At 47.3% G+C, this 66498-nt stretch overlaps 3 protein-coding genes across 3 annotated transcripts; 2 read left to right on the top strand and 1 right to left on the bottom strand.

The window, feature by feature from the left end:
- Positions 1–19989: 19989 nt before the first annotated feature.
- Positions 19990–23586, top strand: LOC120670381. The gene is made up of 7 exons (XM_039950500.1): positions 19990–20248; positions 20891–20940; positions 21096–21208; positions 21719–21998; positions 22590–22689; positions 22798–22870; positions 23057–23586. The coding sequence occupies exons 1-7, from the start codon at positions 20056–20058 to the stop codon at positions 23310–23312; spliced, it is 1065 nt and encodes a 354-aa protein (XP_039806434.1). The 5' UTR covers positions 19990–20055; the 3' UTR covers positions 23313–23586.
- Positions 23587–35111: 11525 nt separating this feature from the next.
- LOC120670283 (E3 ubiquitin-protein ligase BRE1-like 2) lies at positions 35112–45909 on the top strand. Its single transcript, XM_039950402.1, has 19 exons — positions 35112–35259; positions 37708–37869; positions 37948–38035; positions 38119–38349; positions 38450–38617; positions 39279–39469; positions 39608–39691; positions 39778–39897; positions 39975–40161; positions 40261–40421; positions 41207–41278; positions 42837–42913; positions 43144–43338; positions 43605–43677; positions 43754–43840; positions 44312–44449; positions 44651–44853; positions 44942–45104; positions 45302–45909. The coding sequence occupies exons 2-19, from the start codon at positions 37708–37710 to the stop codon at positions 45431–45433; spliced, it is 2532 nt and encodes an 843-aa protein (XP_039806336.1). The 5' UTR covers positions 35112–35259; the 3' UTR covers positions 45434–45909.
- A 6204-nt stretch (positions 45910–52113) lies between these two features.
- Positions 52114–55730, bottom strand: LOC120670228 (squamosa promoter-binding-like protein 5). Its single transcript, XM_039950315.1, has 3 exons — positions 54741–55730; positions 53489–53667; positions 52114–52826 (listed from the first exon to the last, which is right to left on the bottom strand). The coding sequence occupies exons 1-3, from the start codon at positions 55508–55510 to the stop codon at positions 52417–52419; spliced, it is 1359 nt and encodes a 452-aa protein (XP_039806249.1). The 5' UTR covers positions 55511–55730; the 3' UTR covers positions 52114–52416.
- Between the last annotated feature and the right edge of the window lie 10768 nt (positions 55731–66498).

Genomic DNA, 66498 nt, shown 5'->3' with positions numbered 1-66498 from the left:
GAACAGTATATCATAGCACATATCACGTAAAAAGACATAATAAAGCGAATACGAATGTTATTTATTACATTAATGACAAAAATGTCTGATACAGCGGAAGCGAAGTACAAAATACGATAAAAAGCTCTCCGAAGCTGAAGCAGGGCGCCACAGGGACATCGACTGGGAGACGAACACCTAGAAGTCCTCGTAGTCCTGGTAGCGCTGGACGAACTCCCTCGTGTCGGGAGGAACTGAGCAGCAGTAGCGTAACCAAGAGGAAAAAGTAGAGAAGAGGCAAGAGTGAGTACACAACTTGTACTCAATAAGTATAACACAAACTATGAGGCTCTAGGCTGGCTGACTCAACTGCATTAGCTTTTAAGTGTAGGCAGAATTTTATTAAAGCTATTTACTACGAGTTGATGAATTACCATTAACCCTGTTACATAGTAATTATTCAGAATTAATCATGTATCTACTGAAAAACCAAACCAAAACCAAGCCACCAAGGTAACCCCGAGAGGCACCTCCCTCGTCGGAAGGAGACAACCCCACTAATCAAAAGGAGGATCTGGGCCGCTCATAACCGTGAGCACGGCTAGTATACCAGTTTTACACTCTGCAGAGGTTGCACATCTTTACCCACAAGTCGTGAGCTACGCCAGTTGTTCATCACACTTCCTTAGGTGAGATGACTAGCGACTCACTACGAGGCCTTTACAAAGAAACTCGTTGGTAGGGAGTAACCGCGAGGGTGGATCAGCGACTATGGAGCAGGTCTAGTGGGCGTCAAGACACGAAGCACAGACGAGGCCACTCAGCACGAGGGCCATAGAAGCTTACCGCCCCTGCCCCGCAGGTAAGTTACTCCAAACCAATAAGATCTAATTATTATGCCAAGTCTATCTCATTCTAGCCTTGTGGTAGCGCTGTTGTCCCAGGTTGTCGCTCTATGAACCGGTCCTTATGGAGAGTGGCCAACCAAGCACTAAGCACCGTGCTGGCCCCCCTAAACCATGTTTCTACAAAAACATCTTTTAACGAGACGTGAGCCACTCAAGCACGAAGCACAGAGGGCCACTCTCAGAATTAAGTTCAAGTAAACCATTAACCAAATTAATTAAAAAGGACCAGAGTGTGTTATAGCGCAGCAACCTAGCACAACTAACCACAATGCAACCCAAAGGTATATATAAAGGATATAAAGTGGCTAGGAAAGTCCTTATAGGCATACAGTATTAAAATGCAGTATGAAATTGTAATTAAAGGTGATAGGTTGTTCATGTTGTACTTGCCTTCCTCGTACTGCTCTGGCTGCTGCTCAAAGTGCTCGGAAGACGGCTGCTCCTGGTACTGGTACTGGGGCTCCTCCGGTAACTCGACGTCTACTCACGAACACATGGCCAAAACAATGCACAGTAATAAGCATACAAGCAAACACTAACAAAAACTAAGAAACAGTACAACAATACATAAAAACAGCACACTAAACTAGTCTAAAACTACTCTACGCGTTACAACGATCGCGTGGACATAAAGAACGCTAAAAACGGAGCTAAAACGCATTTTCTAGGCTAAAAACAAGTTCTAGGGGCTTATTTGTAATAGAAACAGGATTCCAGGGGCTTTTCTGCTAAAACCGAGGGCTAAAACGTAAATAAACATTATCTCCAGGGTCTAACTCACAAAAAGGACAAGCCTGGACTGCGGGTTCCATTTTAAAGAAGCTCAGGGGGTTTTGTGCTAAAAACGGGACTAAACTGTAATTATTTTTCAAAGGCTATGGAGCGCGGGTTGATTGTAGAAAACCTCAGGGGTTCTTTAGCAAAAGTGCGGGGTGAACCGGTAAGATCTATTATGGGCCGTTGATCTCAAATCTAAAGGCCTGGAGCGAAGCGGTACGCCAATCTAATCCGGGCCGCTGATTCCGGATCTGGCGGCCACGGGCGAAGGGCGTGCGGGCGGCGGCGCTGACCGCCGGAGCAGAGCTCCGCGGCGGCGAGCTCGCCGGAGCTGGCCGTCCGGCCGCTACAGGGACTCGTTTGGGTCGAGGTCTGGTGCAAAAGGACCAGCGTTGAACGCGTAACCCACCTGAGCCCAGAGCGAGGCACGGGGGTGCGCGGAGCTGAGCTGGCAGCGGCGGCGGCGGCACTGGGTGCCGGGAACTCGCCGGTGTGCGGCGTACTAACCACGGGAGGGGCCTAATTGCCCTTCTAACTAGCGCTACGGGAGTAGATGGTCAACGTAGTGCTCACCAAGGCTCGAAAACGAGCGGCGACGCGGTGCTGGGCGGCCGGCGACGAAGGTGAGCGGCGGGTCGCGGTGGCGCTCGCGGACCGGGGCGATGTGGAGTGAGGTGGAGTTCCTTCGCCTTCGGGTCCCCCCAATTCGAAGCTCTAAGGTACTGCAGAGGTGGAACGGGGTCAACGGAGCACAAGAAGCGCCGGCGGCGTGAAATCCAGTCGGCGGCGAACTTCACCTGCGGTGGCGGATGATGAAAATTCCGGTGCGGCGGTGAGTCGAGGTTGGAGATGATGGCCACGGGTTTGCTCCTGGGCCCGAGGCGGAGCCTGAGTGCTGCTCAGCTGGGACTCCAGTGCTGCGGGGAGGCGAGGTCGCGGCGGTGCCGGGGAGCGGCGGCTCGGCGGAGCGGGAGGCGGCGGCTAGGGTTCGGGTGGCGGCGCTGGGGGGAAGAAGAGAGGCTCGGGTCCCTTTTGTAGTGCGGCGGCTGCCTTGGCATGCGGGTCTGGTGTGGGAAGGCCGGCGAATTCCGCGGCGAGGATCACGGCAGCGTGGCAGGTCCGTTGCGCCATGGAGGGGAAGAAGCTTCCAAGCGGGGCCCACGGGTCAGCGGGCGAAGCGCGCTCGGCGCGGCTGAGCGGGGAGAGCGCGCTGGGCTGGCTTGCGGGCGACGCGGGCTGCGGGCGCTAGCGCGGGGCTAAGTGGGCCGCGCGCTACTGGCCTTGCGAGGGAGAGCGCTGGGCTGCTGAGCGCGCGCGCGGTTGGCTGGGCCGGAGTGGCGTGCGGGCTGGGCCGCCCGGGAAGGGAGAGGGGGAAGTGGGCCTGGGGCTGTTGGGTTTGCTGGGCTGGGTTTGAGTTTGGGTTTTTGTCTTTTCTATTTCTCTCTCACTTCTATTTCTAATTCAAACAAAGTTTGAATTCAAATAAAAATTTGAATTCAAACCACACTCAATTAAAAGTATGCACCAGCATGAATGCACAACAAAATTTAACCTAAGATAAAATTTTAATTACTTAAGGAACAAAAATTAGATTAAATGCCAACTAAACCCAATAAACCTTAGAAATTTAAATAAAGCCAAATAAATTTATTAATAATTGCTGAAATTTAAATTAGGGTGTTACAGAGTCCCTCTGCTAGAGTCTAGAAGGGTTTCGATTTTTGTAGGTTGGTTTTGTTAGAAATCAGAATTTCAGTTTTGGGGGCGAAAGCTGTGCAAAACCCGGAGACTCCGGGTATAAGCCCGGATACTCCGGATTTGGAACACTCCGGGGAAAACTCCGGGTATAGGCCTGGAAACTCCGGATTTTTGGGGAATGTTTTGGGCAAGGGAGTGCAATTTTTGTGTAAATTACTAGTAGTTGCATCTAGTCATTGGCTATGTTAAGATTTCAACCCATCTATGCATTCTCATATCATATGCATATGTGTAGACGCCACCGCCGAAGGAGCCGTGTACGAGGTGATCGCCGGGCCACAGGAGCAGCGGGGGCAAGTTCAGCAGGAGAATTGTGAGCACCCGGCCCAAGGCCCAACTGAGCCCAGTGTCGAGCAGCAGCCCGAAGGCAAGCCCCGGTGCATGAACTACTATTTTAAATTATGACTCACTATATGTATTTATTACTTGTGCATTACGTTTCAAGAGTTGTTTGAAATACTAGTTGCATGATCCCTAGGTTTACCTGGGCTTTCTACTAGTATGGATAGGTCGGTAGCATTGCTATGCTTAATAGGGCTCGATAGAAGTCGAGTGATTTTTCTGTCACTCGCGAGACATAGGATATTTAGAAGTCGAGTAATTTCCGGTTACTCGCGAGATATAGGTTATATACTTATATTACAGTACCTGAGTTATTGAATTGGATATGGAGAGTTGAGACCGGACGGGGATGATGTATAGGTATGGCGGCAGGACAGGGTTCCTGGGTGCCTTAGCCCCGTCTGTGTTGGTTAAGGACCTGTCGTTGTCGGCAGTGCTGATCGGGGATTGAATTGTACTAACCGCATGCCGGGAGTAGGAGGTAGTCAAAACCGGTAAGCCGAGTACTGCTTTGCTTCGAAAGTACAGGAACCCGCACCCAACTCCTGGGCGAGTCGAGTAGTCACGGAGAATTGGGGATGCATATGTTTACTTTTGGTGGTCTCACGTTGAGCTCGGCTGACCATATGTCGTTGGGCTAGTTCCTGTAGTTCGAGGCGGGGAGGGGAAAGGTTGGTGTGTGGGGTCCGATGGGGCTTTTGCATGCCGTGTTGGTTAGGTCCACCTTGCAAGGTTAAATCGAATCGATTCGCCATGTCTCGCGGTCATGAGAACCTTGATCTCTTGGTCACATAGTAGGAAGGAAAATGAGTAGAATGAGAAGAGATGAAATGTGGGCTGATGATATCTAAATAATGATTTGATCACCTTGATTGTTGTAGTTTTGCCAATCATAGATGATTAGTAATTCTATTTATAGAAATGGGAGCTAAAACTTGGGAAATAAGGACTCACTTGCAGTGCTTTTCTGCAAAATAACCACCGGCCAGAAAGTCTTGCATGTCTAGATACGTGGGCTAAGTTATATCCACTGGTCGGGTAAGTCTTGCTGAGTATTAGTTACTCAGGGTTTGTTGCCACCATACTTTTATTTCAGGGCACCCAGATGTGGATTTTTGCCCCTGCTGCATCAAATTTATCCGCCGGGATGCAGAGGGGTGGGAAGTTGTGGATCGAGACCCGTAGGTTAGAGAGTTGTCGGGTTGCACACTTAAGGGCAGAGTTGCAGCCCCTCAGATTTTGTTGGACCGGTCTGACCGGTCTGTGGACTGGTCTGACCGGTGGCTACGTAGGGAGCTCCATGCAGACCGGTCTGACCGGTTGGGAGAACCGGTCTGACCGGTTGTGTAAAGGCTGAGCACTAATGTAGTGTAGGTTCGTTTCTGTTTGAACTGAGCCTCCCTATTGTAGAGTTGAAAATGGTGTGATTTATGTAAATTATGTAAACTATTTGTGTATTCGAACCCAGTTTGTAAAAACTCGTTGATTATTATCGTATGTCACCTCCTTGTATTTTCAAGTATTTGTCATGTTTGTACCATCTGCGCCCACCTTCGCGTGGGACTACCGGTCCTGTTTCGATCGGGCCGTGGGTTGAGAAAGGATCGCCAAATTAAACCATTAAGCTAATGCGCCTGATATGTTCAAATGATGGCCATTACGCTTAATTTGGAGTTTTAATTTGGCGGTTCCGTCACAGTCCGCCAGCAGGGACCGCGGCGGCGGTGTTGTCGGGCGCGAGCACGGTGACCTCGTCGCGGCTGCCGATGGCGAGCACGACGTTGGTCTCGGTGAGCAAGCTGCTGAACTCCGGGAAGCCGGCGAGGACCTTGGTGATGTCGATGGTGCCCGCGCCAGCCCCGAAGCCGGCGCCGAGGCTGGGCAGTGCGGGGAGGAGGACGGTGAGCGTGACGAGGAGCGGCGGGCTGCCGGGCATGCCCACCACAGCGGTCAGACCAGTTCATGCGGTGGGCACGGATCAGAAAGGGACCTGAAGCGAGTAATCCAGCTCTGGAAAGACCGCTCTGAATGCAGTTTCATTTGCTGAATCTAGCCATCTAAGGGTCATACAGCATAATCTTTATCAGACAATTTCTGATTTTGGGTATTTTGGAATATTAGAATTGGAGCACATAATATTAGGACATCTCCAAGAGTTTCTCCATATTACACTAGCGAAATTCTTATTTAGCTAGTGATTTAGCTATCTATTTAACTATTCAAAGTGTCGGGAACCAACAGACTAGTCATATCCAACTCGACCTACGCCCCTTTCGCCTCTCCTGGACCGGAGTCCCCTCCACCCGCAACCCCTCCTTCGGCGACCCTTCCGCCTGCTCGCCGACCGACCGATCCTCAGGCAGCGGCCAACAAGGCCCCGGTGGTGAATTGAAATTGAATCTCTCGTGAGCACCGGAGGGCCCTCCGGTTCGTGGGGTTTGCCGAGCCGAAAAGCGAGCGACTGAAGATGACGAGTCCGTTGGAACGCGATTTCAGCCCTGTTCTTCTTTTTTTGCCGGTCCGTTCTTGTTTGAAGAGTCTGTTGGACTTGCTCTTATAGCAGACAATGTCTGATTTTAGAGTAATTTTTTTGAAAGAGAATATTGCTATTTCGGAGTACTAAATAAAATCGATCTATTACAAATCACTTGCCGTAGGATCTTGCCGGAAGGGTTCTTGGGGATGGAGTCGGTGAAGAATACCTTACGGATCTTCTTGTAGAAAATCACTTGCAGGGCAGCATTATGTGAAATTTCAGTCGCTAGCCCCCTCTGCTAGCTTTCTCTGGGTGTGTTTAGTTGGTGAAAAAGTTTGGATTTTAGTACAGTAGCAAATTTCGTGGTTACTTAACAAATAATATCCAATCATGGACTAATTAGGCTTAAAAGATTCATCTCATGCTAATCAATTAGACTATGTAATTAGTTATTTTTTCAACTGCATTTAATGCTCCATACATGTGTTTAAAGATTCGATGTGACATGTACTGTTGAAATTTTTTTGGATAACTAAACAGGCCCTTTGTCGCGCGGGCGCAGCTCGCCACCCTCCTCTCGTAGTCTCGCGTGCCCTCCCGTGCAGCTCCCGCCCTCTCGTGCCAGTGATGACCACCGCACTAGAGGTCTCGCTGCGCCGAAGACGGGAGGGAGGGTGCTAGAGCTCGCAGATATGGGAGGGAGAGTCACCGGTGTGGCGATGTGGAGCTACAGAGCCTTCCGCCGCTTCCAAAGGCCGACGGGCGCCACCACAGAGTACCTCACAAAGGCATTCCCCCATGGACGCGATAGCTTCATCCTCCTCCACCCCGGCCGCCGCTTCTTCTCCGCGTCCGCCAACCCCGGCCCTGACTCCTCCACGCCGTCAGAGCCCGACCTGGGTGCCCCCATCTGCGCCTGTGTCACCCGATGAGATGCGACACCAGGAGATCAAGGACCCCATAGTGGAGTGCGACACGTCGTCCCTGGCCGACGAGACACCACAAGCTCGACACGCTTCGCCACACCACGTGCAGGGCCTCAGCAGCTCGCTCGCGCTCATCGAAGGGGCGCACCTCGCCACCGGTGTGTGGATCTCCTACGGTGCCCCTCCCCTCAGGGTAGGAGCGAGAGGAGGTGGGGAAAGGAAGAAGATAAGAAAGGAGTATGACATGTGGGGTCTATTGGCACTGTAATTTATGCAGAGTCCCATTTTAGAAAATCTGTTGGTGTACCCCTCAGTTCAGAAAGCTTTTTATTTTTTAACTAGCCCTTTAATCTCTAAATTTAGTTAGAATTATAGCTAATCTCTAGTAGATGCTCCCTAACCCACCCGGTGACCCCAGGACTGGGGTACCCCCTCTTGCTGTGTCTGGGCAAGGGTCTTGTAGTTATCTTTAACTACAACCAAACAGCCGGACCCCTGAGGTCCGGAGTCCTGTTCTCCCAGCAGTGGCCCGGACCGTTCCACAGTTGGGAAAGGTCCGGAGACACCACGTGTCCCGGAAGAGGCAGGAACTCATGCGCAAGCAGCCGGGGCTCCGGACCTCCCAAGGAGACCGGACCCCCGCAGGGTCCCGGACCCCTCATGGGGTCCCGGACCCCCTGTATAGTAACCGGACCCCTCACTAAGGGAAGAAATCGGCACCCCACGTCGGGGTGGTCTGGGGACGCCACGTGTCTGCAAGATATGGCCGTTTGGGTTTCCTTACTAACGTTCACCCACCATTGCATTCATTGCGGTTGGTGGACGTCTGCATTGATATGACAGAAGCTGAGGCGTTTCATTGACCAGGGGACACTATTGATCGCGTATTACCAAGGCAGTGAAGCCGCTGGCGCCGCCCATACCGCATCTGCCAGCCTGCCGTGACAGATGGATACGACGGCTCGGCTTCGCCCATTATGACGCTGCATAATAGCCTCAGCAGGCCACGCCGCAAGCTACGCTACTCCAACGGGCGCCTAGCTGACGGGACAAGAAAAGACCCCCCTGAGTCAGAAGAGGAGCAGTGTGCATATCGGAGGAAAGATTCGCTACCACTGTAGCCACAGTCACGTTGGGCCCACCTGTCGGGGCATCAACGTCCTATGTATCCGCTCCCCCTTGATCTATAAAAGGAGGGGGGCGCCGCTAGAAAACCTCAGGCTGGGCAAGAGCCAAGGTCAGCGGAGGATAGGTTCATACACACCACCAAGAACAATACATCTCCCAGTGGACGTAGGGTATTACGCTCCGGCGGCCCGAACCACTCTAAATCGTGTGTTCTTGAGTCCTTGTCTCAGCGTAGATCCAGCCCCATCGCCTAGTACTTCCCCGAGTACTCCCTCACGGGGAATAGGCGGGTGCGTTCCGCCACCCGGCTGTGGGTACCCCTAGAACCCCCACAACACTCCTCGAATTAGGCAGTTGCTCCTTCACCCGATGCTTCCGATTTCTCTAATTTTGCTTTGATTTGTGGGTAATGCACATCTACCTCAGTAATATATTAAGCCCTCTCGTTACCCATAGTCTCTCTACCTCTAGTGATTTTGTTGTAACTTTGGTCAATTTGTGGAGTACATATTAGGGACTGCAAAATTGCCGAAACCTTCAACTGATTGGATAGCTACAACCGAAGAACGCAACATCTTCTATCAGTAATTGCCTTACTCGACTTACTAGTCTCTTTGTGTTTTGCTGTCAGTACAGCTTTGATATAGTTCAGCGATTGGATAGGGATGATTGAGTATTGTTTTTCAGTAATTTTAATCAGTTTTAGTCTTATACAACAAGGTGTTGAGGGTTCGATAATTGGCCTATTCAAAGCTATATTGAGTTACCGAATATTAAAATTTGCTAGCTCAGTATTTTTTTCTATATTTGGTAGTTTTCTAGGAGTATCAGGAGATCTATTCAGATCTCATGTAGTTCAGTAGTCTGGTACTTTTAGTAGTACCAGTATTCGGGAGCTCTATTCTATCTCATGTCGTTTCGGTAGTTTATTCTTTAATTTTTGATCCAGCAGTTCAATAGACTAGTATTTGATCCAAATAGTTTGGTATTTAGTAGACTCGTATTTGATCCAATAGTCAGTCCAATAGACTAGTATTCGATCCAAATAGTTTAGTGTTTAGTAGACTCGTATTTGATCCAATAGTTCAGTATTCAGTAGACTAGTATTTGGTCCAGCTATTCAGTATTTAATGGAGTAGTATTTGATCCAGTAGTCCTAGATAGCTGAATTTTGCAAGCTATATCAATAGTGATCATGTTCAGCAGTGATTTTCTAAAAAATGGATTTGGCAATTCAGTATTCTAGTTCGGATTCATTTTTTTAGGGGGAGTGTGAAACATGGGTGCAAATGTAGTGAGCTTGCATTGTTTTTCCTTTTCTTTGTAGCACTTTGCTTCGGATATGGAAGGTGGTGATATTTCAATGAATCACTTGGGCCCAGCAATCAACCTTGTTAGTAGATGTGTGACAGCGTCCCCGATATCTGCACATCTATCAGGAACAGCTCCGCAGCCTTCCTCGGATTCAGTACCTGCGGGAGGCGCTACCAATGGCAATTTGTTAAGGACACCGGTGGTGATGAATGCCCAATCATTGAGCTCTAGCCCTCCCTCGCTAAGGCATGATATGAGGTATGCGGTAGTTATGATGCCACCGTGGTGTGTTGCACCTTCAGAGATGATTACACCTGATGTGAACCAAACTTACACACATGTTAGTGTTTTGAAATTCTGTGTAAATTCCCTACCGCATTTGTTGAATGGCTTTGAAATGCTCATATTACTGAACTTACTGGATATGTTGTTGTTGGTAATTGCTGACATGTTCTCATGGCAGGACGGGGATTTGGATACCAAGTTTGTTCCAAATTTTGAGACGAGCTTTGAGTCTTTAGAAGGTGCATATGAGTGCTACAGAGCGTATGCTAAGATTATCGGATTTTCCGTCAAGAAGAACAGGACTAGGATGAATGGACAAGAATTTTGTTGCTCGTTTGAGGGGAAGAATAAGACGAACATAAGGATGACCGCAAGATGTCGAAGACTTCAAAATGTGATGGCTCCCAAGCAATGGTGTGCGCAAAAACAACGGGAGGTGGAGGGCGTGCCTTTTTTACACGCATTGTTTTTTAGTATAACCACAAGCTCGTTCGTACACCAAGCATGATAAGAGCATATGAGGGCACACAAGGTTGAAGATCCAGCTATGATGAACCTGGTCGACACAATGCATGCTAGTCATGTCCCCCACCCCAATGTTATGCATGTCCTACGCAGTGTTGCGGGTGGAGCTGAGAATCTACATTTGACTGAGAGAGACATTCACAACAGGTGATTGCAAAAAAAATGGCTTCTAGATTTATTTCTTTAACACATTAAATACTGTGGAAAATGTTTTTAACATTGAATAAATGATGATTTTGTACACAACCCACTTCTTACACGAGAGCTGCCCACATTCGAGAAGAATTAATGAACGATATACCAAAGCTGTGCAAAGCAAATAATCCACAATTCTTTTATGATTCCAACTAGATGAGAAAAATGTCGTCAAGAATGTGTTTTGGAGCCACATCAGTCAGCAGGGTGACTATGCATGTACTGAATTACTGATCAAGCATTACTGGGATATTCCGTTTGGCGCTGGACAAAAAATGAAAATAAAAACATTTTATTTTTGCCTTGTATGCAGATTACTCTAGCGTGGTTGTTGTTGACACAACGTACCGAACCAATCAATGTAGTATGCCTCTAGCTATGCTTCTTGGATTCAACAATCAATTGCAAAATGTTATTTTTGGTCATGACTTGTTAAGAGATGAAAAGACATATACATTTGAGTGGTTGTTTAGGCAATTTAGAGCTTGGAGTGGGGGGGGGCAAGGATCCTATTGTTATCCTCACTGCCGGTGTGTCTATCTATCACTCATGTTTTGGAAAAACCATTACTGAATTTAAATAGGATTGTTGGCTTATTTTGCATTCTATCATTATTGCTTAAATGGATTTGCTCAGATTACTGAAAATTTAAAAGGAGTTACTCGGATACTCGATGTATGTTGTCCATGTACTCAAACATTACTGAAGTGTTGTATCGTTTACTGAATTTGTTTGTAGTATTACTGCTATGAATTTGAATTACTGATAATGCTATTGTTGAGTGTTTGCCGCAGATCAAGATTCCTCAATCGTAAAAGCAATAAATTTGGGATTTGAAAAAACATACTATAGATATTGTCGCTCACAAACAAGTATCGGAATGAGCTAAACCAGTTTAATACTCAACATCGGGCTGTCTGAAACTTTGACATTTGTTATCAATCATTCCCTCAGACCAATTGAGTTCGAGCAAACCTGGGCTACAATGCTTGATAAATATCAAGTTCGTGAGTCCAAGGTGCTAATAAATTTGTATGATGAAAGGTAAATGTGGGTAGGTACATATTTCAAGGAGATATTATGTGGTACAAGGATATCAACACAGATGAGTGAGAGTGTAAATTCTATGGTTATTGTGATAATTTGACAGCGATACATGAATTTGCCAAGCCTTTTCTGTAGTTTTTGGCACACAATAAGGAGAATGAGGCCCAGAAGGAGTTCAAATTTCCGGTAAAATATAAAAATAAGTCAAAATGATTCAGAAAAAAGAAAAAAGGATAAAACTTCCAGCAGTTTGTGTGTAAGAATTTTTTTTGGGCTATTTTGTATTATCATGGCAGGCCTCATTTGTTACTTCGACATTTTGTGGCTATGACAATCAGCTCAGCAGAGTGTACACCAGGACTGTGTACAAGGTATTCGCGAATAGGTTGAAATCAAGTACCACCTTCTATTTGCGTACAACACAATTACTGAAAATGCAGCACAACACAAGACTCTTACACTCTTTATATGACTATCCTATCATGACACAACTACACCACATGGCAACCTTGTCATCTCCTACTTGTGACCTCTTATGTCGTGGACTCATGGTATATAAAGGGGGAGGAGAGCACCCCTATTTTTAGGACTTCATGTCTCATATGGTTTTGCCATATATCCATCTTCTACAAACTTTCTACAAAACATCTAACTCTAAAATTTTGCTCATGCGTATCTAACCATACAAATATCTAGTTTCTAGAGTATTCCACAATTCACCATGAAGAGTGGCAACCATGATTCATGCATACTCTCTAATTTTCTAGAAGGTTCTCATGTGTATGCATTGTTATTTTCAACATGGTACCAATTACATGACCTTTTCACAACAATGTGGCTTCACTGGACGACTGCGGCGAGCTTGGTCTTGGTAAGCATGCTGTTGAAGGTGCTGAATTTCAGGGAAGCCGGCGAGGACCTTGGTGATGTCGATGGTACCCACGCCCACTCGAAGCCGGAGGGGAGGATGACGAGCGTGACAAGGAGCGTCGGCAGCTTGCTAGGCGCCATGCGGGGCATGTATATGCGAGCGCAATGGAAGCTCAGGGTGGAAAAGTGAGCTCTCCAGGCAAATACAGCGGTCATATGAAGTGATCGAATCAGGTTGAGGACGGTTGAGGATTTGAGATGGCGGAAAGGGAGTGATGCAGTCCGTCTGGACAGTAGGGTGTGTGACCCGTTCATGCGGTGGGTACCAATCAGAAAGGGACCTGAAACAGTAATTGTGGTTTATGTCAGTTCCATTTGCTGAACCTAGCCATCTAGGGATCATTTAGCATAATCTTTATCAGACCGTGTTTCTGATGTTTGGATATTTTGGAATACTAGTAACCGTGCACGTGCGACACGCACATGTTACATCTTGACATAATAATCAAAATTCTACAAAGAATGAATAAGTCATTATCTTCAAAGTATATCATGTCGATTTCACAACAATAAATAAAATTTTAAAATGTAATGCAAAACTATAATAAGTACTTATGAGCAACAAGCCTGAATTGCTGAAGAGTGCGTAGCTGAAAATAAACCAAGCCAAGCAGATAGCAGCGATAGAATGAATACAATACATGTGTAGTTTAAGATAACTAATCTGAGCAGCTCATTGCTGCTCTCCTTTTAATTTTTTTTATTCCAGATTTTGCTATATTAATCGCTAGCTGTTGTTCTAATTTTCATGCGATGCTTGAATAATTGTTGATTTAGTGAATAAGCTATCTATTTTAACCATAACATTGGTGCCTTTCAAAGCAAGGGAAGAAAATTGGCTACATGAAAAATGTACAGTAGAACATACATGTTTGATTTAGAAAATTGACCAGAATCATTTGCTCTTCTCTATTGAACTTTGTAAAGGCTGTTTTCCACTCATGTCATGATTAAAAAGTGCCCATTTGCAAGTTGGAGCAGTCAATAGAAATAACAGTGAAAAACGGGTAATGGAAATATACATATAGTTCAAAAGAAACAGGTACGCTACCAGTCGGAGCCAGCAGATTTAGAAAATGGAAAAAAGGTCATTTTGTGCAGTTAGGTGTGGAACACCCGAACCCCCTTCATTCTTTGATTTACAAACCACTTACAAAGGAAGCATTTATTCAGATTAGAAGCAGTGTAAATTATCAGAAAAACACACAATAATCTACAATCTGATCTAAATATTTTCTATCTACAATCTGAAACAATCAATAAAATAAAAAAATACTCTCCCAGTACTTCTTTTTTTTTTCTAAGTGAACCCATGCCCCCAAAACCTCTGCAGCTCCATCCACTTGCCTCCATGTTGTCCCTCAACATCAAGCTTGCTGGTGCCAATGTCTTCGCATCCTAGACCACCTCGATAGGACTTTCCTCAAACACTTCATGGGAACCTGGAACTACCTGACTCTCAGACAACCAAGTCTGGCTTCACCTTGTTCAGTTCGTGAGTTCTACAACTTACCAATCTGGTGAGGCATTTGATCCAACACATGGTGGGCACAACATGTAGTAGATTCCTGTGGCAGGATGCAAGTGCACCTTCCCAAAACAACTGGATCAGGGAAGATGGAGGACCAGAGAGTCCCACCACCGTCTCCTTGTTGCTCATGGCGATATGGGTACGGTGTCGACGACGGTGATGGATGACCCTGCGGCCCACCCTCCTGCTCCCCCTCGCCCTCTCGCGCTAGCTCGAGTTGAACCAGACGGGTTTTGCCGCTGTTTGCTGCTGCTGCTGCTGCAGGAGGGGAGCCCTGGGCTATAGGCCGCAGTGCAGGGCATCCAAGGGAAGCGCGAGCACCTCGGCCTGCGCGAGGGCTCGGAGCACAGGTGAATCTCCCCCGTCGCCCCCTCCTTTCTGCCTTTTGGTCGATTTGGGCAGGAAGACGACCTGGTCGCACGCCCGCTGGAGGGGAGGGGCACCTGGAGGCGTCGGAGGCGAGCTGCGCCCAAGGGTCTCCCATGAAGGCGGCGGCCTCCTCCCACGCTATGAGGCCGAGTGCCCAGCTGTCATCGGCCATGCAGTCGAGCGCAGGGTGGCCGCGGGGCGCGCGTGACGCGATGGTATCCCGGAGCGAGCGAGGAGGAGAGGTTACCCGCGAGGTAGGCAGTGGCCAGGTGTTAGGGGCCTACCAGTGTAACCACCGGGCAGTGATGACGCCCGCAGACGCTAATTGGGGGTAGAAGTATTTTATGAACCACGAATAAATCAGTAAGCGCACGGAATACTGCTGTAGCATTTTATCCGGGAGTATATGTGACGGAACCGCCAAATTAAAACTCTAATTAAGCGTAATGGCCGTCATTTGAACACATCGGGCGTATTAGCTTAATGGCTTAATTTGGCGATCCTTTCTCAACCCACAGTCCAATCGAAACATCACTATTAGTCTTACACGAAGGTGAGCGCAGATGGTACGAGCACCACACAATACTTAAAAATACAAACAACATATGCTATGAAACATTTAAATTACAAACCGAGTTCGAAATACAAAATAATATACAAGTGTGTCTGCTATTTATACGAAGTTTGATAAACAAGGAATCTGTCACTACAATATATAAGAACAAAAATGAATTACACACTCAGCCCACAAGTGTGCAATTCCATACACTCCAAAGCTACGTGCCTGGATCCTCAACGTTCCACCCATTCGCGTTCAGTCGAACGAACTTGGCGCAACACGGACATAAGTCTACGTGTACGAGTCCTGAAATTATTTTTCCAATAAAACCCTTGAGTATACTAATACTCAGTAAGACTTACCCGTCTAATGGGTATACTTAGCCCACATATCTAGACATGCAAGGTTATCTGGCTGGTAGTTTGTTTTGCAGAAAAAGCACCTAAAAGTATATCCTTGATTTCAAGATTTTAGTTCCAAATTAAAGCAATAGATTTGCTAAATATCTATGGTTTGCATGTATTGACAACCAAGTGAAAACAAAATTGATTAAGAAATATCAACATTTATCATATCTTTCCGTTTCACTTCCTTACTACGATGTGACTCGAAGATCAAGGTGCTCATATTCGAGAGCGACTGACGGCGAATCGATCCGATTTAACCTTGTAAGGTGGACTTAACCAACACGGCACGCGTATGCCCCATCAGACCACACGCACCAACCATTCCCCTCTCTGCCTCGAACTACAGAACCGCCCCACCTACATATAGTCAGTCGAGCTCAACGAGAGACCACCAAAAGTAAACATATGCATCCCGTTTCTCCGCGACTACTCGACTCGCCCTAAGGGGTGGTGATGAAGTTTTGTACTTTCGAAGCGAGACAGTACTAGGCTTACCGGTTTCGATTACCTCCTACTCCCAGCATGCGGTTAGTGCAGTTCAAACATGATCATCAGGGCCAACAACGGTACAGTCCTTAACCGACTCAGATGGGACTAAGACACCCAGGAACCCTGTCCTGCTGCCATACCTATACATCATCATCAATTCCCGTCCGGTCTCAAATTTCCATGCATTCTATATCCATTCAACAACTCATGTGTCGAAATATAAATAATTCTCATATCTCGCGAGTAACCGGAAGTTACTCGACTTCTAAACATCTCATATCTCGCGAGTGATAAGAAATCACTCGACTTCTACCGAGAACTCTTAAGCATAGCATTACTATTATCCTAACATACTAGTATAAACTCAAGAAGCTGTTGATGGAGTTCTAAGGCCGATATGTTAACCATCGCAAGCACAAGGCGATCATGCAATGCAAGCATTGAACAATAATGCATCCAGATCAAGAAGCATATATCCGATAACTCAGAACATACTTCGAGCATATATCGGTAACCATAGTCTAATTTTATTACAAACAACCGAATATTATAAGAGAGAGCTAGAGATGAACCCATACCAGAACTCTCGAGCAACTCCAGCGACTCGATGACTCCTAGACTTCTTCTAAACTCCACAAAACCTAAATACTATGCAAGAGGTGAGTAAGGTGAGGTGTGTGTCCTATTCTCGACCCCCTTGTATTTATAGTAGGGAGCCACGGGTGAGAAGCTGCCAATCCTTAGCAAACCGCCATTGGGAGCCTATGAGACGCCGCCACGTGTCTGGATTAAGGCGGTGGGGCCCATGGGCCGGTCGGCCGACTAGGCTGGTCAGCCGGCCTGCCAGTGGAGCCAACCGCCCCCAACCTCCTCTGGTGGGTTGTCCTGAGCTGCCTTGTCTGGTCCACGTTAGTCCTGACCTGACTTGGGTGGATTTGGTGTGATTCTTGGGTTACACTTGGTCCAATTGAGCCTTAATCGTCGCTCTGATATTTTCTGTGATTTTATGTCGGGCCAAAGTGTGCTTTCTGCATATTAGCTCAAAAACACAACTTGTATTTTCTATAAGGTAAAGTGTGGTTTAGGGACTTTATTGGATAAAGATGCATGTAAGAAAAGCAAACTCTCATGATTTTCTGATCAGGTTGACGATAAGAGATGGTCGGTAGTGAGCGTCAACACCAGGGGAGCGGCATGCGCAAGACGGTGGAGCCACGTCGCGAAGCCCGGGCGATGGCAGGGTGGGGAAGCGCGGCGCTAAGTGGGTACACGGGCGTGTAACGTGCGTGGGCAGTGAAAAAATTATTGTTTTGACAGTAACATCCTCTAATATGTTATTTCTATAGGTCTCCGCCCCCTCCCACCCTCTTTGCTCCTTACATGTGGGTCCGGTGTGAGAGGTAAGGCGGACTCGATTTGGGTGAGAAAAATTCTCAAATTATTTTTTTGTCTTTATAATATAGATATAGATTAGAATTGGAGCTTACAACATAGTCCCTCCGTCCAAAAAAAGGTAATCCTAGGAGTTCTCGAACAAATTAACAAGAATTTAAAATGGTCATGTTTGTCCTTATTTATTATTCATATTTAGCACTAATTGATTTTTTCATACACATACACTTTCTAAATAGGATAAAATGATTTATTTTTTGGACAAATTTTAAATCTTAGAGTGACTTGTATTTTTGGACGGTGGGAGTAATGTGTAGCAGAGAATGTCTGATTATTTTCTCAATTTTAGCTCTAAATTTCGAATAACATATAGAATCAATATGCTCCGGACACGGCTGATATTTGGATCTGTATGCTAGGTATCTGTACCTGAACTTGATACATCACCCCCTCCCCTAGCATGTAATTTTGGTGTTGGACATCCTTCAATGTTGGTTTTAGCTAGGAGACACTATCTAAATGCATCTTTACTGATAGACACTTTTCAATTGTGGCTATTTGCTAATGTGACACTGGAGTCAATAAAATATTAATTTTTATAAGTGGAGGAGAGAAATGTAGTAAATGGACTAAAATACCCATCAGTTTAGTAGAGTCCATGTATCAGATTGGAGAGGGAGATTTGCTCGCTCACTGGCTGAATACATCATGCTGTGGGAGGTGGTGCAGGAGGTTCAATTCTCACAGGAACCGGACCAAATTTCTTAGAAATGGACAGCAAATGGCCTCTACTCCTCAAAGTCTGCATACGAGATCTAGTTTGCGGGAAGCTACTGCACCTTCAACACCTAGGCAATCTGGAAGGCTAAAACGGAAGAAAAACATTGTTTCTTTGCTTGGCTGCTAGTTCAGGGGAGGATCCAAACAGCTGACGTCCTGCTGCCAAAGGGAGTGCAGTGCAATCCAATTTGTTGCTTGTGTGATCAGGAACCGGAAACAGCGGCACATCTTTGTCTTCAGTGTTGTTTTGCACAGGAGGTCAGGTGGCAAGTGCACTTATGGTCAGATGGCTTGATATGCACTCCTTCGCCTAGTGTCGACGTTGAGGAATGGTGGAATTCATCATTGCGGGCAGCAAATGATGAAAACAGGGGTCGGATAGCGGCAATCTTAATTTATACTTCCTAGAATGTGTGGAACGAGCGAAACCGTCGTATCTTCTAGGGGACTTCACAATCCCCGGCACATATCCTTAGTCTGATCAAACAAGAAATGGACATTCGAAGACAAGCGTGCGAGGGAAGAGTTACCTAAATACCCTTATGTATTTCTTAGTTAAGAGTTTGAGTATGTTATTTATTTATGTAATCACAAATATTATACGAACCTGCATTCTTCTCCTTCTTATACGATCCGGCATTGCTCTTGCCTTATGTTAAAAAAAAAAGATTTGCTCGCTCACGCCGACAGCCACGCGGCCGGCCTCCGCCCGCAGTCGAGCCTACTCCCGCGTCGCCGGCCACGAGCTGGTCACTCGCCGGCCGCCGCTGCCTCTGCTCCAACCAGCCGGCCTGGCCGTGCGCCGTATTCACTTGCACGCTCTGTTCGCCCGCACGGAGCGGCCTGGAGACGACTGCAGAGTGGAGACGCGCCGCCCCCACCAGCCGGTTTGGGCTGCGCTGCCTTCGCCTAGCCAGTCGCCACCTCCTCCGCCGCACGGACCGGCCTGGCCACCGCTCCGCCATTCCTGTCTACACGGGGGCCAGGTACCAGGATTCCTCGGCTGGCGATGGGCGAGCAAGCGCCGCCGCTCGCCCGGCCTCCGCACATGGCTCGCCGGTGCGCGCCGCCTCCGGCCGGCCGGCCGCCACTCGCCCGCCCTCCAAATGCGGCTCGCCGGGCCGCGCCGTCTCCGTTCTGGTTGGCTGCTGCCGGTTCCTTGCCCCCGCCCGTGGCTCGATGAACCTAATCCCGGCGCCGCTGCTCCCAACCTCCTCCTGGATGCTACCGGCAAGAAGGAGCACACAGCTCCGGCGCCTCCCTGCAGCAGTGGGTCTCGTGACGATGATTTGTCTTTTGTAAAGCATCCATGGTCCATGGGCCATGTCAAATAAAAGCATCCATGGACATGAGATTTTGGAATGCTCAAACGCCGAACTATTTTGCTCCGGGCGCTACTCTCGCTGCCACCGTGCCCGTCATGTCCAACGCAAGATGCAAAAGGTAAAAGAAGATACCAGAGTAGGCTGAATTTACTGACCTACCCACTATGATAAGGGCAAAATTGACTTTACATCCTTTTTATCCCTCCTCCAACTAATAAATGAATATTTTATTTGTTTTGGTGTCCGATGGCAAATAGACACAAGACAGCAATGTCCACTAGCAAATTCAACATTAAACGGTGTCCACTAGCAAACATTGCGTTCTACAATGTCCAGAGCAAATTTACCCTTGCATGTAATGGTAAAAAATACAAACACGCGTTCCTTAATGAAAGGCGGGGCTTAGTGACACAATGACATGTGGGCCTAGGGGAGGACGTGGAGTACGCTTTCGGCTTTCGGTAAGGGGAAACCACTCCACGTGTAACCGCATTGGGGTTATTGCTAGCGGTTGCAGGTTGCTCCTCGCGGTAGGAGAATTCAAAATTCTCCCTGTTTCCGCAGCGCAACCGCTGCCCAGCCATCCCTCTTGTTTTCGCGTCTCTGCCCGCTGATGGCCTCCGCCGCCGCAGGCGATCCCTCGCTGCTGCCGCCGCCGCCGCCTCGCGGGTGGCTCTCCTGCCTCGTCAGCGGCGCCGGCCGCCTCCTCGCCGCCGTCCTCGACCAGGATTCCCCCTCCTCCGATACCACGACCTCCTCCCCGGAGTCGTCGCAGTCGCCGCCGCGCCGCGGCCTCGTCGCCGCTGGTACTCGCTCTCCCTTTCTCCCCCCATTCCCAATTCCAAATGCCTCGTGAAATGCTGGCGCCCTAATTTCGTGCTGCCGTGGAGGCCGCCCTCGCGCTGCCGGTGTCCAGTGAGGCTCCCGCGTCGGCGTTGCAATCGTGTCTATCCGTGTACGCGCGTGTGGCATCACCGATTAGTGGAGGTGGTGGTGCGGGTGCTGCCGCTGCCTTGCAGCAGTGCGCAATTTTGGGGAACTAGGTGCTTGCTTTGATTAATTCGCAACTGTGTAGTGAGCAAATGAAGTCGAGTTAGCATGAAAATAGAGAGGGAATTGGGTACTTAGCGGTTCCGTTCAATACCCCGAATGGTAAATCGAGAATTCTAGGTTCTCTGCCGTGTTTACTGATCGGTAGAACCTTGCATGGATATTAACTATGTGTTAAGTAGGGGGTTTATTCAAACCTTCAGCGCAAAGGGAATGGTATAGATCATAGAGGACCATGTCGCTGTTATGAATGTCACAATTTGTACTGCAAATCTGATCATCGCTAATTCCATGACAATGTTAATTCAATGTTGTCGTGAATGTTGACGAGCTTTGTAAAAGTTGCTTTATCAATGATCTAGTGAGTTTTCCTAATTCATAATTTTCTTATCAAACAGATGATGGTACTGGGATGTGCGTTGCTTCTGACAGCTATCAGTTAGACTTGGTAAGCCCATTCTCTGCATCTGCAACCCTATAATTCTGTTTTTTTTTACAATTTGGTAGTATTAAAACAAGCAGTTCTCTTGGAGCACCGGAGTGATAAATTGGGTACTTTGAGAAATTTGTATCATCAATCTAAATGCTTTCCTACTGTTTTAGAGTGGAAAGGAGATCGTTTTGAAAGATTCTGGCAAGGGATCCTTTGCAGTTGTCTCAGAAATAGACCCAAAAGAAGCTGTTAAGCAGTTACTTATGCAGGATAGTTACTCACGGTATATCCTATTTCCTTGAATTGTTTACCTTAAGATGTGCAAGCTTGGTTTTTCTCTTTCAATGTTTGAATTTGTATGCTCAAACATGTGGGCCTCTTCACGGTGTTTTAGTACTTCGTCAGTTTTTGCAGAGTCTCCATTTGTTCACTGAATTTATTTTAGGAAATGTAAAGCTGCCAAATTCATGACACCAAAATTCAAGAATGTTGTTCCACTGTTATATCCTTAGGATCTCGCAGCAATAAAAGCACATGGCATTGACATAAAGATCTGAAATACCCTTCTACTGATTATTTATAGAGCCACTTTGCTGACTGACATCTTTTAGAAATGAAAAGTGACACAAAATTTCAAGACTGTTGTCCCATTATTTTCTCCATAGGATATTGCAGAAACAAAAAACAGAAATCATTGACACAAAGATCTAAAACTTTCTGTTCTATGGTTATTTATATAGCCAATTGCTGGATAGATTGGACCAGGATGTTTGACTTTTGCCCTTTATGCTAGGTTGGAATGTGATGAATTAATAAAGACAATTCAAGAGCGGGTGGTAGATTCAGACCCGGGTGTGGATGAACCTGAAATTATTCTTCCCATTGCATGGCATGCTAGCACTCAGCAACACCCTGTTGCATACTCTTCGAGTCCAAACACCTCTCTAAAGGCAGATTTGGAGATTCCAGCTTACAGTCCAGGGTTTGACAACAGTGTTGAGAAGGAATGGCTGAAGAAAAGTTCAACTACTATCAAAGGCCTTGGCACCAAAAATCGTGACAAGAGTCAGCCTGTGAGTCTTCTTATCTTGAGAAACTGTAATCATCCTAAGTCTGGCGACCATACCTATAGAATTCCACAATTGTGAGTTTCACTACACTTGTATGTGCCTTGTCAATACATAGATGTACAATATGTTTCTAACTAGTTTAGAATTTAGATGCTGAAAAACACAAAATCTGCCATATTGTTAGGTTTCTCGGCTGTTACTAATTTGTTGCTTTCTTAGTATAATTTTTTTAGTGTAATAACTTCAGACAATAGTGATCTGGTGATCTGTAAGTGACAATTGACAGTTGGACTATAGAATTTTCTTTTTTGTTGGTGTCGTGTCAAAATTTTAGATGGAGTAGACACTGCTGCATATTGTTTGTTTACCGTGTGTTCAAATCTGGAATTATGCAAACAGTTCTTGTGCCTCTGTAAGGACCTTCTCCTGATGCAATGCTGTCACCTAAAGTAATTTGTTTACTACCTTGTTGATGCCATGTCTTAACTTTTTAGGTAGAGTAGACACTGCTAAATCTCCTGTTTTTATGTTTGTTCTTATACTGTCTGCTCGATCTTGTAGTACATAAACATAATGACATAATCGATACTGCAGGTTATGAAACGAAAGTACTCCAGCACAGGGGCTACTTTTGAAGAGTCTCGAAGAGTCAGACTAAAGCAAAATGGATCCAGCACTTTAGGAAAGAATGACAGTATGTCGCCATACTTCAGCCACACTAATTCTCTAATTATGTACTAATGTGAGAATGAACCTCAAGTCGCTACCTTTTTCTTATCAAATGTTTTTCGTTTACCTGTAGAGTGCTCCGTGGGCAATGCCTCTTGTTCTGCCTCCAAGCTGATGTTTCAAGAAGATATTGAGGCTGCACCCAGGTATCTTCGATGACAGTTATTTTAGTTTCAGATGGCCAATGTTCTGTGGCCGTGGTCTCTGTTTTGGCCCCTTTTTTTTGTCTATCATCTTTTACCTGATATTATACTTAGTCGATATAGATACAGCTGCTGGAATGTTCTGTAAATAGCTGCTGGATTCTGAAATGTCATACATATCTGTTTCAGCGTATCGATGGGCTTCCATCCAGTGAACAGCTCCAAAAGTTACAAGAGGGGTTTCAACTTGCAGAGCAACATTCCTACGAAGACAAGGACACCTGCGACTGCCTGCAGAAGTCGTCGCCCAAACAATCGCCAGGCCGACAGATCATCGAATGGGCCGCCACAGCTGAACAATCCGGCGCCGGCAGGACAGGTGCCCGACGCAGGCCGCATTCAGGCGAAGAGGCCGGTCGGAAGGCCGAGGAGAGAGTGGAGGTGAGGTGAATCCAGCATCCGTATTGTCTGTCTACTTTATGATCGAAAAATATTGAAAGGTGAAGGATAACCCCAGTATATGCACGAAGGTCAGGAAAGCTGAAAAATACACGTAGGCTACTATTGTAAAGCGACGTCCAGCTTACCGCTAACACCAGGTAACTGTTGGCATAGTGTATATGTCATGCCCAGTATTTAGTTTGGTCGGAAATGTTCTCTGCGGTAGCACATTGGTGTATGGAAATATGTGATGGTTTTGTGATCGAGCAATTCGGCCATGGCGTCTTCCTGTGATTTGATAATCCACATCCACCACGAGCTGCCGTGTGGATTCAACGGGTTCCCCATTGGTAGTTTTGTACTTTCTGTTTCGGCTTCAACGTGGTATCCAATTTGAGCAGCAGGGATAGAAATCGTACTGTTACCATCACTAGAGTACTCCAGTTTCAGACGGTGCATCTGCGACCAGAGAGCATCTGAATACCTCTGGCACAGCGTGTCGTGGTGGGCAGGTGACCAGACAGGCCTTCTGGATTTAACGACTAACTGGCCGCGTATGGTATCGCATCGCATGGTCAGAGCAAGGTACTGCAGCCTTCCTGCAGGATTGAGCCAACGTACGCTGCAGCCTTCAAGTCCACCGCCGAAAGGACAAAATACTCGTGCGCAATCTGAGAGAAGAAAACACACACAAACACAAGCCGAAACAATCCCTCTCTCCCAGGATGAACTAACGATGTCCTATTTTACTTTTCAAGGTCTAGTGTTCCAAAACAACAAAAGGGCGCTCATGTACGTACACTTATGACTTATGCGCCCCTTCTATGTTCGAACCACGGAACCAGTCACTTGCGGCAGTATACTGGCTACCCACCCTAGAGCAGATGTTAATGAGAAAAGTAAAAACCTTAAGTTAGGTTTAACAATGGTAGATTGAGACCAATCGGATGTTCTCTTGATCATCTATTCTCTTGTCTGACGCGGGCATTTGTGGTTTGGATGCCTTTTGAAGAAAGTGAAGGCATGTGGGCCGTCGAGTTAATCGCCTCAGCCTCTCTTTTTGCTTGTGGGCTTGCTTCAGCTGGGCTCGTAGACAGCCCGCATCCATCCGAGCGCGCAATTCACATGAACAAACCTAGCGTGGGCCGAGTCGGGCCGAGAGAGTCCGAGACCAAAAAGAAAGGAGGCATACCGGGCTACTGAGCTAGCCCAGTCGATGTGACCGCTCCGACGAGAGTTGCGAGCCCGTCGCCGCCGGCCAACGCGGTTTTTTTATTTTTATATTTTTTAATTTCGTTTTTTACAAAAAATATATTTTCGTTCTCGAAATTTACAGAAATATACCCCGGCCGCCCCGCTGCCGGGCGGCCCGCACCTGGTCGCCCCGCTGCCGGGCGGCAAGGGCTTTTCTGCAAAAGTTTTCGCGGAAAATTTGCGCGCGGGCCCCTGAAGGACAGGCCGCCCGGCAGCGGGGCGACCAGCTCCCACAAGTTATATATAAGGGTTGACTGGTCCCCCCACCCCTCATTTGCATCACTAAAATTCCAGAAAAAAAAAAAGAAAAGAGAGGGAGGGAGGGAGGGAGGGAGGGAGGGAGAGAGGCGAAGCCCTGCCGGATTTTTAAGCCGGCGACTACAAGTAACCAAAATTCTTCTACGCTTTACAAACAGTTTATGTTGTAATTATTTTTGTTGATATAGTAGATTAGCAATCAGTTTAATATCATTATTGTGTGGCCAGATATGTCGAGCAAACTTCGTTTTTAAGTTTATTATGATGACTACTATATTTCTCATGATGCGTATGGAGTAGATCTATCAGCTTTTAAACGCAGAGAGTGCGAAATAGATAAACCCTTAGAGAGGAGTTTTGGTTTCATACGCAAATGGCTTCACGAGATATTCAATGTGAATCCAAAGACCTATTTCCTAACCGTTCAGACTGTGACGAATTGGGCAAATGATGGGGATTTCTGGGAGTTGATGCTTATAACAAACACCGAAGAATGGCGGACCTACATGCAAGCAGCTATTAACCATGGGTGGCCTCTTGCAATACTAATTCAGATTCACCAGAAGTCAGGTCATTTCGGTGAAGGGTCCACAAGTACATCATCTCATATGAACCAATCAATGGAACAAGAAAATGAAGATCAGAACATGCATGTCATAAAATCTAAGCCGCAAGGTATAGCTGATCAGGTAGGAGAAAAAGAAGATCAGAACATGTATGTCATTCAACCTGAGCCGTAAGATTTAGCTGATGAGGGAGAGCGGATACCTGGAACAGTGGAAGCTGTAGAAAATGAAGACCAGAGGCTCGAATGATGGAAGAACGTGGAGACTCATCAGACGATGAGGGCTACCCGTTGCTAGGTGAATGGCGAGACAAGGGTTTCGGAAATCCAGTGATACAGGATATTAGGGGTAATGAGTACAAATACAGAGAGAATGAGGATGTGCAGGGGGCAAAGTATCCTAGCATTGAAGCTGTGAAGGATGCTGTGAAGCTTCGGGCTATATCGTTGAGGAAGTAATTCAGAGTTGTGAAGTCTAGCAGCAAAGAATATGAGGTGAAGTGTGTCAATGGCGATTGTACATGGCGAGTACATGCCTACAAGGGCAAGTACAAGACACACTGGGAGTGTTCAATTGTTATACCATATATATGCAGATTGACTGCTGTTGCGCAAAATCACCATAACATCACATCCACTTTCGCGGCCAAGAAGATGTATGGGGTGATTCTCGACAAAATTGATTATGAGCCAAAATTGATAATTAGGGACATAGACGACCGTTTTCAAGACAAAATCAGCTATGCAAAGGCTTGGCGGGCAAAACAAAAGGTGTTTGAGATGAGGTTCGGCACATATGAGGCATCATATGATAACCTGCCTCACATGCTATCAGCAATTGTGTAGAGAAATCCTGCAAGAGCGACTGATACTTACATTGTATCGAGTTTATATGGGGGATCTGGGTTTCTGTTTCGTGCTTTCTTCTGCCTTGGTGCATGTGTGAGGGCATTTATGTATTGTCTTCCTGTTCTGTGTATCGACAGCGATTGGAGTTGATTGCAACAAGCTGGTGGTTCCCATCGCCTTTGCTTTTTTATTGAGAATGAGAACACAGAGAGCTGGTACTGGTTCCTTGAACGTGTGAAGATTCACGTTGTTGCTGCAAGGACAGATGTTTGCCTCATCAGTGACAGGCATGCAGGCCTTCTAGCAGCAATAAGGCAACTACATGAAGAAAGTTGAGGACAACCTCCTCTATGTCCAGATGTTGTGAGTAGGTGGTGCATAAGGTATATGGGTGCAAACTTTTATGAGCGCTTCAAGAATAAGGAATTTATGAATTTGTTCAAGAGGTTGTGCACTCAGAATCAGCAACGAAATTTTGATGCTTTGTAGCAGGTGCTAGATAACATGTGCGCCGAGCTGCTAAAGGAACAGGCCTCAACCTCCAGCCGGAAACGTTCCGGCGGCGGACCTTTCACACAGTGGGTTAAGGATGCACCTAAGGAGAAGTGGTCACTTCTATACGACACTGGTGGCGTCGATATGGGATTGAGACAACCAACCACGCAGAGTGTTACAATATGGTAATGCGTCATGTTCGTGGATTTCCTCTTGTTGGTATAGATGAGTTCATCATATACGGATGCACAAGGTACTTCAGAGAGCGGTACCAGGCAGTTGCTGTCTTACTTAATGATTGTGGCAACACCGCCCTAATTAATCCGGCTCAAGTGCGCTAACCATCACCCTAGAGGTAATCCCGGCTAACACACACTTCAAACGGAGTAATCCGACAGTGCTGTCGGGTAAGGTCCCGAAACATCCACCTGAGCGTCGATCGAACCCAAAGCTTACATGCAACTCACACGAAGGTGAGTCCAGAGAGTACAACATTTCACAAAAACATTATATTACAGAGTCTTAACTTAATTATTACAAACCAAGTTCGAAATCTCAGAAAGGTACTTGAAGTTCAAATTGAAAGTAGTTCAGGGTTCAACTGCAGCGGAAATAAAGCGAGTTCTAAACGACGATACACGATGTCATGATGAAGCCCGTATATGACATCACTCGGTATTGTCATCGTTGGCCGGAGTCGTATCCCACTCCACCGACCAACCAGGAGGTAAAATACACGGCCAAGTCAAGCTAGCTACCTGATCTTCAAACGTATCACCTGAAAACAAAATTGAGCCACAAGCAAGGCTGAGTATACTAACACTCAGTAAGGCTTACCCGACTAGGATATACTTAGCCCTCTAACTAGATATGCAAGGCTTTTGGCTTGAGGGGTTTGTTTTTACCGAAAAGCAACAAAGAGTAAGTCCTTATTTTCATATTTTAGCTTTCAAGTTCTAGTTCGATTAACCATTCTACATTAGCATCTATCCAATAGCATACATGGTGAAAAACAATTATTTTCATCATTCAACCATATTCCTCATCATCATTGTTCCACTTCTTACTCTATGTGGCAAAAGGGTTAAGCAGTCTCAATATCCGTGAGAGACGGACGATTCGAATCGAATTTGTTAACCTGGCCAGGCAGACCTAAACACACGCATGGGGAATGGTATCACCCACGCGACCTTTCCCCTTTTTCCCTGGGCATGGAACAGGCCCACCGCCCTAGGGTGCCCTGCACCCGTGAGTGACCACAGACCAGACAGTGGGGAGTATGTTCCACGGCCGGTTCCATTAGGTACTTAACCTTACCGATTATCATATTCTCGGCATGTGGTTAGTACGTTCAAACGCTTAACCACCACTACCACACATCGCAGCCTTATCCATTTTCACTAAACAGACGGGGTATCACGAGTACAACAACCCCGCCCATAAACCTTATATTGCAGTGCTTAGTAGACATTCAACTCCTATGAGCTCGCGAGTGACAGGAAATCTGTAACACCCTAGGTGTCTGCACAGTAATTAAATAGGTGTCTGCACAGTAGTTGTGTATATTGTATATGCATCATGTGCTTGAATTGCTTGAAAAGGATCTTTTTGTAAATATAAAGGTTATATGTGAAATTATAATTTTATGCAAGGTCCTTTCTATAGTTATGTTGAATAGGTTGTGTAATTATAGCTTTTGTGGAGGGTGTTTTTGCAAAATTCAGTGCATTTAATGCATGGAAGCAAAATTTGCTTTTAAGTGAAAGTTTAAAGTGAATTTGCATTGAAAAAGACAAGTTTCCTTTGAATTCAAAATCCCTTCAATGTTTTTAATTTTAGCTCTTGAATCTTTTGTCAAATAAATTTTTGCACAACATCAAAGTTGTATATCTTGAAAAGTTGAACAACTTTCATGTTGGGCACTTTTCCATTTGAGTTTTGGTTTAAAAGTTATTGCTTGTTTACAGAGTGGTCCCTGGAATTTTCAGAAATTGCAAAACGACCCTTTTCCCCATCTCCCACCTCCCTACTCTGTTTCTCGCCGCCGCCCACCGACAGCGCCGCCCGCCGGCGTCGTGGAGAGGCTTCCCGGCCACCTCTTCCGTCGCGCTGGCGCCCACGCGTCGCGCTGCTCCTCCTCCCCCGCCTGTTGCCTCGCGCTGGAGCCCCCGGCCGTGCCACGCGCGCCGCCGAGTCCAGAAGCACCCGCGCCGCCGCCACCTCGCCGCCGCCCTCTTCTAGCGAGCGCCCAAGCACTACAAAAGCCCCAGAATGCGATTCCTCTCTCTCTTTTGCTTCCCTCTCGCTCTCACACCGCAGAACACCGCCGCCGCACCACCCCGAACCCCGGCGAGCTCACCTCCGCCGCGGAGCCGCCACCACAGACCCGCTCCACCCCAATTGCCCCTACCATTAGCCGCGCCTCGTCCTAGCGCAGCTCCCAGACCGCTTCCCCTCGCCCAACACTCACCGGAGCACCCTCGCCGTCGGTTGCCTCCACCGCCGAGCCGCCCTGCTCCGTCGAGCCCCCGCCTCCGAGCCCCTCCCCACACCCCTAGACCACCCAGAGGTGCGCCTTGAACCCGTGAAGCTCACGCACCCCTCCACCCTCGCCGCCGGTGAGCCCCTCACCGGGAAACGGCCGGTCAACCACCGCCTCCCCTCTCTGACCCGGCCCAGGGACCTCGGGGTGGAAGAAACAAAACTCCAGGGGGTTATTTGAATAGGCCTAGACTCAGATGAATAGTGCCTTAGGGACTTCTTTGTGATGTTTTCAGTGAACTTTGAAATTCAATATCAATTCGTAGAAAATTCGTAAAATAGCAAATCTTAATGTTTTGGAATCCTCTTGAAGAGATCTATGCAGTAGAATCATAATATGTTAGGCTTTGGTTGAAAGTTTTTGCTATGCAAGTAGTTTTGTGTCACTAGGTAAATAAAGGCTAGTTATTTAATCTTTTTCTTATCTGGTGAGTAAAAGCTTGTCTTGCTATGAAACTTTTACGGTAGTTTACTCATGTAACACTAGTTTTGATATAAAAATTTCATGATCAGTTCTCTGGTGTAGCTATTTATTTGATTTAATCATTGTTTAATAGACTTTAATTATGGTAAATAGTTTGTGTTCTTAATAAATCATGAAAATATTCCTGAGTGTTCATCTGGAGTATCTTAGCTTATCCAGGAAGTTTGAGCATCAGTTCATGGCTAGATCATGAGATAAAAATAAATCTTGCTAATCTGTTGTCTGTTTTGTTTATTTTCTCATATTTATTTCTGTGTAGATAAAATCATGAAAAATTCACAGTAGCTATTTATTTTCTGTTTCAACCTCCTGCTAAATTTTGAGCTTCTGTTTTTTTCTAGTTTGATTTGTATAATTCAAGCTTTTGCTAGGTGTTGTCTGAATGAATGAATTGTTGTGATTAAATGGCTACATGTTTTGGCATGATATTTGCAGGGTAGCTTAATCTGTTCATGTTATGTTTAGGGTAAATTTTTCTAAATTTATTTCTATTTGTGCTTTGAGTTATTTATTTATTTGCAAACCATGACTTATTTGTTATAGGAAATCACCCCACTTGTTTATGAAGTTAGTAAACTTCATATGTGCTGTTGATCATGATGCCTTGTTTATGAGCGCGAGCGTGCGCACTCGAGCGCTCGGCGCGCGTGGCGTCAATGCAGAGAGGAGGAAGGGGGGAGAGAAAGAGAGTAGAAAGAGAGAGAGTGGTCAACGTGTTGACTCGTGATTTTCACAAAATTTTCCATGGAAACTCAAAAAAAAGTTTGAACACGAAAGTTGTTCAAAATTAAAATTCCTACAACTTTCCTTTTAGGCCAAAATTCATTTGAGCAATGATTTGAAAGTTATTTTAAATTTTCAAAAATTAGGATTCAAATTATTTGTCATTTCATGAGGAGTCATTATTATTTTGATCATGATGTCAACTAGGCTTTTGTAGACCCTGTTAAAAGGGATGTGTAGATGCATTTGACTAGCCAAAATTGATTTGTTTATAAAAAGTTACCAAGGCACACTATACTTGCACACATACACATACATTTGTAAACATACAAGAAATGTATTATTTAGTTTAATCTTGATGATTATGCATGATGACATGGTTAAAGACCTTGCTAATTATTTTAAAACACCTGAGGTGTCACATCGATCCAGGAGTGGTTTTTTGTAATAGGGTCACTAAATACAAGAAAGAAAAGATTGAAAAGGCTCAATATCACAGAGTGGTCTCCATGGGCACAAAGGATCAAATGTTTGAAGTTTCATGCAAGGACAGAACAGGTCAGGGTGTCCGCAGACAAAGGGTCGTTCAGGATTGCTTGATAACGCCGGAAGGCAAGGTGTTTTGCAGATGCAAGAAGGCACATTTTCTTCACCTACCATGCTCCTATATTATTGTGGCATGTTCAGAATCTGGGTTGGAACCTGTGGTTTTTGTTTCAGAATATTACAGAAAAGAAACTGCTGTGTACACTTGGGGCCATGAGATATATGGCATAGGCAGTCTGGGATTATTCACTACACCAAATATCTCTCCAATGTACATTCCCAATCCAGATGCTAGGAGAGGGGTAGGTCGACGGCAGACACTTCGTATCCGTAACGGAATGGATGAGTCTGAGGCAGGAAAGAAGAAAAAACGATGCAACCTGTGTGGAGCAGACGGTCACACTTACAAGAAGTGCCCTAAAATGCATGAAGATAATGCTGGTGCTGAGGTTGGACCTTCTGGGAATCCCACCGATGGATTGCCTCCGGATTTTGGAGCCCGTCGCGTTTAGATTTCATTATGTGTGGATATGTATTTGAACCAGATGTATGGATATGTATTCCCACCTGTATATGTGATAATTACATTTTATTATGTATGGATATGTATTTGAACCAGATGGTAGCATGTAACATTACGAAGGTATTTGTGTAGTAAGATTTCTTGGTTGCAGTTCTAAATGTGTAGGTTGGTTGAATTAGATTGCTCACTGAATGTAGTGTACTGAAAATAGAAGGGTAGTTACGAACCATAAATTTCCGGTTTGCAATACAATTTTGTAAATAATGCTACGATTACAAAACAGAGGCCTAAGACGTTCGTACTACTAGGTACTTGAACAATGAAAAGCAGTGGCATGTGCAACACGATAACCTCGTGTTGTGAGTAAACCTAACATGCCTTAGGAAATGTAAAATACCGGGACTACATGATGGTGTTTTACTGAGTGCACCGGGGATATTTTCCGTTCCTAATAGCTTCAGGCTTTGCTTCCTTAGCACGGTGGGCCCTCTCTCGCTTCCTCTCCCTATCAGCTTCATGTTCCTATGCCTTCTGACATTCCACTTCTGCAATTCTCTTTTGAATCTCTTCTTGGTCTTTCTTGCGCTTCTCCTCCATCTGTTCTTCATGCAGCATTCGTTGGCACCTTTGTGCAGCCCACCTTGCTTGACGCTCAACGTGGTCCTTATCCTGCTGAGATTGCTCGGTGTCTAACCACTGCACGAAATCACATAGAGGCGGTGGAGTCTTTCCCTAAATCATGTTAGAAGTCATTACCAGATCTGAAAGTGGCAAACTCTGATAGTGTTTTGTAGTACCTTTGCTCGACCCTTGCCGTAATGCTTGGGCGGGTTATACTCGTAATTCTCGCACATGAAGAACCTCAAGCCAAAGTCGCCCCCCAAAACTCTTGATTTCATTAGGTTGCACAAGAATCCGCAAAAGCACATAGGCACCTGGACTCCTTGGGGGACTGTTGCCTTCACCTTACTCTTTGGAATGTAGGTGGATTCTGAGGACGACATGTACTGTATCAACACTTGTATTAAACTAATTGCTAATCTACTGTGTCAACAAAAATAATTACAACATAAACTGTTTGTAAAGCGTAGAAGAATTTTGGTTACCTGCAGTCGCCGGCTTGAAAATCCGGCAGGGCTTCGTCTCTCTCCCTCCCTCCCTCTCTTTTCTTTTTTTTTGGATTTTTCGTGAGGCAAATGAGGGAGTGGGGGGCAGCCAACCCCTTATATAGGGCCGGGGGAGGCGGTCGCCCCGCTGCCGGACGGCCGGGGCCCTGCCGCCCCGCTGCCGGGCGGCCTGGGGGGCCGGCCGCCCCGCTGTCGGGCGATCGGTCCTCCAGGGGCTTCAGCGTAAATTCTCCGTAAAATTTTTTTACAGAAAAGCTCCTGCCGCCCCGCAGCGGGGCGACCAGGTCCCGGTCGCCCGACAGCGGGGCGGCCGGGGTATATTCCTGTAAATTTTGAAAACAAAAATATATTTTTATAAAAAATGAAAATAAAAAATATAAAAATAAAAAAACCGCGCCGGCCAACCCCTCCTCTCGGAGCACTCCGACGGCATGAAGGTGGGACGAGAAATTTCTGTACCGAACGATATGTTTTACATTAGGGTCTAGTTTCCATATTAAGATGTTTCCGATCATTTCCAGTTTTTGAAAAATATAAAAATTATCATTTACAGTTAATTTTATTTTTTTACTGCATTTGATTTTGTTAGTTTTATAAAAACAGAAAAATTCTGAGCAGACCGCTTTCATTTAATGTATTGTAATATTGATTTCGATCGTTGTCATCCCTAAAAGTATCTTCAGTAGTCCTTGAATAATTCTTTTGCAATAACTGGTGCTTCCTCGCAGTCGTCTTCACCTTTGACGGCCTCGTCGTACTCCAGGGACTGGGTTGGCCTCGGCTGGAGTGGAGATCATCTCACGCCTGAGCAGCAGAGAAAAGATAGCAGCAGAAAAAGAAAAAGAGAAAGAGAGTAGTTGATTGACCCAAGGTTAACCTAACCGGTGGGAACCGGTCCGGTTTGACCGGTTACCGGTCAAACCGGTCCGGTCCGGTTCCGGTTTTGGCCGGTACCCAACCGGTCAAAATTCAAATTTTAAATTTGAATTCAAAAAATGAAAAATTCCCAAAAAATTCCTAAAAATACTTCAAGGTGTGATGAATCTAATAGTGTCAAATTTTCTCAAAAATTCATTCATTTAGTATAGTTTGTGGGAATTTAAAGTTAAATCAAAAAAGAAAAAGAAAAAAAATGGGCCGGCCCATGAAGGCCCACCGATCAAACCGGTCAAACCGGCCAGTAAACCGGTCAAACCGGTCGGTAAACCGGTCAAACCGGCCGGTAAACCGGTTGCACGGGAGCTTTTGAATTTCAAACCGGTCAAACCGACCGGTAAATCGGAACCGGTTGCATGGGAGTTTTTGAATTTATTTGAATTTGGATTTGAATTCAACCGGTTTCCACCGGTTACCGGCCTAACCGGTCCGGTAAACCGGTACCGGAGGGCGGCGGTTAGGCCGGTCCGGTCGGTTTTTAAAACCCTGGATTGACCTCGTCTCGGAGGCTCCAACTTGAGGTGGCAAGCTGGCTCGAGCTCGGCTGATTGACACCAGGTCAAAGGCCCTGTTTGGTTCCCTAGCACAAATTGTGCTAAGGAACTTTGATCAATAATTACTAGTATTAAACGAAGTCAGTTTGCAAAATTAATTTCACAACCCCTGCGCTACTTCACAAGACGAATCTAATGAGGCCTTTGACCGCACGATTAGATGATGGTTACTGTAGCAGACGAATCTAATGAGGCCTTCGGCCGCACGATTAGATGATGGTTACTGTAGCATCACTGTAGCCAATCGCGGATTTTTTTGGCTCATTAGATTCGTCGCACAAGGTTGCACCCATCTGTGAAAAGGTTTTGCAAATGGACTTCGTTTAGACCTCCATGCATGAAAGATTCCCGTGCTACTGTTCATAGCACAAATGAACCAAACAGGGCCCAAACCGGTGGGAATCAGTCCGGTTTGACCAGTTACCGGTCAAATCGGCCCGGCCCGATTTCGATTTGGGTCGATACCAAACCGACCTAAATTTAAAATTCAAATTTAAATTCAAAAAAATTCAAAAAAATTATAAAAATACCTCAAGGTGCGATGAATCTAATGGTGTCAAATTTTCTTAAAAATTCGTCCATTTAGTATAGTTTGCGGGCATATGAAGTTAAATCAAAAAAGAAAAAAATGGGCCAGCCCATTAAGGCCCACCGCATATGGCTACCGGTAAACCGGTCAAACCGGGAAACCACTTTTAAACCGTCTGATTTTTTGGTTAAAACACCGGTAACCGGTTAGACCGGATCGGTAAACCGGTCAAACCGGTCAGTATACTGGTCAGAACCGGTTACACATGTGCTTTTGAATTTGGATTTGAATTCAACCGGTTTCCACCGGTTTCCGGTCAAACCGATCCGGTAAACCGCTACCGGAGGGCGACGATTTGACCGGACCGCTTGGTTTTGTAAACCCTGATTGACACCCCTCCCGGTTCCCGCTCAGGGTCATCTCCCCCCTCTCTTTCTTAAACCCTTTCCCTTCTCTCGGACTCTCTCCTCCCTCGCTCTTCCTTCCCTGGGGGCGACGACCAGGCGAGCGGCGGCGCCACTTCTCACGTCTTCGCCCAGCCCTTTGCCGGCGACGAGCATCCACCTGGTATGCCCGCCCCTTCTCTTTCCTTCTGCTGTACGAGACGGAGCGCCCCAAACCCTAACTAAACAATCTGTACTCGGATCTGAATCCAGTTACAATATATTACCTACTAACTTCGATTTCGTTTGCAAAATTATCTGGTGTACACCCATGTCCTATGCTGGGGTCCGCCCCCTGCTTATGGTGGCAGAGGATTCCACTGCTGCATGATGGGAATGCTAAACCACCCATCCAAAAAAGAAAAGAAAAATTCGTGAGGTTCAATCGAACCCCACCTCCCCACGCCGGCACGCTGTAAACCTCGCAATGAGGACTTGCGCACCTGCAAGGTGCAACCTTCTGTTGCAACTATTTTGCATTCGTCCAACTGATTGGTTAGCCTGTTTGTCGATCAATCATGACAGAAATTGATCCTTGGAAGCAGCTTGGTCCTTCTGTGCGTCATGGTCACACGCTGATTTTCTTTTATCTGGTGTTTCAATGGGTTGAATATATTATATTCATGGCCTTCTTTAACGAATCCGAACTGGATGCTGTCAGTAATAAATTTGATTCATCCTCCCCCATGTAGTTTCAGTTTGATGTGGAAGCTGGGTGGTAATATACTAATATGACCCATGGTTGGAGATTCTGTAACATCTTCTAGTCTTTAGCTATTGACGATAACAGAAATTGGGTAAGGTGAAAATGTTAGTCGTTCTAAATTAATGCAGCTTCACGCACGACTGTGTGTGATAAGTAAGGATGTTTCATTTATTATTAGATTGTTTCCTTACCATGGCTGACATGCTTACAGGGAAAGCTAGTTCCAACTACTTCCGGCTATATTAGAGCATTTTTCCTTTTGTTTTTTAAAAAAGAAAGAAAAACACTAGGATCAAATCTCATATGTTTCTTTTTCAAAAGCACCTCTTATGTTAGACTAAATAAAAGCTAACGGTACTGTATTCCAAATTAACCCTAAACTTCCATTTTACTCAACAATGCACTCCTCACTTCTCACTTCTGGATACCAGTAGACTGCAATCAATGAACATTAATGAGAAAAATGGACTTGATGGAAAGTTCTTATCTTGTCTTTAAATTGCTATTATCTATTAGTGAAATTAGAAGTTCCAGACTTGGTTGCAGGATGCTACAGGCATAAATTTGCCTCCCTCCTTCCTTTTTATTTCCTTACCTTTTATGATCAACAGCTTGAGGGGTTGTTAGAATGTAGGGTTCTCACAAGAATTCAATAGGGTTCTATTAGGATTTTTTCCCCTTCTGTATCCCTTCGGACTGGGGGAATGGGCTTGAATTCCTATTGGAATCCTTCCTTTCCTTCACCTTTTGACATCCAGGAGACTCGAAGTGGATCAAATGCCACTAACAATAATCATTGACATCAATACTTATATAATGACCATTGACCAGTGAAGTGCCTCAAATATTGCTGTTGTGCTGAATTCCGGCGCTAGATGGTCGCGTGGAGCCTTTCTCTTGTAGATATTTAGCTGCCTTGGTATATTAGTATATACGACAGAGGAGTTTGTGATTGGAATGTGAAAGATCTGAGATCAAAACCTTCTGTTGAATTTGAGTTGCTTTATATGGGGCTACTGGGTTCTCAGCCAACCCGAGCCAACCAAAATTTTGCAATGTCCCTGAAATAGGTCTACAGTCTGGTTTAGAACAAAAGTCTGGCAATGCCCAAACAAAAATGGGCAACTCAAAACTTCAGTACACGCAGTGTGGGCTTGCTCACTTGGCTTGGTTGCATGCAAAGCTAGATGGCACCTCGTGGTTGGCTGTTTAAGCACATCATTTTTCTTATTATCAAACTTCTTTGGAACATATCTTCTAAAGCACACTCCATGCATCCGATGTGTAATGATGCAATCTGTTTGTATTTGAACAGTTGTATTACTTACAATAAAATCAATTAATTTAAGGCCTATGCTGTCTGTGTTTTCGTGCTCAATTTTTTTTCCGGCACGTGTCATACTCACAGGTTTGGCAAACTCCATCATGGTTGCAATCCAAACACTGTTTTCCTGCCCCGACTGACTTATATAATTGCTCCAGTGAATAACTTAAAAAAGAGGACGGTAGATATGTTTTGCATTGCTCGTGAATTGGTACAGCCACAACCCAAACATCATTTTCTCGCTCAGGTTTTGGTGTTACCAAAATTTTTTGTTTGGTTCACCAGCATCACAAACCAAAGAGACCTTGGAAATGTGCTATATCAATTTTTCAATAATAATTTAAATTTCAGATATAATTTGCTTGGAAAAAATTGCAAGCTGACCATAATAACTGAGTGCCTGCTCTCATCAGATTACTTAAGCAATTTTGAAAGTTTGTTGCTGGGTTTTGTATGTTCCTTTGTTGCCCTTTTGAAGTTTCCCTTTTTGCTGTTGTAGGATGATTTTTTTTATTTTCATTATTATTGTTTTGTTTTTATAGATGGATTCCGCAGCTCTTCAATATGAAAACCAAAAGTTGTTTCAACAATTGGAGGCACAGAAGTCTGAAATGCATGCCTTGGAGTGCAAGTTCAAGGAGCTGAGAGATGAGCAATGTTCTTATGACAAGACTTTGATTTCGCTGAATAAAATGTGGAATCAGGTTCTTTCCTTTGTGTCTGATAATTTGTGTATGCATCTTTTCCAGTCCAACATCTCATTACATCTATGTATATTATAGCTGATTGATGATTTGGTCCTGCTTGGGGTACGGGCTGGTGGAGATTTGGGCAATTTGCAAGCGCTTGACCATGAAGAGTTATCAGAAGGTTGTGTCAAATTCGCTTTGTAAGGTCCATTTGTTTCAGTAGTGATGTTTTTTTAACCCGATCGTGTGCTCATTGTTTCTTAGATTCTTTTGAGTCATGTCCTTCGGAGGAGATATTTCTCTTGAGGCTCTTGAAGTCCAGCAATTTCAAAAATAACAATGAAAATAACTTGTTGGAATTTGTTGAAGAAGCTCTTGCTTTTCGCCATTCGGTAACTATTACTCTGATGAAGTCCCTGCAAGAGGCAATTTGTTCACATCAGGCTAGAAGTGAATCTTTAGCTTTGGCTTTTAATGGAGAAAAGTCAAATGAAGGTAGAAAAAAGGAAATCTTGTACCTTTTCTCTTTTCATTACTCTGCATCTAAATTCTATACTCATTACACATTTGATTAAACCATACTTATTTTATGTAGATGTTATTGTTGCCCTTCAAAACCATAACGATCATTTGAAAGAGGTTGTTGAGAATGCCAATCAGGCTATTTCTATTATTAATGAGAAGCACAAAAGGTATCTGGATGAGATTGAGGCTTCCAAGAGCAACCATTCAAGGGAGCTACAGGAAATTAAGCGCATTTCAGGTGTTAAAAATATCCCTCCCTCACCCATTCCCATTTGGGTGAAAGTTTGCTACATCTGCATTCAAGACAATTTATTTACAGTTCTTGCTTTTTCCATCTTATGTAAATATATCATTCCCTCCAATGTATAAGTGACATTTTGGACTATTTTTATTATATATTTGTAATACATAGCAAAAGTGTACTATCATGAAACTATTTCCCGATACAAATACACTCGTATCATTTTCAAATATCAAAACTCAACACATCAAAAGTAATTTGGAATTAAAGCTCGGAATGTTTCTTAACCCCCAACCCCCACCCCAAAAAACAAAAACAAAAAAAGGAACATGTGAATGCGGGCTGCAAATAGGAACATGCCAATTTATTTTTTTTTGCCGTATGATTAAAATTTTCCATGTTATATGATATAAATCCTGGTTTCGCAATGCACCTTTATATGATGCTTTACATATTTATTTAGCAGTGTGTTCAATTTTTACTAATATTTGGTTGTGCATGAATGAACGGAAAATAAATGCATACCAAATCTCTGTTGCGCATGAAGTAGCAAAAATTAAACACATGCTAAATTACTGATTCTGGTCAACATAGTTTTGGCTAACCTGATCTATAAATGAAACCAACCCGTAATGCATATGCACTCATTGGATTGCAGGTGAGCTAGAGGAAAGCATGGCAGAGCTTGAGTTAAGTCGACGGAAGTTGGTTGTGCTCCAATTGCAGAGGCATGGTTCTGTCATGGATGCATCCGACGCAAATGCTGTGAATGGTGGCATTTCTACTGATAAATCTTCAGACAAAAGTATGAGCTGGCAAGACCTCAAAGATGCTGTTGATGCAGCTAAGGTACTTGTCAACTTTAGTCAAACAAATCTGCAATTTTCTTCAGATGGATGTTGTTTAGAAGTATTATCTTTCCTTCCATCTTTTAATTTACGTTTGATGTTTTACTGCTAATTTACGGGTTTTCCCAACTGAGGGCAGACCCTCGCAGGAAACCGTCTATTAGAACTCCATCAAACGCAAGAGGATAACCTAATACTATCCAAGGAACTTGGAGATCTCGAGGTTGGTACCTTGATTTGTAGCGGATGATTAACATATATTCTAAGTTGGATCATTGTGTTCCTTATTTCACTGCTCTATGTATGCAGGGGCAATTGAAAGATGAAAATTATATTTTAGTATCAAAACCATACATAATTCTTAACGATCAGTTACAGAATCTGCATGCTGAGATAGAGCGCTGTAGGGGGTTAGTAGAAGTTTTACAGGTATGATGTCTGTCCTCTGTTGTACTGAGTTGCAATAGTGTTTTGGAATCCAGCTTTCCTTCTTTGCGTGAATGTAGAATGACAAGGACCAGCTCATGCAAAAGGAGAAAGAAATTTGTGCAAAAGCAGAATCATTCGACAGTATTACACAAACTATTGCCACTTATGAGACAAAAATTAAAGAACTGGAAAATCAAATTCAGATATTCATATCTGAAAAGAATGATCTGGAGACCAAGGTTGAGGAAACTTTGCAAGATTCAGGTAGAGGGGACCTCGAACATTGCTTATATTTAATAGGGAATCAGTAGCTCATCTCTTCTTGCAGAATGTAATATAATTTGTTCTCATTTCTCCTGTCAGGCAAGAAAGACTTCAAGAATGAGATTCATGTTATGGCTGCAGCACTGTCCAATGAGCTGGGAATGATGGAGAATCAGTTGAGTAGATCAAAGGATGCGGCTTCTGAAGCACTTGCATTACGTGAGCAAGCAGAATCATTAATATCACTTGTAGCTAAGAAGGTCTATATTCGATCTTGTCAAGCGTTCCTCTTGCATTTGTATTTTCTTTATTCTGCCTACAGTTGTTTTGTACCCTTAATCATGCCTGTGAATGTTGTTTTAAAGCTTACCCTGTGGAAATTTACTTCCCATGCACTAAATATTCATGTGTATTTCTTCCACTCGGTTCCTTTTCTCCCCAAAATTTAGAGTAATGGGTGGTTCTCCACCCTGCCACTCTTGGGGCTGATCCTGGGTGGTGGTGCCAGCTCACACCCCTGTCCCACCTGAAAGCACGTGATGGTGGTTCCATGGTCTTCATCTGGTCCTTCAGTTCATGATTTTGAATTTCAACTGGTTTCTCTGGACATATGTTTTCCTCGTTCATCTACCTGTCAATATGCCTTATTAGACCGTGATGACTATGTTTGAGTATTAACTCTAGGCATAAGATATCTTGTGAGCATAAAGCACCGCGTGTAAATAATGGGTCTGGAATATTGGATTTTTCGATTACTTGAAATCATTAGTTCATTATTGGCTTACTGAATTCTGATTATCATACTGCTCATGTCAAAGCAGAGTTATATGTGGGACCACTGTGCGATAGATATATGCATACTTCGATGCCATCTTGCACAGTTGCACATCTAAAATTCTTATATGTTAGTGTTACTTAAACTTAAAAAATGTTTAAGTATTGTTTATATGTTGAATTAGAGTTCTACATTTTGTGCTCTTCTGCAGACATTTTAAAGAGCTAGCAAAATATCTAGTACATGTGCTGAAAATTTGTTGGATTTCAGATTGAGGAACATAAGGAGGTATCTGATAAGTACAACTTACAACTAACTGAGATCAAGTCCCTCAAAGCATTGGTATGTTTATCCTGAAAACATCTCTGTTTCCTTTAAGGTGGTGCTAAGCAAGGTTCTAAAAAACACTAGACGCTAGGCGAACGCTTGCCTATGGTTAGAGTTTTTTGTGATTAAACATAGATTGAACATGATTAAACGTGTGTTGTGATTAAACGACACTGTGATTAAACGCAACGCTTAGCCACCGTTCAGCATTTAATCAAGATTAAACGACGTTTAAAAACGTTTTTTAGAACACTGGTGCTAAGTATTGAGTTGCATGCACCGACCAGTTCAACCCAAAAGCTTAAGCTGATGGGGAGAGGTGGCAATTCACTTATATTCCAACACTCCCCCCACGTGGAGGCTCCCTCAGGCCTCAGACGTGGAATAGGAGTGAGCATCAATTATTTTATTTAATTGCGCTAACCAGGATTCAAACTCGAGACCTCTAGCTTTGATATCATATTGAGTTGCATGCACCGACCAGTTCAACCCAAAAGCTTAAGCTGATGGGGAGATGTGGGTAATTCACTTATATTCCAACACTAAGAGCCTGAGAAATTGATACATATATTTCACATCCCCAGGGAAAGTCAGTGTATTTCTTTAGTCTCACCGCTAGTTGTGATACTTATATCAAAATATCTATATCAAATATATCAAGTTTTGTCATAGTAACTAGCAAGGACGTGCAACACTATGATGGTTAAGAGCTTGATTGGTTAGCAAAGTGATAGCTAAAGTTAGCTTGTAAACAATGTTCTTTTCCAATGGGCCATATGGCACTATTGTCTTTATTTTGTATCCAATATAAAATCATGCACAAGCTGTGTATTTTGCAATGTATCGTAGAGATACCAGCATTATATTTAGCAAATGACGGCCGGATCATCTATTTACTGTTGAATGGCTTGACCATGAATGATATTGATAGCCTCACTAGCTCCCAGGATCACCTACTCTGACACTAGAGAAGCTCGAATACACACACTTTTGTGGCACTGCAAAGTCAAAGACTTGTCTTGCACTTTAAGGCAAGGACTTAACTTGCACTGTTATGACCGGCGTCTCCTATGAAAGGAGGCGGCGGCCCAGTGGCTAGGCCAAGTTGGGCCTTAGAGGGCTTTAGGCCCAAGTTATCCTTATTTCCCATCTGTGGATGATATAAACTTGTAAACATTGATTATTGGAAGTTAAGCAAGTTGCAACCCTAATTGTTGCCGGCTTCCCTCAGGGAGCCGGGATTCTCTCAGCCGCCGTCCCTTCCTCTCCTCCTCTCGTGCGACCACGGCGCCACAGCGCCGTCCTCGTGCTCGTCCACCTCCCTCTCATCCCTACTCACTGCGCCAAGTTCCCGGTAGGATCCGTGATCCTATCATGCACCATAAGACAAGATTTGACCTACACTAACATGGATTATTCTAACAGATATATTTTTTCTATTTAGAAACTAAAGAGTAATTAGCATTCATGGATGCAAATTTTGAGCACCAATCGTGGTGAAATGAAGTTGGTACTAAAAGAGGTGACAGGGTTTTCATTCTTACTTTGTCGACGGAATTTCAATTTTCAATAGGTTGAGGAGTTGGAGAAGGAAAAGCAGGAGCTGCAATTTATTGCAGATATGTACGCAAAAGAATGTTCTGAGTCAAGGTAATCTTGTTCATTATTTTTAATATCGATTTTGGATGTTTAAAAGATATGCCATTTTTAAAATGGTTTACAATTGCATTGGTCAAATGTCCTCTTAATTATATTCAATTTTTCTGGTTATTTGATGGGATTTCTGGTTATTTTGTCAATTTTCAATAGGATGTATATCTTCTATATATACTGTATATTTCATTCACTATAACATTATTCTATATATACTGTGCATCTAGGACGATTGCTGATATTGAAGAATCAGAAAACCGAGCTCGCAATCAGGCTGAGTATTTGAAGAGCAGTCTGGAGGAGCATAGTCTTGAGCTTCGAGTAAAAGCAGCAACTGAAGCTGAATCTGCATGCCAGCAAAGGCTTTCCTTTGCTGAAGCAGAACTGGAAGAGTTAAGGGCCAAAGTAGACGCATCAGAAAGGTTGGTTTTCTGCTCCAGGGAACAATGTTATGTCTACAAGCTAGAACAATGGATAGTTGATTCTTTTAATGAAACCTATCTAAAAACATTAATGCTTTTTCTGAAGTTGTATCTTGTACCCAGTTTAGTGTTCTATAGTTATATGAACTATCATTATTTGATGGGTTCTTCTGTGTCTCTGTGATGTATAGTGGCAAGTATTATATATTATATGTGTGAACCTATATCTATAAGCCATACTGTCACTTATATGATATGTTTTTCAGAGATGTTGTGGAACTCAAGGAGGCAATAAGAATTAAAGAGGCTGAAGGAGATGCCTATATTTCTGATATTGAGGTAAATTTACCTTTTCCCCCCTTATCAGTACCTTTTTTTGTGGGTATCTATGAAAGCCTATGATATTTGCATCCAGACAATCGGTCAAGCTTATGAAGACATGCAAACACAAAATCAGCATCTTCTTGAACAGCTCGCGGATAGAGAGGACTTTAACATAAAGGTATTTATTAGTTCGTGTTTTAATCCCTTTTATGTCAAAACTGCAAACCCATGGCATACGGATGCGAAGAGTATTTGATGCTAACGTTCACATAACACTGCCTGCTTTGTAAGCTTAGGCAGTCTTAGTATTTCTACCTTAGCATAGCAGAATAGGTATCTAAACAATCTACCATATTTTGATCTGCAATGAAGCGTGAACTGCTGGCAAGCAAGGAAAAAGGACCTAGAAACATCATCTACTGGTTTTGTGGGTTTTATGATGTATTTTGCAGAATGTTTTAGTGACATAGAGGCAAAGAGCTTCACTGAAGGCTGTTTAACTACCTCACTGTCTGTATTAGCTAGTCATTGCTGGAGGTTTAAGCACATCAACCAAGCTTACAAAACTCTGTTTGCAGTTTTGCATTGGCAAAAGCTAGCTTTGCTTTTCTTATTGGCTGCTATCAGTAACTGAATTCTCATCTAACAGCTGGTATCGGATAGTGTGAAGATGAAACAAGCTTCTAGCTCCCTTCTCTCTGACAAACTTATATTAGAGAAGCAACTCCAGCAAGTTAATACTTCACTGGAATCATCCAAACTGAAAATGACTCGTGGTGAAGAGCAGGTAGTTTCCTACTTTTTTTGTAATAATACTTCTTTTGTATAGTATCATTTGTTGGTAACTTGCAGTCACTGAAATTAATTGTGGCAACACATTCCTAGAAAAATTTGTGATAGCGACATCAACTCAAAAATGTAAATTGATCTTAGTGTTTACAATAGGAGGTCAACAGATTTGAAAGTGGTTTACTGAATGATTTTACAGATGAAGATTTGTGTAGCACAAGCGATAAAAACTTCAGCTGAAAACAGGCATCTTGCAATTAGCCTGGAAAGGACTGCGCTGGAGGTATCCAACACTGAGAAGGAACTCAAGTGGCTTCGGTCCTCTGTTGGATCCTCTGAGAAAGAATATGACCAGACTCAGGAAAAGATATCTAAGCTGAGGAATTTGCTAGAGCATGAGAGGTTTGGCCGCTGTTAAGTTTATTTTACGAATTGATCGTGCTATGCTGCTGGCATCTAACCACTTTCATGCTACCTTTACTTTTTCCAGGAGCGAGAGGCGGCGTCTTGAGGAACAATATGAAGAGGTGAAAAATGAAGTTATGGAACTGACGTCGGAGACTGAAGAGACTACTATCCAGAAGCTCCAGGATGAAATAAAAGAATGCAAGGCTATTCTCAAGTGTGGTGTCTGCTTTGACCGGCCTAAAGAGGTAACATATAATGTATTGTGCAGTTTTTTGTTTCTTTGAATGACCTAAACCTGTTCCTTAATCAAGATGGCAGAGATTTACACCATTCTTACCTCCACGAAGATCCTGTTATGTTGTTAAGCTCTCGGATGTTGAATAACCAGATTATTAGCTGCCTAAGCTGACGAGGTCTTATTTCTCTGCTTATTTGTTAATAGGTCGTGATTATCAAATGTTTCCACCTATTCTGCTCACCATGCATTCAGAGGAACCTTGAGATTCGCCACCGGAAATGCCCTGGCTGCGGAACCCCATTCGGACAAAATGACGTTAGGGAGGTGAAGATATGAAGCTTCTCCGAAGTGAGACTGACTTGGTGTTTGAATAGCATTAACCCGTGGATGCTTCTCCCTTGTGAATACCGTCATGTTCTCTTGGCAAACATCTAGATCTAACTCCCATATCGTGCCATACATAGATGCTTCGTTACAAAAAAAAGAGGAAATTAATCAGAAGAAAGGAAGTTCGTGAACTTTAATTGTTGTCATGTATGCTGTGTATAGTTCCTCCTGGGTACAGTAGTTTCTGATTTGGTTGTTGTTCTGCTCCCAGCAAGTGCTGTATCGACTGGAAGTTCGATATGATCGAATTCTGCCCTGCCTGCCAGCACACAAAGTTATGGCCGTAGTTCGGTTCAGATAGCTGTTGTATGGCAAGTTATGATCATGTCTGTATTGAGCCAAGACGGCCTGTATGAGCGGCAAGCCAAAATTGTGGCGATGCCGAAATCAAGGTGCTTCAGATTGGACAACGCTGTTTCAAAAAAGTTGGTTGACAATGTTTTTGCCAATTTAACTTTTAATACAAGCTACGATGCCAAGTAAGCTGGCCATCTTATTACCAAATCAGTGATGGTACGACCAGCCAAACAATCGAGGTGGTCCACCTCATTTGAGACACTGAGATCCCAGAGCTTGGCGAAGGCGAAGTGAGGTGTGCTGTTTTCAGCAAGAGGACTGGACCGTTGAGTTATGGATCAAGCCAACAAAAGTTGGAAAAAAAAATATGGGAAATGTTGGATTCAGAAGTTTCTCGCTCAGCTCTTGATGCGCTACGCGCAGCGTCCCTTGATGTGCTTATTCGGCTTCAATCCAAGACTGCGAGCTTGTCGCCCTCCGGCCCGGCGATGGCCTTCTCCATGACGGCTCTAGGGCTGATGACGCTGCCGCCGTCGAGGAGGAGCTTGACGGGCTCCACCCCGTTCTGCTAGATCTCCGGCCTCCGTCGCAACATCCAGACCGGAAAGTTAGTTTCTGCTCCCGGGTCCTAAAATACAAGTCATACTGAAAATTTTAGGATAAATTAATAAGAAAGTAAAATAATCATGTTTGTCATATTTATTATTTATATTTAGCAGTAATTGATTTTCTTATATGCACATGCACTTTCTATAAATAGAGTAAAGCAACTTATTTTTTGGGACAAATTTTCAACCCTAGAGTGATTTTTTTTGACCCGGAGAGAGTATGCTTCTGCGACCTGCAGCCACCATCCTCACCTCGAAGAAACCGACAATCAGACATCTACACGTAGATAGATCACCAAGAGTAATCTAGCCTAGCATATCCCACACATACACATGCCAAGGCTACCTCTACTCTTTTTTGCCACATGTTTTTTACTTCGAGATGCGACTCATCGTTACTTTTTATCACTTTAAAAATAGAAAACATATTAGGTGCAAACCAATTTCTCCATACAAATCATACAAACTTCAATCTGAGCCACCGAATCAACATCAAGAGGCATGGGGAGATTGGATAATTTTACAATTAACCACCCGCCCTTGGATTGTGTAATCACACTTTTGCAAATCCTCCCTCCCACTCCCCCTACGCTCCCTCTTGGATGTTAATCCGATGGTCCAGATTAAAGTTTGCATGATTTGTACGGAAATATTAGTTTGCATTTGATATATTTCCTTCAAAATAAGATATAGAAACAAAGTTGTAAATAGGAAGTGTTTCTAAATTCTAATGGTGAATCTAATTATGTAGTTTTTATGCAACATATATACATAGATTCATACCTATAGCAATCAAATTTTTAAAAAGGTTGATGCATGGCACGGATTTTAGGATACCAATAAGTAGAAACAATGGAGGTTGTTATACACTCAAGATACCCTAATATATATAACACAAATTGTTTTATTTTCAAACCAAGGCCGACCGCGCAGACTAATCAACACGTTCAGATAGATCCATCTTTCCTACTAATTCTGGTGCATTCGCTTATACTGGAGGGTGGCCACATAATCCCAAATCACCTGAGTTGTCGGATCAACCAATCCGATGGCCACGAACTGTTGGGACGTAAATTTTACAAAACCTCCACAAACTTTGGTGAAATCAATCCGCAGTCCATGGACAACAATTTTGCAAAAGAACCCCCAAACTTTGTGAGTATCAATGTTACAAAAGACTCCCTAAACTTTGATGAAATCAACACGCACTCTATTGACGACATTTTTATGAAAACCTCTGGATTTAGGTAAAATCAACCGGCAATCTACCTATGCCGCTTTCACATAAAACCCCTTGAACTTTGGCGAAATCAATCTGCACTCCACGAACATCAATTTCACAGAAAACCTCCGAGACTTTCTCACTGCATATACCACAACATCGACACCTATGATGACTGGCCACATACATGCTTTCTCACTACGGACGCATGGACGATCTATAGACATGTCTTAACGCTCCACACCTCACACACATGACACATACATTTAACAACCCAAATCAAATTTGATAGAATTCGCAACAAAACTTTATAAACATTGATATGTCCATAACAGGCCTCTCGGGGTGCCAACGGCGCGGCATCTTTCTAGTCATCCATGTAAATACGAACTACTAGTAGATCCAAATTAACTCGAAGAGATAGGGCTCACGGACAGACCCGTTTGCATCCCAGATTCCGAACCGTTTTCTCGGGCTAGCCATGTCATGTGTAGCATCTTTCCCGCTTCAGAACTAACGGAGTAGATCCACACATGTATTCTGCTAAAATATTGTACCCCACCGTACCGTGTCACTGTAAGGAATCGGGTGCTCTAGCCTAAGAGGGGGAGGGGGTGAATTAGGCACTAATAAAAACTTAGACCTATGGCTCCAACTAGTTTGCACAAAACTTAAACTAAAACAAGCTATCTAGATGTGCAACTAGGTTGTTCTAGTGTGAAACCTCTATCCCAAAAGAGTTATGCACCCTATAGCCTTTCCTAACAAGAAACTACTCTATGAAAGTAAAGGCACAAAGGTTGCAAGAATAAATGCGGAAGGCTTAAAGAGCGGGATAGGAGATAGCAAACTCTTGATGCGGGTGTTTATCCCGTGGTTCGGTTAGCCACAAAGGCACACCTACATCCACGTTGTTGTAGCACTCACTAAGAGTATTGCTACTCGGCCACCAAGTCTCTTCCGTGAACACAATCACGGTCACCTTGGCCCCGGGTTCCACTAAGGAGCTTCTCCACAAAGGATGGGGGTCTCCACGTCCCCCGCACAAAGATGTCGTCGCCTGCTCCACACCAAGTCGGAGGGTCGATGACGTTGCCGGCGAGCTTCACGCTCCAAGGTGCCGGCGCACCAAGCTCTTATTTTGGTTCACTAGAGAACCACAGCACAAAGGCTCAAGGCCTTGCAATCACACTCACTAAGAGCTAACCTTTACACAACACTCTCAAAGTGTGCTAAGGGCTAAGGATATGATCTTGATGCTTTTGTATGGCTTGGAGATGTTCTTGGGTGTGTGTGGGATGTCCAGCAACTCCAGCAATCTTCAAATGGCCGGGGTGAGGCGTATATATAGGCCACCAAGTCTTGTAGCCGTTGCTCCAACGGTCAGCTGAAAATCTGCGTATCACCGGAAGAACCGATGCCTCTGGCTGAGGTAGCGTCGGTTCTTCCGGTCACTCATAACCCGAAGTAGCCGTTGAACTCCTGACAGCTGACGCAGTGATCACCGGTTGAACCGATGCTTTGTACCGATGCATCACCGGTTCATCCGGTGCTTAAGAATCTTTTCCCGGGCGCTGACGTCATTGCACCGACGCAATACTCCGATGCACCGTCGGTTGAACCGGTGCTGAAGAAACTTCTCCTGGGCACTTGGCATCGTCTCTGGAACACAGTACACCCAATGCACCGATGCCCCTTTTTGAACCATCGGTTCATCCGGTGCCTATAAGCTGACTTGGCTTCGATTCCCTTCTGCACCAAAATACCATGGCGTCGGTTCTTCCGACAACCATCGGATGCACCGATGCTCATGCGTCGGTTCTTCCGGTGCTACTGACTGAAGAGCTTTCAGGGCGCTGCCCTGAGACCCGCGAGGGGCGGCTCCCCCTCGACCCCCGTCCGCTAACTGGGTAGCGGAACCCCCGTAGGGGTGGCCCTTCGGGCCTTGCTACGCCTATCTTTTCTTTCTCTTTGTCATCACTTGAATCTAAAAGCCTGAGAATAGTCGTCTTAACAATCATATTAGTCCAAGTGTTGTGTTGTCATTCGATCACCAAAATCACTTGAAATGGTATAAATGATACTATGTTCCTTACAGTCACCTCGCTGCAGCTAGGTAGCTAGCTCTGATCTAGCAGTCTAGCTTATTACGCATATGCAGCTTCTGCATATGGTCGGCTCGGCTCTTGCACGGCCTACGAGTCTACTGCACAGCATCCATGCATGCAGGGCCTTCTTTGATTCCCATTCCATCATTCTAGCACACGATTACTGAGAAGAAAATCTCACATGGAGTACTAAATGAAAATTATTTACAAAACCTTTTTAAAGATGAGTGTAACTTTTCGCGACGAATCTAATGACGATAATTAATTAATGATTGGCTACAGTAATGCTACAGTAACCATCCTCTAATCACGTGGTCAAAAGTCTCCTTATATTCTTCAGGGTTCCTAGCGTAGGAGTTCTGAAGTTGGTTTTGAAAACTGACTTAATATCTCTAATTAGCGGTCAAAGTTGATACAATTTCTAGCATAGCAGGAACCAAACAGAGTTTTAAATCAATATTGCCAGCTTTTGTCAAATCTACTAGGGTATATGTTAAGTCTACGCAACGAACCTGTGTGCTTTAAATCATAATAATATCCTTTTGGACCGTATTGATCGAGACCTGAATGAGAGGACGGCACGCATCCCACGCGCATGCAACTCCGAATTGATCAAGCCATTCACTATAAAAGAATAGGCATTTGGTCCTGCTCATTTGTCACAGCCGCCGTTGGGTGCAGCATCAATGAAAGATTTAGTCTCGAATACAACGGCTAGCCCGGCATGTAGGATTGCAGCATCTTTGGTCCCAGTTTGAGCCACCAATCAGGATCAAATATGTCTCTTATTTGACCCGGTTAGTGGCTACTTGTCCCGGGTGCCTGACTCAAGTAGCCACCAATCGGGTCAAATAAGAGGTATTTAAGTTTGACCGATAAAGTTGTCTAGGTTTGATGTTGAGACTGGTCTAACGCTAACATGTATGGCGAGCTGATTGTGATTTGTGAGTCCCGAGGGCCGATGCTGCCAACGTGGCGTGACTTATGATGAGAATTGTGCATTTTCCCTTAATTAGCTTTCTTCTCCACCATGCCATCTCCCTCTCCTCTGATCTTCCTCTTAGCCGGCATTGTCGATCCCACTACTTGATGAGGCCGCTTAAGGCTGCCGCTCGAGGTGCATCCTGCCCGAGTAGGGTTGGATTGGAGAGATTGAGATGTAGTCAGCATACCATGTTATCATTATGTGCACATGTGGATATTGTGAACAACTTAACAAGTTTGTAGACTCAGAAATATATTTTTAAAATTAACGGACATAAGTGACAGAACTTTACAAGTTTAAGGACCGCCAATGCAATTTACTCAATTAAATTCGTCCTACAGATAGTTCTGTAGCTAGCCCCTCTTCTCTCCAGGCCCGTGGCTTATAACTTGTAACAATGAATCCATGCGAGCGTAGCATAGATGGGTCGATTCCGTTCCGGCCGGCTATACCTGGTCCCCCGGCCCCTTGATCGTACTTTCCCCTTTAATTTCCTATTAATTTGGATCCATAATAATGCATGGCCTCTTATTACAAGTCTCCTGCTACAGCGACGCCGTAAATGTGAGACGGTCCCAGCTTTAATTAATTTAATGCGCACATGAACCCTAATCGCTGCGAAAGATCGCGCGTCTAGCTTTTTCAATCCTCCGATCCAGTGTTCAGAACCAGTAATGGGAACGAGAGCGTTTAATTTCTTGATCATTAAAAGATTGCAGTGTCATGATGAGGATCGATTTAATTTACTCTACTTTTGTCACTAGTCGTTCAGCAAATAAATCAAGCCGGGCAGCACGCTGTCACAGGTACGTCTTTTCCAAAAGGGTATAAATTACATCGGCGGTTCATAAACTTGTTCTGAGGTATCATCTAAGTTTTTGAACTCTCAAAATACATTTTCAGTCCCTCAAGCTTGTCCTGATGTATCACCCAGGTCCCTAAACTCTCAAAATGCATCTTATATCCCTAAATTTATCATAGTGCAGTGTCATTTAAATTTTTAAACTCTCAAAATACATTGTCAGATATCTGCAAACTCATCATGTTCATCATTACAAGTTTGGAAACTAAAAATATATGTTTTAAAAGTTTAGGGATCCGGATGACACTCTATTATAATTTTAGGGATTTCAATATGCATAATGAGAGTTTGGGGACCTAGATGACATATCAAAACATGTTTGAGGATCTAAAAATGTATTTTGAGAGCTCTGCAACCTAGATGATACCTCTTGACAAGTTTAGAGACGGTCAATACATTTTAATCTTTTCAAAATCTGACCCTAACTCGTTAAATATTTTGTCATGTTTCGAATTTCGAGCAGTTAAACTTCATCGACTTTGGTTTTAAAATTTTGCATACAAACAAGTGGTTCCAACTGTGAAGACTCAGTGTAAGATCAAAGAGCTAGTCATGCACCATACACCCCAAATTAGTAGATTAACACACATACACATAATGTACATTTACCAAAAGGAAAAAAATAAAAAATAATACACCACTGCACCTAAATTTCCCATCTAGTAAATTAAAAGTCCAGCACTGCAGTAAAAAGAAAAGGCTCGCTGCTGTGGTGCCACCAACCTATGTTGTTCCTTTCTCTCACGTCACGCTCACGCATCTTTCATAATAATGCAGTGATGGCGTGATGCTATAGGCTTTTCCTCCTCCTTTTCACGTAGTACGTGAACGCCTACATGCATGCATCGCACTAGATGAAGTCCACCTCAAAGAAACCGTTGCAGCCGCCGTTCTGGTGACCTGACACCGACGGGCACGGCAAGATGTTGCCGCCGCCAGCGCCGTCGTGGTCGCCGCCGCCGCCACCGTCGTGCTGGTGGTCCTGCTGCTGCATCACGAGCGAGGTCATGAAGCGGCGACGGTCGTCGTCGTCGCCGCCGCCGCGGCCTTGCACCTGCCGCATCAGCATGGAGCCCAGGCCCCCGTCGTCGCCGTCGTCCTTCTCGTCGTGCAGCGGCGGCAGCGCCGCCAGAGACAGGGCCGTCGGCGCCGCCGCGGCGCTGCTCGTGATGTGGCCGTTGTCCATGGCGTCGAGGCAGCTGACGCCGCTGCCGTTCGGCGAGATGGCCGTCGACTTGGCCGCCGCCGTGGCGCTCGCACCTGCTCGTCGTCGTACGCACAATGATAGACGGTAGCCACGTCAGCACGTACGTAGCATCCAAAAAGGCTTGCGAAAGTATAGTGGTGAACAGGTGATCGGAGCACATTGATGGGGTATATATATCTGATCACAATTCACAAGTAGCTAGCTGCAAGGCTGGCTGGCATCTAGCTACATGCCTACATACATGTCTAGTGCAGCAGCTAGTAGGTGATCCCACACGTACGTCGAAACTTTGGCGCCATGCACGCATGCATGCATGAGTGCATGTCCATCAGGTCAGATACATGATGAAGTAGATCGGTAGCAGACGGTGGTAAAAGGGTCTTAATAAGTCTGTATAATCTAACGTCTGGGTTCTAAAAGAATCAAACTCTTATCTTATACAATTTTAGTCTAAAAATATAAAACAGCCAATAGATTTTTCTAAGACAATATAAGAGTCAATAGATTGTGAAGAGGGCACTAGAACTATAATCCGTTACCACCTGTCAGTAGATATAACGTGTGCAGTGTGCTTGCACATCGACTGTACTAGTCTGAACTGAACAGTGTGGATTCTGCGACTACGATGCCATCATTATATTTATGAATGAAAACTGGTACGTTAACTAAATCAATAACATTATTGTTGCCCATCTGTGCAATCATTGCTTCGTACTCTTGTGATGATCGCTGCTGTAGGAGGTGGAGATGATGCAAGTGTCCGCGGCTCTCTTTGGCGGCGGCGAGTAGTCCTTGCCCTGTGCCCCGGCCGGCTTCCGGCGGCGGCGGTTGTGCTCGGTGAGCCGCTTCCGGCAGCTCCTCTTGGCATCGTCAAACTCGGCGAGCACATGAAACCTTGGCCCATGAAACAAACAAATCAGGATAAACTAAATTCAGGTATAATTAGTATGAACTTCAGGTATATATACACGTGCGTGTACATGACCTGTGCATACGTACATGCGTATGCATACGAGTACGTGTATACATACGACCCATTGCAATGATGAGTGTGGTGCAGTGGTCAATGCACTTGGTAGCTAGCTGCTTAGCTGCTAGTGATGAAGTGGAAAGGAAATGTAAGATAGACCTGGCCCGGCCCGGCCCATCTGATCTGATCTCATCACATCACCTGAATTCTGAAACGATCGCCGGAGCCAGTCGAGCCTGCTGAGTGCTGACTCGACAGGCTGCAGCCTTTCCCACTGATCTTGCCTACCCCCCACCTTTCCTGTCTCCAAGCATGCATGCTTGCTTGCATTAACTGCCGCGTACTACCACTATAGCCCGTGGCCCCGTAGAAAGAGAGAGGAACAGTGGCATGCTCGCATGCATGCATGATTGCACCCTGCGTGCATGATGGAGAGCCAGCCAGACTTGGAGAGGAAGACGACCACTCTACAGTGTCTACGTCTGCTACGTGTGACACGCTAGAGACACCGTCGGCCTCAGGGGCGCCCATGCCATGCCATGCCATGCAATGCATGTGGCAGGTCAGAGCTTGCCCAGCTGTGCATTGCTTTACTTTTACATATCGATGTGCACTTCAACTCTATCTGAAAAACAATGAAGAGTGCCCGCCTTTGTGAGTATCTGAATTATAATGTGTAATTTCAAAAAAAAAAAAGTAGCACGGGCACGATCTTGCCTACCATCCGTTATGTGACGAGTCGTCAAAACGACGGTGCGAGGACAAGGAGAAAATAAAGGTACACGTGTCTCGACAGTCAACAGTGGCCGGACGCGGCGGCACTACACGTTGGCAGGCACAGGCAACCACCGTGTCCGTGTGTGACGGGCGCTGGCCAAAACGGGGCACGCGTGTGTTCACGTCACGGGGCCACCTGAATACCTGATCGTCGTGATCGATCGACCGGGGCCGCGCGCAGGGGATACGATGCAGGCATGGGAATGGGATCCGGGCGTACCTGCTGCACTGCTGGCAGAAGCGCTGCTGCTTGCCGGCGGCGGCGACGGCGGCGGCCTTGGCGTGGTACTCGCAGACCTTGTGGCGGCGGTGGTAGTGCTTGGCGGCGGAGAGGTCGGCCTTGCAGCCCTCGGCCTGGCACCGCGGCGGTTGCTGCTGGTGGTGGTGGTGGTGCGCGTCGCCGAGCCCGAGGCCCAGCACGCCGACGCCGAGGCCCACGCCGCCGCCGCCGAGCCGGGACCTCGTCAGCAGCCGGTCCACGGCGAGCACGTCGGCGGGGGAGAAGTAGGTGCGCCGCCCGAGGTTCAGCCCGATCGTCCCGCCGCCGCCGGCGTCCACGAGCTGGTGGTGGTGCCCGCCGTCCTCCCGCTTCAGGAACGCCGCCGCCCCGCCGAAGGGGTACACCTCCGCCGCCGCGAGCAGGCCCGGGAGCGGCATCTGCAGCGGTGACGGCGGCATTGCCGCCAGCTCCATGCTCGGCGGCAGCGGCAGGCTCGCGGGCGGGAGGAGGCCCGGCTCCTGGAACGGGAAGCCTGCGGCGGCGAGGTCAAAACTGTCGTAGAGGTGGCTGTTGTGGTGGTGGTGCTGGAGCAGCGGCGGCGGCCGCTCTACGCTGGGCATGGCAGCCATGGCGCCGGCGGCGTCGAAGCCGGCGTAGGGCTGCGCCGCCGCCGCCTGCATGGCCCCGAAGGAGAAGTCGACGTCGTTGGTTGGCCCGGTCATCGTGTTGGTGCTCATCATCATCATCCTGCTGCTGCTGCTGCTCATCATGGCTTGGGTGCAGGGCAGGCAGGGCTGGATCGTCGGAGCACGTACAGGAAAGGGATCGGATCGACGACGAGCACCTATATGCGCGTGTGGAAGCCGTGAGGGGTCCCTACGGGTGGTTAAAAAGGCTTGATCCCACGACAGTGGAGAGAGAAAGAGACATTACTCCATGTGTTTGAGAGAGGGAGAGAGACCACCAACAAGTGAGTAACACCTAGATCTCTCTCTCTCTCTCTCTCTCTCTCTCTCTCTCTCCTCCCTTTTGGTGAAACGCACACGCTCTCTCTCGAGCCATTTTGGTGAAACTCCGCCAGCAGGCGTACAGTGTCGTGCTGCGAGTTCCGACGTGGCCACATGGTAACATCTTGAAGCAGCAGGCCGTACGACGGCCGGGCCGGGGCATAATGCATGGGCTTTTGTCATGTTACCCACACACCCATCTTCTTGATCAGATCAGAAAGGTGATGGCGACTCCGGCAATGCAAGGGGGGTGGGGCTGGGGCGTTGCCTAGGCTTTTCTGCATGCTTCAGCCGCCGGCCGCGCACCGGAAACACATGAAGAAGCTAGGCAGGCAGGTGCATGCAGTCGTGCTGTGAACTGTGATCGAGCATGCAATCACTGCCGGGCCCTTCAGGTCCGTATTCACGCACGGCCGGGCCGGCCGGCCAAAATGATTGGCGCGACAGAAAAGTGTTGAAACAAAATCTTTCATGAGATCCAGTTTCTTCCTTCTCTTATTATTATAGTGCCACATAAGGAAAAAAACTTCTACTATGTGTAAATATAATTAATGATATAGAAACCAGTCTGTATGGGTCGTAAAGTTATATTATTTGTGTCGGCAATCTCGTTCTTAACTACACACTAAATATGCTGCCGCGGCAAAACATGTACTCTGCCACACATAATTGCTGTAGTTAATGTCACCATACCATAATCGCAAAACATCATTGCAACAAATAGTACGGGAGTTACCGTCGCTGTTCTTTTGTCCATAGCTGCCATCCGCCACATAACAAAAGGAGACACCAAATCTAAAAAAAATTAATGAGAAACGACAATGTTTAATTTGCTGTGTTCCCGTGTGTCGGGTACCACGATTAGGGACACCCTAATCGGGGTACTAAGATCATTCTAAAAAACGCAAACACATGTTAAGGCAGCTGGGCCCACGAAGGCCCACGGCCTCCTTCCAATCTGGAAGAAAGTAAATGACTCAAAGAAGCCCAGCATACGGCCCATTCGCACCCCTCTCGAGCCCACGGGACAATCTCCGCCTCGCTTGAGGACTCCCATCGGGACCCTCAACTGCGCCCCGCATCTCCGCCTCGCTCGAGGGCAGCGAACCTACCCTCGAGCGGGCAAATCATCTCCGCCTCGCTCGAGGGCAGCGAACCTACCCTCGAGCGGGCAAATCATCTCCGCCTCGCTCGAGGGCAGCGAACCTCCCTCGAGCAGGTAACTCATCTCTGCTTCGCTCGAGACCACCCCTCGGCGTAAGGGACAAACGGTCCTGCCGCTCAACCGCCCGTCGTACGGAGGCATTGAAGGCCAACCACTCCTCCACAGCGCCCAGGACAGATGGCGTCAAGCCGTCATTCCCCACAGTGGCTGTGACTGGGGTCCCATCCGCCAACTCCGGTCACTGCTCCGCCATCCCGGACGCTGTGGCAGCACTGTGAGACCTGCGACGCGAGACGAGACGTGCTCGGCACTGCTCCTGTACTATTCCGCAAACTCCGGCGACGCCACGTGCCCCTCTAGAAGGGACGCTCAGCACACGCAACTGGGGTCCTGGACCTGCCCCCTCGAGGGGTCCAAGACCTCCACGCAACCCTCGGACCTCCTTAGTGCGCGCACCGGCACTTTATCCAGGGAGGTCTGGGACCGCCGCGTGCCCCGCCACCGCTGGAGCACGCAGGACCCTGACCTGCAGGACCCACGGAACGCCACATCAGGAGGACTGAACATCCTACAGCGACGACCACGCCGCCTGCTGGGGTTGGCAGGACGCCGGCGCGATCTCCGCAAAACCACGGACGACATCCAGGACGACTGCCACGCCCGACGCCATGCCCCACAGTGTACTTCTTACAGTGTTCGACCACTGCACCCCCGCGATTCGGGGGAGGACGATGACTTCCACGTTCCCCACTCATGTACACCGCCCCTCCTTATGACTATAAAAGGAGGAGGCGGGCTTCCTTTAAGAGGGATGGTCACCCACACTCGCGATCATCGTCACCTCTCAGCACCACTGAGCACTCACCTCAACCGACTCCTCTTCTAGCAGAGACTTGGGAGCTTCCCTCCCTCTCTCGCCTCGCTTGTACCCCCTACTACAAGCACTCTGGGTGCAAGATAATACAGTGCCCTCGCACACCCCTTTGCTGGACGTACGACCCCGTGGCCGGAACCAGGATAAACCTGTGCGTTACTGTGTTGCCTCTTGCATCAACATTTGGGACGAGGAAACACACAGCATTTACTAGTTGGGATCCGGACCCCCGGGTCAGGACACCTACAGTTGGCGCGCCAGGTAGGGGATCGCTGCGTGACATTTTCTCTCTTGTTCCGATTTGATCTCCAGGGATGGCGGGCAGATCTAACCCATACCCCATGGGCGTCTCGGATCCGCTCCCAGCGGGGTACGTGATCTGGTTCGGGAGTCTCGAGTTCAAAGCAACCGGCAACGGTTACCTCATGCAGCTCCTCTCGCCCAGACGCAACCACGTCACTCCGACTTCACCAGCCCAGCGCAACAGGCGCTTGGGCCAGCGTTCGCGACAAGCACGCGCGGAGCGGCACTGTGTGTCATGCCCCAGCTCCCACGCGTGGGTTGAGGCTGGCATGTCGCAACTCAGCATCGCGGCCAACGGGGCCACCGCTTCGTCATCACGTGCCTCGGCGTCGTCTGCGCCGGCACCATCATCTGTTGCAGTACCAGTGCCTCCCATGGGGGGCTCGACCTCGCCGTCGCCCTTCCCCTTTGGGATGCGCAACGCTACAACCTACACTTCTTCAATTAGTACCAACTTCACCGAGTATGAGGATCTGCCGGGTCATCATCTACTATCGATCCGCAACCTCATCGCGTCGTCTCCTGACGAATCCTACCCCGAAACGGCGAGCTCAATCGCCGACGACATCCACTTCTTCATGAACAACTTCACGGCCGAGGAGGCCGAAGACAACTCCGGGGTCCGTGACCCCGACGCATTCCGCTCGTTCTAGCTCGCGACGGCCTATTGCCTCACCTGCTCTGAGGACTCCAGCGAGGCGGATTATGATCCCGCCCGGGAGTGTTTCATGACCGACCTTGCGGACGAGCGAAACGACAACGCCCCGGGCAACGACGGGGACGGCGGGGTGGACGCACAGGCGAACCAACCAGGGGTGCCGCCTGCGGCCCCTTCTTCTTCGTCAAGCTCGGCGGCGCAGCAAGCACAGCTGGCACAGCTCAAAGAGCTCCAAGTTAAGCTCAACGAACAGCGTCGGCAGACCCAGGAGCTGCGCACCGCACTAGAGCAGCAGTGCACCTCGCGTGGTGCACATGCCCAGGCGGAGGCGGCGGCGCGCGTTGCCCGGGAGCGCATCCTGGCCGACGATAACGTCAACAAACCTCCGGAACTGAAGACGGCCGGCGAAAAACTCATCGCTGCGGCCTACCTACTCCAAGCCATGCCCGAGCCATCGACGCCTTCGGGCCGCAACCTGCGCCGCGAGGCACAAGCGCTCATCGAGCAAGCTGTCGTGCAGCAAGCCAAGAGCTTTGCGTCTCGAATGCGCTCGAAAGCTCCGGAGCAGCCCGGTGGGACTGCACGCCAGGACCACGAGGCTTCTGTGCACACTCCACCGGCAGAGAAGGGCAAGGCACCCATAGCGCCCGGTGCGAAGGCACCCGTAGCGCCCGGTGCGAAGGCACCCTCGGTGCACGACCACATCGGAAGGCCTCCCGCGAGGGAACGGCTCCACAACACACGCGGGCACGCCGAAGACGGCGATGCCCACTACATCGTCGGCGGCAGGTGTGACACCCCGGCCCAGGGCTTAATAGGATTAATAGGATACTCATTCCAACAAGTTGCAACTTCTTTTCCGGAAGCCGGTCTCCGAATAAACTCCGAGGTTAAGCGTGCTTGGCCCGGAGAAATTTGGGGATGGGTGACCTACCGGGAAGTTCTTCCTGGGTGCGCACGAGTGAGGACAAAGTGTGCAGAAAAGACTGGTGTTGGTCTGTGAGGACAGTCTATATCCTAGAACGCAGCCAGATGTAAGTGGGCCCGGCCTCGGGGAGGCGGGACGTTACAGAATGGTATCAGAGCCGACTCTTGCGGTTTCACGGGCACGTACGGGCGTAAGTGCGGAGGCATGAGCACGGGCGCGTGGGGGCGCAGATGCCACCGGCATGTGCACGGGCGCGTGGTGGGTCAGTGCGCGGGCATCTGGGATGCGCCGTTGGCACTGGACGCACGGACGTGGCACAGGGACCGTTGGCACTAGACGCACAGACGTGGCACATGGGCTGCTGGCACTGGACGTACGGGACGTGGCCAAGAGAGGACGTTCCTGGCTTGGGATTGACCGACGAGGACGTCGGTCTCTTAAGGGGGTGAGCATGTGACACCCCGGCACAGGGCTTAATAGGATTAATAGGATACTCATACCAATAAGTTGCAACTTCTTTTCCGGAAGCCGGTCTCCGAAGAACTCCGAGGTTAAGCGTGCTTGGCCCGGAGAAATTTGGGGATGGGTGACCGACCAGGAAGTTCTTCCCGGGTGCGCACGAGTGAGGACAAAGTGTGCAGAAAAGACTGGTGTTGGTCTGTGAGGACAGTCTATATCCTAGAACGCAGCCAGATGTAAGCGGGCCCGGCCTCGGGGAGGCGGGACGTTACAGCAGGAAGTACACCCCTCGATGGGGTGGACGCTTCGACCCCGAGCACAACAGGGGTGAGTCACCGGAGCCTCCGGGCACCCGGGTGTTCAGCCGGGAGATTCGAACTGCTTCTTTTCCCCCCGTGCTTTCGACAACCCACCACCCTCGTCAAGTACTCGGGCGAGACCGATCCTGCAGTCTGGCTCAATGATTACCGCCTAGCGTGCCAGCTAGGTGGTGCGACGGAAGACGCGGTCATCATCCGCAACCTTCATCTTCACCTTGTTGACGCCACACGAACGTGGCTCGAGCACTTGCCCGTGAAACAGATCCACAACTGGGCCGACTTAGTCAAGATCTTCGTGGGCAACTTCCAGGGCACATACGTGCGCCCTGGGAACTCTTGGGACCTCAAAGGGTGTCGCCAGAAGCCCAACGAGTCCCTGCGCGACTACGTGCGGCGCTTCTCCAAGCAATGCACCGAGCTCCCCAGCGTCACCCACGTCGTGGTCATCAACGCCTTCCTCGAGGGTACGATGTGCAGGAACCTGGTGCACGAGCTCGCGAGAAGCCGACCCACCAACACCAACGAGTTGTTCGACGCCGCCACCAACTACGCCGTCGGCGAGGAGGCTGTTGGTGCTATCTTCGATGACAAGCCAAGCGTAAGGACGATGCGCCCGCGGAGGGCAGCAACATCAAGCCCAACGCCCCCGCCAAGAAACAAAAGCGGGGGAGGAAGGGAAAGAAGCCGGTCCCACCGAACCAGCGCGGATCGGGGCAGGCAGAGGACTCCGAGGAGGCCTTCGCTGCCGCCCCGGACCGTAAAGGACCTCGAGGCCCCCCTCGAGGCGGTGGTGGCCTGTTCGACGACATGCTTAAGAAGCCGTGTCCTTACCACAAGGGCTCAGTCAATCATACCCTCGAGCAATGCGAGATGCTCAAGAAGTACTACAACTGCATCGTGCATCGTGACGAGGACAGGAAAAAGGATGCTGGCGACAAAGGTGGAGACGACGAGTTCCCCCCAGTGGAGAACACCTTCTTCATCTTTGGAGGGCCAACGACGAATATGACCTCTCGGCAGCGCAAGCGTGAGCGCCGAGAAGTCTTCTCCGTCACCAAGGCCACGCCATCCTACCTCGACTGGTCGGAGGATACCATTTCCTTTGGCCGCGAGGACCACCCCGACTACGTCCCGCACCGGGGACGGTATCCGCTTGTTGTTGACCCCATCATCGGGAACACCCGCTTCTCCAAGGTGCTCATGGACGGAGGCAGCAGCCTAAACATCATGTACGCCCACACCTTGGAGCTCATGTGGATCGGATTGAACAAGCTTCGCCCCAGCAAGTCGCCATTTCATGGCGTTGCGCCGGGGAAGCGCGTCCAATCCCTCGGCCAGATCGATCTGCCTGTCTGCTTCGGCATGGCAGCCAACTTCCGCAAGGAAGTACTCACCTTTGAGGTGGTGGGGTTTCGGGGATCCTATCATGCCATTCTTGGTTGTCCCTGCTACGCCAAGTTCATGGCCATCCCCAACTACACCTACCTCAAGCTGAAGATGCCGGGTCCGAAGGGCGTCATCACCGTCGGCTCTTCGTTCGAGCATGCCTACGAGTGCGACATCGAGTGCGTTGAGCACGCGGAGGCTCAGGCAGAGGACGAGATCCTCGCAGCCACCCTTGACAAAATGGCGAGCGAGGCCTTGGACTCCACGCACTGACACGCGGGCAGCTTCGAGCCCACCGAGGGTATCAAGAAGGTGCCCCTCGACCCGGATCGCTCCGACGACAAGGCGTTGCAGATCAGCGCCACCCTCGATGGCAAATAGGAAGTGGTGCTCGTCGACTTTCTCTGCGCCAACGCAGACATCTTTGCGTGGAGCCCCTCGGACATGCCTGGCATACCGAGGGAGGTCGCCGAGCACTCCCTTGATATCCAACCCAACTCCAAGCCGATGAAGCAGCGCCTGCGACGCTTCGACGAGCTCAAGCACCGGGCGATTGGCGAGGAGTTGCAGAAACTTCTGGCGGCCGGGTTCATCAAGGAGGTATTCCATCCCGAGTGGCTAGCTAATCCTGTATTAGTGAAGAAAAAGAGTGGAAACTGGAGGATGTGTGTAGATTACACTAGTTTAAATAAAGCATGTCCGAAGGTTCCCTTTCCTTTGCCACGAATTGATCAGATTGTAGATTCTACTGAGGGGTGTGAACTTTTATCCTTTCTTGATGCTTACTCCGGTTACCACCAAATCAAGATGAAAGAGTCCGACCAGCTCGCGACTTCTTTTATCACACCTTTCAGCATGTACTGCTACACCACGATGCCCTTTGGCCTCAGAAACGCTGGAGCTACATATTAGCGGTGTATGCTTCACGTTTTCGGAGACCATCTTGGGCGGAACGTAGAGGCATATGTCGACGACATCGTTGTAAAATCCAGGAAGGCAGACGACCTGGTTGCCGATCTCAGGATCGCATTCGATTGCCTACGGGCCAAAGGGGTAAAACTCAACCCCGAGAAGTGCTTGTTCGGGGTGCCTCGAGGCATGCTCTTGGGTTTCATTGTCTCCCAGTGGGGCATCGAACCCAACCCTGACAAAGTCTCAGTCATCACTCGGATGGGACTGATCCGAGACCTAAAGGGGGTACAGAGGGTCATGGGATGCCTAGCGTCCCTCAGCCGGTTCATCTCGCGCCTCGGCGAGAAAGGCTTACCCCTGTATCGACTCTTGAGGAAAATCGAGCGCTTCACGTGGACCCCCGAAGCCCAGGAAGCCCTCGACAGGCTGAAGGCATCGCTCACTCACGCCCTTATTCTCACACCACCCACGGACGGCGAGCCCCTCTTTCTGTACATAGCTGCGACGACCCAAGTGGTCAGCGCGGTGATCGTGGTCGAAAGACAAGAGGAGGGCCATGCTCTGCCCGTCCAACGGCTGGTATACTACATCAGCGAAGTGTTGTCTGAAACTAAGACACGCTATCCGCAGATTCAAAAGCTGCTCTACGCAGCGGCTTTGGCTCGGCGCAAGCTGTGACACTACTTCGAGGCCCATCCCGTCACCGTGGTCTCGTCTTTCCCTTTGGGAGAGATAGTCCGCAACCGGGAAGCCGAGGGTAGAATTGCCAAATGGTCTGTGGAGCTGATGGGAGAAACTCTCACCTACGCCTCCCGCAAAGCGATCAAGTCCCAAATCTTGGCTGACTTCGTGGCTGAGTGGACGGACACTCAGCTACCCCCACCACAAATCCAGGCCGAATGTTGGACCATGTACTTCGACGGGTCGGTGATAAAAACCGGCGCCAGTGCCGGCCTCCTCTTCATCTCACCCCTCGGAGAACACATGCGGTACGTGATACGCTTGCACTTCCCTGCGTCTAACAATATTGCAGAATACGAGGCCCTCCTCAGTGACCTCTGCATCGCCATCGAGCTCGGCGTCAAACGCCTCGACGTGCGCAGTGACTCTCAACTCGTCATCGATCAAGTAATGAAGGAGTCTAGCTGCCACGACCCGAAGATGGAGGCATACTGCAATGCAGTACGCCACCTCGAAGACAAATTCGACGGCCTAGAACTCAATCATGTCCCGCGCAAGTACAACGAGGATGCCGACGAACTAGCCAAGATTGCGTCGGGGCGGACCACTGTCCCCCCGAACATCTTCGCTCGCGACATCGCCAAGTCCTCCATCGAATTCAAGGATCCGGCGGAGCCGGGGCCCTCAACCGCCGGGCCCTCCAACGGGAACCCCCCGGCGGACGAGGCCGAGCCCATGGACATTGACTTCGAGACCACCTCCGCAGACGAGGCCGAAGCAATGGAAGTTGACGAGGCCCCCACTTCACAAGATTGGCGCGTCCAGTACCTTGACTGGATGATTCGAGGGGTCCTGCCCTCGAAGCGCGCTCAGACACGGCGCCTCGCTAGGCGGGCCAAGTCCTTCGTTCTAATCGACAGCGAGCTGTACAAGCGCAGTCCCTCGGGAGTCCTGCAGCGTTGCATCCCCATCCCCGAGGGCAAGGAGCTGATCCGCGACATCCACGCAGGCGTCTGCGGCCACCATGCCGCGCCACGTACCCTCGTGGGTAACGCATTTCGGCAAGGTTTTTTCTGGCCCACCGCGGTCGCCAAGGCCACTGACGTCGTGCGGACCTACGAGGGTTGCCAATTTTACGCTCGAAAAACGCACCTCCCCGCGCACGTTCTGCAAACCATCCCCATTACATGGCCTTTCGCTGTGTGGGGACTGGACCTCGTCGGTCCGCTGCAGAAGGCGCCCGGGGGCTTCACCTACTTGCTGGTGGCAGTCGACAAATTCTTCAAATGGATCGAGGCTCGACCCATCGGCAAGATCAAATCAGAGCAAGCGGTTCTATTCTTCACCGACATCGTCTTCAGGTTCGGGGTCCCGAACTCGATCATCACCGACAACGGCACCCAGTTCACAGGCAGGAAGTTCTGGGCGTTCTGCGACAGTTTCCACATACGTGTGGACTGGTCGGCTGTGGCACACCCATAGACGAACGGGCAAGTGGAGCGTGCCAATGGCATGATCCACCAGGGACTGAAGCCAAGAATCTTCAACAAGTTGAACAGATTTGGCCGAAGGTGGCTCACGGAGCTACCCTCGGTCATTTGGAGCCTGAGGACGACCCCAAGCAGAGCCACGGGCTTTACCCCATTCTTCCTCGTCTATGGCGCCGAGGCCATACTCCCCACGGACTTGGAGTACGGGTCGCCAAGGCACAAGGCATACCAAGAGCAGCAGAATCAGCGAGCCCGCGAGGACTCGCTGGATCAAGTGGACGAGGCTCGAGACGTGGCGCTCCTACACTCTGTGCGCTACCAGCAGTCTTTATGAAGGTATCAGGCGCAGAGAGTCCGGCGCCGAGACCTCGACAAAAGGGACTTGGTGCTGAGGCTTCGACAGGACAACAGGGGCCGCCACAAGCTCTCACCGCCATGGGAAGGACCGTACATAATCGCCGAGGTGCTCAAACCTGGCACGTACAAGCTGGCGAACAAAAAAGGCGAAGCCCTCACCAACGCTTGGAACATACAATAGCTATGTCGCTTCTATCCTTAGAATTCCGAGCTATTTGTACATCATTTGTACTCGCATTCTCGATTTCCCGAAATAATAAAGAAGTACGCTTTACTTGTTTATTTTTGGGAACCTTACGGACCCTCGAAGGCTCGGATGCGCACGAACACTGAGGTACACCTGGCTTTACCCTCGGCAAAGCCAAGCCTCCCTCGGGGGCTACTACGGGGGGAACCCCCGAACGTCCCCAAAAATCACCAATGTTTTTTCGAAATATTTCCGTCTCGCCCCTAAGCTTCTCGTATCCTTGGAAAAAATGGACGCGAGGCGTAACCAACTACGGTACGGGGCCGGCCTAGTCGTGGGGCGTCCTACGCCTCCGGGATACGGCACCCCCCTCACCACCCCACGCCTACGTTGCTTATGAACGCGAAATTCCTCGCAGAAGTTTATCTAAGTCGCATACGAGAACACGGGAATAAAGTAAAGAAAACGAAGGCTCGAACGCACAAGGCCTCGATGGGCCACACAGTCGATTTAATGAAAGCGAGTTTCTTATATTCATAAGCACAATTGCAAAGTACGATTACAACAAACGCTAATCTATTAAATGGGCTTCGAGGCCCAGATTTCCTACAGGCTACCATCCCCCCTTGCGGGTCTTCAGTGGTGTCGAATTCGGCGATGGGAGGGATGTCTGCTTCGAGCTTCCCGGCGAGGACTGTGGCGAACTCCTCCGCGGCTGCATCAGGATCATCCATAATGGCCGACGCGGCGTCTGCATCAGCGTCATCAGGAACGACGTACCCCGACGACACCCTCTGGAGATCCATGAGGTAGTGTGTCGAGGACACGTCGAGGGCCCGCAGGACACCGAGACGGAAGGTATTCTTGGCATGTTCGGCAATCCGACCGCTTAGCGCTCACAGGCGGCTGATCACTGAACTGCCCGAGACGGTACCCTCCCCCTCGAGCTCTTGGCACACGCTGACGGCGGTTTGCTCCAGCTCGGCGAACTCCACCTGCGCCGCCGTGAGTGTGGTGTGGACTGCTTCCTT

This window comes from Panicum virgatum, chromosome 1K, assembly GCF_016808335.1.
Source record: "Panicum virgatum strain AP13 chromosome 1K, P.virgatum_v5, whole genome shotgun sequence".
Taxonomy (NCBI): Eukaryota; Viridiplantae; Streptophyta; class Magnoliopsida; order Poales; family Poaceae; genus Panicum; species Panicum virgatum.
The sequence above is the reverse complement of the archived record's forward strand: the minus strand, read 5'-3'. Positions and strand labels throughout refer to the sequence as shown.

Bases quoted from the DNA above. Each gene is read 5' to 3' on its own strand.
- LOC120670228 (XM_039950315.1), bottom strand. From the start codon at position 55,510: ATGATGAGCAGCAGCAGCAGCAGGATGATGATGATGAGCACCAACACG. The intron at 53,668-54,740 runs GTACGCCCGGAT...TCATGGGCCAAG, and splicing joins TTCTGCCAGCAGTGCAGCAG to GTTTCATGTGCTCGCCGAGT. The intron at 52,827-53,488 runs GTACGAAGCAAT...GACGACGAGCAG, and splicing joins CAGCAGCGATCATCACAAGA to GTGCGAGCGCCACGGCGGCG.
- LOC120670283 (XM_039950402.1), top strand. From the start codon at position 37,708: ATGGATTCCGCAGCTCTTCAATATGAAAACCAAAAGTTGTTTCAACAA. The intron at 37,870-37,947 runs GTTCTTTCCTTT...TGTATATTATAG, and splicing joins TGAATAAAATGTGGAATCAG to CTGATTGATGATTTGGTCCT. The intron at 40,422-41,206 runs GTCTATATTCGA...GTTGGATTTCAG, and splicing joins TATCACTTGTAGCTAAGAAG to ATTGAGGAACATAAGGAGGT.
- LOC120670381 (XM_039950500.1), top strand. From the start codon at position 20,056: ATGGCCTCCGCCGCCGCAGGCGATCCCTCGCTGCTGCCGCCGCCGCCG. The intron at 20,941-21,095 runs GTAAGCCCATTC...CTACTGTTTTAG, and splicing joins ACAGCTATCAGTTAGACTTG to AGTGGAAAGGAGATCGTTTT. The intron at 22,871-23,056 runs GTATCTTCGATG...TATCTGTTTCAG, and splicing joins GATATTGAGGCTGCACCCAG to CGTATCGATGGGCTTCCATC.